The sequence below is a fragment of the Argentina silus genome (assembly GCF_951799395.1).
Source record: "Argentina silus genome assembly, chromosome: 11".
Classification (NCBI taxonomy): Eukaryota; Metazoa; Chordata; class Actinopteri; order Argentiniformes; family Argentinidae; genus Argentina; species Argentina silus.
Genome location: NC_139665.1, coordinates 14,172,728 through 14,226,198, shown reverse-complemented (window position 1 = coordinate 14,226,198; position 53,471 = coordinate 14,172,728). Strand labels below are relative to the sequence as shown.

Below are 53,471 nucleotides of genomic sequence, written 5' to 3'. Positions count from 1 at the left end.
CTCTCTGCCTTGATTTGTGAGTCCATTAGATCGCCACGGAGCCAGGAGTAGGGGTTGTATTTCACCCTGGATACAAAATGCACCGCTACTCACCTCTCCCAGTGGCTGCAAACGTTGGGGTCGTCTGGGTTCAGGGGCCACACGCCGGAGAGAAACCCCAGGAGGGTTAACCCCAGCAGGGCCCTGACAGAGGCCCCACCTGTCCCCATCCTACAGCCCTGGGGAGAGAGAGAGAGAAACAGAGAGGGTCAGATATACAGCTGATGCTATTGTGATCATATTTTTTTAAGAGAATACAGTCCTGCACAAACATTCCAGAAGCAACAATTGCTCGCTGCCTGAAACTGGGGGGGGGGGGGGGGGGCAGAATTTAAGTGTTGTCAAGTGTCTCAGGCAGAGACTTGGCAGACTGACAAAGGGCCTATTTTTCAAACTGTCGGGGTATTTCATGGGACGCACGACAGTCATGGAGAATAAATGATGAATAGACCCAATAGTGACAGTCATTACGCATGCCAATCTGTCACGCCCACACACACCGGCCTGAAGGAGAGACATGGAGTGACACCGCAGGTTCATTTGTGAGGTGTGTGAGTATGAGCATCATCATTAGGATATGAACTAGCACTAAAACTTTGGAGGGAAGTCACATCACTACAGTAGCTCTAGATTATGCAGAGTCACTACCGATCTTCTTTTATTTATTTTATTTTTGTAATATATTTTTAGGGCATTTCTGCTTTATTGGGATAGAGATAGTAGAGATTGACAGGAAGGTTGGGTGAGAGAGAGGAGGGATGACATACAGGATATGTCGATGGCCGGAATCAAACCAGGGACCTTGCGATGACATGGTTTGCGCCTTAGTGTGCTACGCCACTGAGCGCCCCTACTACCGATCTTCTGCCGTAGAATGAAGACCCATCTTATTAGGCTACATCTTGACTGTCCCTCCTAAAGACCTCTTCATCCCCACTACCCACTGTACAGCTTCTCTACTGAAAAAAGAAAAAAAGTAATTCTTCCTTCTTCGAGCGTCGTGACTGCACCTTGGTGCTAGCATAGATTTGTTTTTCTTATGATGAATGATGTGTAGATGATTCACTTACTTGAGACAAATGTACTTGTTGTAAGTCGCTTTGGATAAAGGCGTCTGCTAAATGTCATAAATGTAATGTAATGTAAATGTAAAAGTCTTGCTATGTCCACAGTCTCTTTCTCTTGTAATTAGGGTTAGTAACATGTATGATAGTAGGATAAAATGTATTACCGCTATATTACTGCTATATTATACTGCTTATATTATACTATATTATACTGCACTACTACTGATCATATATTGCACTACCTGTAAATACTGTTCATTGCACTTTCTGCTATTTTGCACTTCTGGTTAGACGCTAACTGCATTTCGTTGTCTCTGTACTTGTACTCTGCACAATGACAATAAAGTTGAATCTAATCTAATCTAATCTAAAAGCACTGTAGGTGTATGGTAAATAATTGCATCCAAGGTAGTGTGTGTGTGTGTGTGTGTGTGTGTGTGTGTGTGTGTGTGTGTGTGTGTGTGTGTGTGTGTGTGTGTGTGTGTGTGTGTGTACTGGTTTCTGGTGCTGAATGCAAGTGTGTTTTTATGCATCGAGGTCAAGAGGCTGTGCTTGTAAGGCAGTGTGTGTTTGTGTGTGTGTGTGTGTGTGTGTGTGTGTGTGTGTGTGTGTGTGTGTGTGTGTGTGTGCGTGTGTGTGTGTGTGTGTGTGTGTGTGTGTGTGTGTGTGTGTGTGTGTGTGTGTGTGTGCAGCATAAAGCATCTCACACACTCTGGCAACTCCGAAAGAGCTTGTTTAATTCACGAGAGAAAGGAAAAAACATTTAACATTTACTTACTGATCACTTAATTACTGAATCACAGCAAAAGAAAATAACACACCTACAACTTAAATCAAAATGTACTAAATAAAAGAAAGCAGGCCTGAATATTGAGTGTACTACCAAAAGCATGCATTCACGATAAGAGGCACACTATACCAGACTCTTACGTCATTAGAAAAGCAACAAAGGAGTGCTATACCGTGGCTTACTTTTCTATACAGGTTGCAGTCTTTGTGTGTGGCTGGAACGGTGTGTACCTGGACGATATCAGACCCAAAGAATCACCCTGGATGGTGATGGACAGAATACAAATCCAGTGCCTGTGTATGAGACAGAGAGGAGTTCATTGAGTTATAGTCACTCTCTCACAGCAAACACACACCTACGCACGCACGTGCACGCACATACACACACACACGTATGTACGCACACACATACACACACACGTATGTATGCGCGCACTATGCAATATGCTAGGTAAGATTTCTAAATTTGATGACATGAAGATAATGATTTTCATACAAATACATTTAGTAGTAGTAGACAACTTTATAATTTGTTTGCAGCATCACTTACAAACAAACACAACACACATATTCAACACAACACCTTTTTTTTTTTTTACTTCAGTCAAACATATGTATCTCCCACACCATAATCATAATGAATCCACTACGAACACACAGAGCCAGCCCCCAACAGCACCGAGGCAGTAATCATACTTTAAGTTGAACTTTACAACACAATAACTCTGATAATCATCATCACAATTCACTGTAACAACATCATTGCCCTGTCAGATAATCATTAATTATACATTAACTAAAGTCTGTGGTTTTTCATCCTCTGATTAATGATTAATCAGTTTGATTCCTTTGATATCGACCTGGTTCTGTGTGTTGGTCAGTCCACCACTGAACTAGGATCGGTTTGATTCCTTTGATATCAACCTGGTTCTGTGTGTTTCTCAGTCCACCAGTGACTCCTAGTAATAAAAGACAACAGGGCCTTTTCAGCAATGGGTCGAGCCATAGACCACGAGGGCCAGAGGAGATGCTGTTTTCCATAGGACTTAACGCACAGAGACAGTAAATCAATATAAATAATGTTATTGTCACTCAAACAGTATTTCCTCTGCCCTGTTAAACAGCTCAAGATCAGGGACCAGTACAGTACCATGAAAATTATGTCCAGGAAGTCACACCACACAATCGAGTGAGTCTTTTACACTCCTTTACAAAGCATGACATTTGTTCATGAATCATTTGTGAAGCATTATGTAGCCCCTATAAAGGGGTTTCATTACGCCTTGGGTAATTGGTTTAATGTGGAATGGAGTGTTTATGGGGTAAACAAGAAGGAGGAGGGTCAGAAGAAGAAACCCAGACAAACAGGATGTTTTACTACAACCCCAATCATATTAGCATTGATCAACAGGAAATTGCCAATCTTATATAGTAAATCCCAAGCGGAAATGTCTGCTAGATATATTACTGAGGGTCTGAGGACATATGATAAATAGAAAATAATACAGTGAAATAATATCGCTGCTTGGGAGGGAAGCTTTGACGGTTTCCCTCTTGATTACATTGATCTTCTAACCCAGCTTTCTACTTTCAGCTTTTCTTAAATCAAAACAATACAGTCTCATTGTGCATTGTACATACTCAATTCCCTGTGTGTGTTTTTAATTAATGCAAACCTCGAAAGCACAATTAGGATATTAAATCTCTCTATTGTGTCGACCGCAACAGTAATCAATGGTTACAGTAGCACACGTTTTTTTCAAGCACTTGTTGTGATGATGTATCAATGTTGCAATGAGAGCATATCTGCCATAAATACTGTATCTGCATAAATACTGTATCTGCATATTGTCTATGCCCAGATACACCGACCCCTAATACCCAACTGCCCTTCCCCTCTGACTGTCCATAGGTTAGATAAGCATGTGTTCAATATGTGGTTTAGAGATCCATTGAACACTACATTCCCCTGTGTGTCTCTCTCAGCTTCGCAGTGACTGATGCTTGCAGTCTGCTGACACTAGAAGAGAAAAGTCAATCTCTCTTGAGTCTCTTGAGTATGGCCTCTTTGCTGGTCTCAAGGCCAAATAATCAACCAGTATGTATTTATTATTTAATATAGGACAGGATTAGTTGGCCATGGCATTTCAAAGGGGAGTTTAGGTGAGCCTAGTGACAACCAATAACAGTTGGTGAACTTGGATGAACAGACAAACTTTGATTGGCTTGAATTTATATCAACTCCTCATACTGTATACAGTGCCTTTGGAAAGTATAGGGGTCTGAATACTTATGTACATGAGGTATTTCTGTATTTAAATTTAAATAAATTTACTGAAATAAAAAAAAAAACGTGTTTTCGCTTTGTCATTCTGGGGTATTGTGTGTGGATTGATGGCAAATTCTTTTAATTTAATCCATTTTAAATTGAGTCTATAACACAACAAAATGTGGAAAAAGTGAAGGGATCTGAATACTTTCCGAAGCCACTGTAAATACAATATCTGGTATCTTTCTTTAACCAGAGCCTAAAACCCATGATGAGATATGAACTACAGAGTACTGTCGTGTGTGTGTTAAGGGGCAACCATGGGACTAAGTGCCACTTACTCAACCCTGTCTCTTTAAGTGGTACGCTCAATTAGCAATGCAACATTCCATGAAATCACCCGAGTCTAGCATATCCATCTTTTATCCGGCCGATCAATGGTCACATATGGGATCGGGGGTGGGGGGGGGGTGATGGAGACATGATGAGATGGGTATCGATGGTCAAGAAACCCAGTCGATATATAGATCAGTCAGTCCTCTCTGCTTTAAAGAAGCAGTCCTCAAATTGACCCAAGGCTTTGTACAAGGACCCTCTGGTGGGTTGAGACCAATGGTGGTTGGTGGAGGTGGACAGGTTCATTGTGATGCACGGAATGGAATGAGGAATGGGATCAAACACGTGTTTAACATTCCTCATTCCATTCCATACATTAATTCATTTAATAAATAAATACACTGCACACTGATAATGGTGTTGTTAGGGTTATATAACCCATTTCCACCACAAATGTCTTACTGCAAAATTGAAAGAGTGTATTGATATCAACTTCCTGGTAACCGTTCAGTCTGTGTAGCCATGATGAGAGAGAGACATCAGCTAGATTCTGGGCACCTGATTAATTAATGGTTTAAGTAAGTGTTGGACGATGATCATCCACGGTACATCCACGGTCATCAGATTCAGAGCAAGTGTCCGCTAACAGCACTGTTAATCCCACACCACCTCTCACTTGGATAACCTTCATTTATTCAAATGTGTTTTATCTGTAGATATACTGTAAGACTGACAGGAGCGCAAAGTGCACACCCTGACGAAATGCACTGTGTGACTTTCCTCCTTTGTAATCTCAAGACATAGAGGACATTTTCTGTCTGTCCCAAGTCAAGACAAATTCAAGCCGTGAATGTGTCCTGTACTGTAGCACGCGACCCCGTTATCCTGCCTTTCAGAGGCCATCTTACCGTACTCCTGAGGCCATTTAGTCACTGAACTTTAGATAAAAAATCACCCAGAGAAAACTAAGGCGTTGTTTGTTTTTGAGATCCTCCTCAGAATCACGGACAATGTACTAAAAGCTTTTATGGAGAGACAACGGAGAGAGAACGGGAGAGAGAGAGAGAATGGGAGAGAGAGAGAGAGAGAGAGGGGGGAGACAGACAGAAAGAGAGCTGAGAGAGAGAGAGAGAGAGAGAGAGAGCTGAGAGAGAGAGAGAGAGAGAGAGAGAGAGGGGAAGAGGAAGCTTAGAGAGAGCGCTGAGAGAGCATTTCTGCCCTGCAGGACTTACAGTACTGTAGGGGCAGGACAGAGAAGATGCATCCATCCATCATCCAAGTGAATAGCATGCCGAAGAACAGCATGTTGATGCTGATAAACACATCACAGTACACAGCAGGCAGATACTGCTACGTATACAGCAGATAGATGCCATCAACACAGCATACACAGATCTAGGGCTCACAATACTGAGCATTTTGGTAATATTGTAAACATAGGGAATTGTATAATAGAAATGAAAAAGGAGGCCTAGCCTACACCTTGTAGAGACTTGTGAGAGCTGTGTTCAATGAGAAACATCAGGGATACAGGGATACAGGACCTGCAAGGTCAGCCTACTGAGCATAGGGTTCCATACTTGGTTATCAGACCTTGCTGTCAACAACATGAGCAAGCTACCTGCACAAGCATGTGTGGCTCTCACAAACACACATTTCTTAATTTGAAGACATTAAATGAAAGTCATTTAGTAGACGCTTTTATTCAAAATGACTTACAATAAGTACATTTGTCTAAGTAAGTGAATCAACTATACAACAGTCATCGTAAGTAATTATGTTTTTTTTTGGGGGGGGTTTACTGGTAATGTGAGGGGGTGGAGAGGTCTGAGGAGGAAGAGCCCAGCTGTCCCCTAAAGAGATGGGTCTTTAGTCTACGGCAGGAGATAGGTAGTGACTCCACCGTCCTGACAGTGGTGGGAAGCTCATTCCACCAGTGGGGTGCTAAGACAGAGAAGAGCCATGCCAGAGAAGAGCAACCACTCATAGAGATGGCAGTGACAAGGTCATGTACCTGAATTATAAAAGACAGCAGAAAACTACAGGCACTCTGTGTAAAAAATGTTGACGGCAATGCATGGCTTATGTGTTAGGGGGAATGGAAACAGAGTACTGATTTGAATCTTCTTTTGAAACTTCCTGTTTTGCTCCAACCAATCATCAATGAGTGCTCCGTGACTGTTGTAGCAAAGGGATAGTGTGTCGATGTTCCTAATCCAGTGAGTAAAATTAGATCACATTAGTGCATTAGTCTGTGTTGTTAGATCTGCCTTACTTTACTCCAAGGGAAAACATCTGTCTAACTACCACTCACCTAGTATGAGGAAGCGAACTCAATAGAGCTATTCACAATTCGGCTGATTGGACCTGTAGTGTTTGGAACCACAGCATACAGTACATGGGTTCAGTAAAGAAAACAACAAAGATGGAGAGAGAGAGAGAGAGAGAGAAAGAGAGGGAATTCTTGTCCTCCATTGTTTGATTTACTGCTTTTACAAGTTTCTTGAAACAATGGAAGCCTTGTTACTGTTAGTTCATAGTTGAGTCACTGATGCCCAAGACCAAAGGGACAGGAACATCACTGCAGGAGAGGCTTGGGGGAGGGGTGGAGAAAATACCAAACTTAGGTAGAGGGTAGCCCGGGCGAGAGTTAAATTAAAAACACTCACTAAACTGGTAACATTCACCTTGTCACAAAGTAAAACTTCAACAAAAAGTCTGATAACCTGGTCTTGAGGCTGACCTGCTTCCTCTCCAGTTTGGCATCTTTTTAAGTGTTTAGTAGCAGCCAGCTCTTGATTGGGGAATCACCCTATGGTGTGGTCCTCGGAAGAGAGGATTCTGGGGAATATAGTGTGGTGCGGCAGCCATCTTCAGCCGGTCCTCAACAGTTTACCCCTGGCTGATTTATCCCACTCTACAGACAATTAACCTGCAGTGCTCCTTTATCAGTGTATGAATGGGGAATGAGTCCTGGTGTATATTACCCTACTAAAACTACTTCTGGCTGGGCCGCCCCACACTGATGGTCTCCAGGGGGGGTGCTTTCATTGGCGACACGTCCTTGATGTCACACACACACACACACACACACACACACACACACACACACACACACACACACACACACACACACACACACACAGAAACTTGAGAAGTATAACCAAGCTTGGCAACCCAAGCATCACGTTTTTGTTTGCTAATTATTGTGGAGTGGAGACCTGTAACGTGCTTGCCACACTCCCAACCAGTCAATTGCAATTCCAGATAAAATAAAACCACTTCAGCAATGTCAGTTTTCTAAAATATGGCTTGGTAATAATGTTAGTTAAATTGAATGAACAATCTGCTCAATTTCAAAATGAACAAAGAAGGCCAGGGGTTGTGGTTCTCTAAACATCACGACTTCTCAAAACCAATTAAAATGTGACCTCTCGCAGTCAGAGTTCCATTCCAATAGAATCTGCAAATAACAATTTCTCCAGACCTCCGAAGACATATGAAACCTGCTGTATTAGCTGAGCTAGCTGAGGGTTTTGTGCTACAATTGGGTATACTGACTGCATTTGATCTTTCAGAAGGGTCAGTACAGTCAACGACCCATCACAGAGTGAGATAGAAATGCTTTAAACACTTTAAATTAGGATTCTTGCTAATGGGCCACTTTGTTAGATTTAATTTACAATACAACAAATTATCCCTGTTGAATGAAAAATAATCCTTCCAGAAATTGACCTGTTTTCCCAAATAATCCCATAATGTATCCTTCATGAATATGAAAATTAAGAATCTTAAAATAACCAACACAAGCAACCGACATTAAGCAAGACTAGTTAACATGCAAACTTACAAACAAGAACATGTACTGAGTAATCAAATAAAGCATGTTTAATGAGCAACTACAGTATATGATTGCAGATTTTTCTTACTTCATTTTTCTGACTGGACAAGATCCTGTCTATATGCTGCAGAACTACAGTATGTACATACTGTTTTCACTTGTCAGGTTAAGATGTTATATTACAGTAGAACAAAATGGGAACAGGTAATATAGCATTTTCCCGCTCTGATACCACTTTATTTCATAGTTAGGCATACTATACAGTATATGTCATTTAGCTGATGCTTTTATCCAAAGCGACTTACATTGCAGTGAGTGCATACATTTCAGTATATATGGTCCCAGCGGGAATCAAACCCACAACCTAAGTGTTGTTAGCGCCATGCTCTACCAACTGAGCCACAGAGGACCACAGAGGACCAAACTACCTTCTCTGTTTTTGGGTAACAAACCATGGTCTTAGTTGAGAGGTTAAGAAGGACACAACGCTACAGCAAAATGGAAATAGGTAATACAGTAATTTTCCAGTTGTGATACTATTTCAATAGAAACAACCTTCTCTGTTTCTTGGTAAGTTAAATTAAATGTGTGCTCATCAGTTTCAGTGATTCAAGAACAATATGGAAATGATGTAACAATAATATGGAAATAAGCATCTTTCATGCAAAATAATTAAGTGGAAACTACAATCCGCCTTAGCTTGTACTAACAAGCTATTTGTCTTTCTTGTTACTGGTAACTATCGGTAATTACTGGTAATTACCATGGTTATTACCATGTTATTACCTACTCATTCCGAGCTGTAACGTGAAGTGCGACCAAATCTTCAATGCTGTATCATTCGCTGTTATCCTGTTTAGCCACTGTAAACTATTATGAGGTGAACAGCAACACTATTTACTACAATAAATAATAGTGCAACGTTCCTCTTATTGTTGAAATGTGATAAATCGCTTTGTCTTGTGTCACAGAATCAGCCAAAACAGGATGTGTGTTATTTGTGAGGGATTGATTCAGACTAACTCAGTGCTCACACACATGCACGCACTCACAGTGAGAAGGATACGGGCTCACACTGCATGGACAATCCTGTTGGACACACTCAGCATGGATTAAAAGTGCTGAGAGGAAGGAACGAAAATTGCAGGAACAGAATCATCACAAGTGTTGTTTTTTTCCCCCATGTATCATGGGAATAAACAGTTCATTGGTTGCTGAGACAGACATTTCAAGTAGCCACATTTACAGCAACGTACCAGAGTGTTCTTTAAGACCCATTACTTGTCTCAAGACCTGATCTCAACATCACAGATGTTAGACAGATCCTTTTGACATTGTATTGTGTCACTGTGCCCAGCAATATCTGCATTTCTTGTAAAGTCTTTGGGGTTTTTTGTGTGTCGTAATACAACAATAAGAAAACCTTCACCCAATTACCTTATATTTTCTTATTTATTTAGGCTGCTTTTCACCATACAATGCATTCCACTTAGCATCAGTCCTACAGTTTGACTACAATTTCAATGAATAAATGTTTGAGGAGAATTAAAAAAGGAGAATAAAAAAGCATGAATGTTGGTATACTGAAACCTATAATGACTGCAGTGATGCTCACACAATGGGAAAGGCTCAATATATCCCATTGTCCATGTAGAACAGAGTCAGCAAAAATGTCAGGTTATGTTGCTGTTACATAAAACCCATTATACTTTGTCTAACTTATAGCAGTCATCTACTGTAAAAAGACTGAAGGTTAGGCTTGGATAGACACTGAGCCTCGAAAGAGAACCTATACTCTAAAGAGGGGCACCATGCCGAGACTCTTAACTGGTCTTTTGCACCAAAGGAGTCCTTAAACTTCCCAATGACAGTTACATTTCATAAAACATCCTGGCAGGCACATTCCACCACTGCATGGTGATATGACTAAGCCAATTGCATAAATGACTTAATTACTAAACTATAAGTAGCTAATCCTAAACCAAATCCCAACATAACCGTATAAGATCAATCTTATGGCAGGAATCAACTGTCACAAGATTACTCATCAACACATTCATATATTAAACACAAGCATTCACAATCATCCTGTCATTGTGTCCAGTCACACTCCAGCTAGCAAGCTTGTGGTGGCCCATGAGTGGCCCTCTGTCGGCAGTCAGTGGCCCTCTGTCGGCAATCGTCATTCTACGATTTGCACACCGATGTCTTTTACTGGTACACCACTACTTTCAATGGCCTACTGTTGGAATGCTGACGGCGGTCTACCTTAGGCAGACTGAATGTTGGTACCCGTTTGCATGCCGATGGTCGGTCTAGCATTGGCACGCCTATATTGATCCACCATTCACAGCGACTGTCAGTCCATCAATGGCATGCTGACATCGGTCTATCATCGGCATACCAACCGTCGGCCCTCCATCAGCAGGCCAACATAGGTCCACCAGTGGCATGCCGACTGTCAGAAGTAGAAAGACATGCAAGATGTTTTACTGTTAGGTACTACTATTGGCTCTGTCGACATCAGCGGGCCGATAAGTGCTTGCTGGCTGGGTAACTACGTCAATAATGCCCATTTGAAAGCTTTAGCTTACTGTTCATTTAAATCCAAAAGAACTCACTCACTGGGGTTGTTTCTCAAAGTCAGAAGGTAAAGTAGAAAATACCGCAACTTCAACACACCATATTATTATTTTTTCTCTTCTTTCATTTAAACCAGTTAAATTGCCTTAGAATACAGCATTCTCTTATGCAGTAACGACCCGGGGGAGACTTGCTATTGTTTTTAATTGCATATACCCACGTAAGATCAATGTGCAACAGTCACACTTCATTACCAGGCAGTCATAATTGCCTGGTCAATCAAAACACCAATGACAACACTGATTGTCACAATTTAGGATGATCTATTTGCATTGCAAGAGGCGGGAGTCTAGCTGTGCTTCGGTGGACTTACTGTAATCCACCATGAAATGTTTCCTGCTCTGAAGGTCTCTTGTTGAAGCAAGCTGTCAAAGCTGTTTAACTTTGAGTCGACAACTTCATTTCTCCTTCTAATCCAGAGAGAAATAGCCCTGAAAAGTACTAAATATGTGGCCAGTCAGTCAGCAACTATTTCTCTAATCTGAGTAAAAGAGGGCATTGGTAAATATTGTATATGGACATGCCTGATATGGGTCTCTATCTTAAATCTGCTCTTAATATGCTTGACAGGTACTGACAGTATGTCAGTGTTCGTTGTAGACAATGTGGTCCAAAGCTTTCAATCCAAAACCTGCATATATGACTTAATTCTTGCTAGGGGACTGCTTTAGCAAATATGATCACATGGTAATGACTGAATGATTGAATGACTACATTGTTATTGCAGTGTCTGTCTATAGGACTTTTTGCATTACATGATGGCATTCCCTCCCTGCTCATCCCACAATGATGGCTCAGGATCCGATCCAATGTCACACACAAACCCATTGAAAAGAAGAACTAACCGGCACTAATAACACAGCCATGGCCACAACACTCTTACACATGCCTCCACAAGCAAACACAAAGCAGCTTCCCCCTCTCATTCTACAGGAGTGTCCTGAGCCAACCCCTCAAAGGCTAAAAGCCAATCCCAGAATGCATTTCCCTCCCACGGACCTCCACACCACCATCCAATGGCTGCCCGTCTGCTTGGTAACAATATGTTCAGTTCAGAGACTCTGGCCCTCGACAGTACAGTATGTGCTTTTAGTCAATTTGACCTGGGGAGGGTATTCAGGAGGTTTGTGTAATGGTTAGCTAGTGTAACTCCTGTCCTGACACAAAGTGCCCACAAGGCAACTACTACTTTAAAAGTCTTTCATGTCTTTCCTCTGGACCCAGGCTCTTTTCTGTTGTCTTCCCTCGTTATGGTTCTGTAGCTGGATGAATAACATGCAGACAGCCGACGGCTCTTGATCTTAACGTTCCCCCTCTTCCTTCTCCAACTGACGTGATGAGCCATTTGAATTTCATGACCCTTATTTATCACCTCTGTTTGAGAATAAAAGAACACTGGCTGGAAGGTCTTGACTCATAATACTTTTGGATTATGTCAATTCCATAATTTATAACTTCTCCCTCCTTGGCAACAAGCCTGTTCTCTTCAGGTATGCCAGATAGTAATAAAGCTATATAGATCTGGATATGATTATATATATACATATATATATATATATATATAATCTATATCTCATATCCAGATCTATATAGCTTTATTACTATCTGGCATACACTCGCCGAACACTTTATTAGGAACACTATACTAATACTGGGTAGGGCCTCCTTTTGCTCTCAAAACAGCCTCAATTCTTCGTGGTATTGATTCCACAAGATGTTGGAAACATTCCTTTGAGATTCTGGTCCATGATGACATGATTGCATCACGCAATTCCTGCAGATTTTTCAGGTGAACTTTCAAGCTGTGAATCTCCCGTTCTACCACATCCCAAAGGTGTTCTATTGGATTCAGATCCGGTGACTGGGAAGGCCACTGAAGAATACTGAACTCATTGTCATGTTCATGAAACCAGTTTGAGAAGACTTTTGTTTTGTGACATGGTGCATTATCATGCTGGAAGTAGCCATTAGAAGATGGGTAAATTGTGGCCATGAAGGGATGCACATGGTCAGCAACAATACTCAAATAGGCTGTGGCATTCAAGAGATGATTGATTGGTATTAACAGGCCCAAAGTGTGCCAAGAAAACATTCCCCACACCATTACACCACCTCCACCATGAGAAGGTGTACAGGTGTTTCTAATTAAGTGTTCGATTTACACAAAGGAAAGAGTTTGCACAAATACAACGAGCGGAACGGAAAAAACCTCCCTGAAATGTATAAAAGCGTCCACACTCACAGTACTGTGTGTCATACACAAGGACATATTGGCCTACTTTCTAAAATGACCTCATTATTACCTATGGCTAATGGCTCATCACCAACAGCAGCTAGATAAGCAAGGTCTTATCTTTCCTCTGTGTGATTGTCTCCACTTCATGATAATAGGTCAATTTCCCAGACACTGATTGCTCTTACTCCTAGACTAAAAAGCAAGTTCAATTGAGATCCTAGTCTAGGACTTGGCTTACATGTAATGTGTCAGGGAAACTGCCCCAAAATCAAAGGCTTGCCTGACTATGCAGATCACTGCACACAGGAGCTGAAATCCATGTTGTCCTTGGGAAATTACAGCCAGTGATTTATCATTAATCAACACTGATTACAAATATTGATCTGTCAGAGCATGGAGGACTCCCAGCTGACTGGGTTCACTAGACTGGGAATTACTGCCTGTGCCACTGGTCGCTTTAGAACTCAGAGGAGTGAAATACAAAGATTTTGTTTGTTGGTTTGTTGTGTCTATTCTACCTCAGAAATCAACTCATGTGTATGAAACATACTGTTTTGACTTTGATTACATAATTTGATGACTGACGGTGAAGTCCTCCGAAATGCTTTTCCTTGAATAAAACATACAGTATGACATTGGGTCTGAAAAGGGAGAATCACTCAATTCAGCCACATTCATAGCTTCAATGCATTAAAACTGTACCTCATCTACAGTTTGTGTGCTGACCTTAACAATGTTTAGAAGACACCACTGTGTTCAGTTTTCACTTAAAAGAAGAAGGACAACATATTCACGGGTCACAAAAATGTATGATTCATCTCTGAGTATGGGGGAAAACAATTTTACAATTTTCTCATAGCAGCTATATTTACAATGTACATGTCCAGTACAGTCATTCCTTCAATATGGCTGTTCCAGATCATACGACATGCTGTCATATGAATCATCATAGATATCTATGGGTTTGACAAAGGTCTTCTTATGCAGTTAATGTTACTGTGCATTCATTGCATTGATTGACATAAACAACCCGAGTCACTCCATATTCATTAAGATTGGCATAGAATTGAACAGCAAATGTTGCAACAACATTCTTGCGTCTAAGGCATCTACTGCAAACAGCAAAAATCTTCTAATTTTAATGTACAGTAGTCTGCCTTTTGGTCTTGTTGATGTACAGTATGAGGTTGACTCCTTAGTAAAGGGGTCTCCAGCCCTGGTCCAGCTACTACAACAACACTCTGTCCTGCTGCTATACAGTTGCTACCTTATGTTATTGTCTTTTTTTTAAAATTGTTTTATTGCATTTGCATTGTTGATTGTTGTTGATTGACTGTCAGAAGAGTTAGCTTGCCCCAAGCATTTCGTTACGTTGAATACCCTGCGTCCCATGTAATGACAAATAAACTTTGAATTTAATTGGATTGGGTGTACAAAACTTTTGATCCAGCCCAGAGCTAACCCTAGGACCTCTTCACCCCCACTACCCCCCTGTACAAGTTTTTCTCCTAAAAAAAAATAATAATCTTCTTCTAGCATTGTGACTGCCAATGGCCCCTGGTGTGAGCATTGATTACTTTATCTTATGATGACTGATGGATAGATGATTCACTTACTTAAACAAATGTATTTGTTGTAAGTCACTTTGGATAAAGGTGTCTGCTAAATGCCATAAATGTAAATGTAAAAATGTACATCGCATCTAGTAGCTCTCTCCAGGAGCGGAGTTGGATAACCCATCATGTTAACCCGTCTTTCTCTGAAGCTAGCAAGGACCTGATTCTTGAGCATCCTCAAAATAAATTAATTACACTAATTAGACTCTTAATTAGACTAAGGGCCCAAGTCGCCCAAAACCTCATGACCGTTACTGCTGAAGTACAGCTATAACGAATGCCTCTGTAACATTTTGCACTAAACAAATTTCAAACCCAGCACATGAAATTAACCATCAATGACACATGGAAATCATTTCAGTGTTTCACTGAAATACATGTATTGTATGAATACACACACACAGTAGAGTACTACTCTGTTCTGTCATAGTACATTTGTTAGATAATCAGAAGTTGAATACAAAAGTATGTCTGGTGTAAACCCCATTGTGTATAAAAAAAAATACCATTAAACTGTGCAGTAATTATTTCTCACTTCAAAGGCTTGCTCAAGATATCCATCTAGTGGTAAGGGTGCCACTGTGCCACTATGGAAAACCAACTGCTGTCCTCATTGCCACAAACACTACCATATAATCAATGCTGATGTTATTCCTCTCAACAGTATGTCTTATCCAAGTTGAATTGTATTGTTCTGCTGCTCTTTTTTGGACATTTGTAAATTTGTTTTTGCTATTTTGTTAATATTTCGCTATTTTGTAAATTTCTTGTCAATATTTGCCATTTGTTTTTTATGTCCCATGCACCAACCTCACCAAGTCAATTTCCTGTATGTGCAAATATACTTGGCCAAATAAAAGAATTCTGATTCTGATTCTGATTCTGGAAGGTTGGAAGCTCACGTCATTGTAGACAATGACTAGCCTCCTGCCCAATCACATACCTTATTCCTTGTAGATTAACTTCTCATATGGACTAGTAAATTAACCAAGTGAACGTGCTTGGCCAAACAATGAGAATGAGTGAAACACACTTCAGGGGATAATTTCAAACAACTTCAGTACAACGAGGGAACACAGGGAAACAACACAAACCAGATGTGTAGTAACACTGTTCTTACATAATTCATTACTCTGTAATTGCATGGCTTCAAGTGTTTTTGTTATTATAAGCCCAACAAGTTGAATAAGATACAGGTCTTATCCCACTCACTTGATAACAAAAGCTCAGCTATGTATTTCCAACGCAATTACTACTGTATGCAACTGTATTTTTGTTCCTTTTTTTTTGTCAACGTTTTATAACGGTTAAAACATTGTTGTTGCAATATGCAATCTATTCTTACTAAATAAATCCCCAGTCATTTTCAAATGTTCAGACAAATCAACATGTATTACAGTATGCTATCTTACTGTGTGTTCAAGCAGAAACAAAGCTTTTGTATTTGTACAGTACAATATACATATAATTGTACAATATATATATATGTATTTATTTATAGGTAAATTGAACATTTAGAATATAATAGACCATAAATTGACCTATAGTTACCAATTCCATTATTCATCATTGGGAGTCAAATTTAAAACTAATTTACAAGCAATTAACTCACACTTGAGCTGAGACCCCATGGAATGACTGCAATTAATAACATCTGCATCAAATTAATGTGAGAACTCTTGCCTACCTTGTCAGTTTCTGTGTCCCTCTCCTTCAAATGACAGCTACCTCCTAGTTGAAAAGCCTGTCACTCACTGTGTCAAAAGCTGTCTGTAAACCATTGCTTATGATTTTTGGTGGGTTGTTGTGCCGTATGTGGAACGTCTCTGAAAAGTGTGCGGTCAAGTCCTGAACATCCGTGACGTTCACTCCTCTTCTCTCTCTCTCTCTCTCTCTCTCTCTCTCTCTCTCTCTCTCTCTCTCTCTCTCTCTCTCTCTCTCTCTCTCTCTCTCTTTCTAATCTCTTCTGGTCTGTATCAGAGGCTCCAGCGCGACTCGTTTAAATACCAATGACGTCGGCAGCCCTCGAATTATAGACGTTTGCCTCCCTATGCCACCTGCTGTACCAACCCATTCATAAATAAGGAATATGATAATGACTTTGATTTTTTTTTAACTTTTAAAAGAAATCATATCAAGGCCATGGCTCCTTCATTAAATTATACGCCTTTACAATTAACTTAAATTAGCACATTGGCAGATAAAGCAGTGATCAATTGAATATGTTATGTTACATTTGGTATAGCCTATAGGACTTATGGAGTGACAGACTATGAATTACATAAGCAAGTGAAGCAAGTACACACATTTTTGCCATTACAAAATGTCCTTCCCAAGCTTGATTCATGGTAGGAATATTTCCTAATATAGTGTTATAATTATACTAATTAATTGTATTTATTATCTATTAATTGGAACAGATTCCACTACCATTCTCTCATCATGAATTACAAAAAAAAAAGATGCGTGGTGGGTGGATGACGTCACCCTTGACCAGCCCGCGTCTGCGCAGTGCGCTTCCTAGAACTGAATGAGATGTTTACAATTTTGGAATCTATTCCCGCCTGTCAAAATTACACTGTAACAACAACTACCAATCTACCTCGAACGCAATATCGTTGTTTTATGGAGCGGCATCATGATTAAAACCGAAAAGGTTTTGCATTTGAAGAGTTCCCGAGGGCGGAAGGTTCGTGTTGTTCGGGAACATTATTTGAGAGAACATGTTCCTTGCTACAGCGCTCTCTGCCAGGCTGACTGTGCCAACGGTAAATAAAATATGCAATTACATAGTCTGCTAAACATACTGTTCTGGCTGAGCTTTCAGGTAGAGAGCTTAAGAGAGCGTTGCTATTATTAATAATAATGTATTTTGCCCAGTTTGCTCTTCTGCCTTTGTCTCAGTGCTTACAGTCGCTCTGCTGAAACAATCACTTGAAGACAAAGCCAGACTGCCCGTTCAGAAGTTTCTCTTTCGTTTCTCTTTAAAAAAAATCATCATGACAGGGTTGTTACTATAACAACCACTGGATTCAACAGTAAATCATGCAGGACTAGGCTCATGGCCAGCAAACAAGTCTACAATTGTAGACCACTTACACCAGGGGTTCTCAAACTTTTTAGTTGAAAAAAAACAAAAACATTTCCCGTGACCCCAACAACTTAAGTGTTTTCTAATCACCAAAATGTGCTCTAATTGGTTGGATTTGAACCCCTAAAGACTGCAATATAGGCTACAGGTGCAATACACAGACATTGTTCATAAATAAAATAAAAAATGTCTAGTTTATCAATTCATACAGGTTCGATTTTCTCAGGGGACCCCAATTTGCAATCAGGGGACCGCACATGGGGTCCCAACCCCAAGTTTGAGAACTGCTGACTTACACCCTCTCTCCCCCTGTTCTGTCCCAACAGATGGAAAGGTCCTCTCAGGGGAGGTGACCCACTATGTGGTGCCAGATGTTGGGGTGGTGAGGGACTATATGGAGATATTGGAGTTCAGGGAGATCCAGGGGGTTGTCTTCACCCAGACCACCTGCCAGGCCGTCCAGCACAGTCGGGGACGCAGGTACAATACAGCAATGACCTCCCTACTCAGCAATGTCAATGACATATTTATGATGACGTTGGCATTGAGGACAGTGAGTCAGATACTCCTTCAGCACTGTGTCCCCTTCTACTGCCCAGGAATAGAGAGCAGAGAGATGATTCATTTTCTGGATGTTCCTCAGGAATACTTCTCATAGGAATGTATTCTTGTCGAAACATTATAAGACTTGAGCTTTGGAGGACAAACTAGGTAACTTATTTAGCATTATCTCTAGTGAACCTGTCCTTGAGGGTAGCTGAAGAACATTTAGTCTTTCCTCATTATGCCAAAGGTGTGCTGATCAAGCTGAACAGGATTTAGCCCGTGTATGGATTAACTCATACACAGCAGCCCTTCCTGTCTGACATTATACAGCACACATCCTCTCATACATACGCCTATGCGTTGTTCTTGACAAACTTGATGAATCGTGTAAATCAAAATTCCCACAAGACCGCTAGCAGCATCCCACTCTGTGTTGTCTTTTTTTTTTTTTTTTGCTTACGCCCCATTTGAATCTGTTGCATCGTTAATGTGATGACACCTCACATTTGACGGTGGTACCCTCGGTGTAGCTGGTACAGGGGTATGCTGATGCTGTGTTAGTCGTTGCAGTGCTCCATTCACTTCAATACACAGGAGACCCAACCATGAATAGCTGAATCAGGAACAGACAAACTACATGATACACTCTCTTTCAAGTTTACCTCTTTTGCTCAGTGCTTGACTCTCAGAAACGAATCAGGCCTAAAAGGTTCAAGGCCTGTGTTTTACCATAGTTTACCATGACATCACCAGAACTCAAAATGTCCATATTGATGTGGATTTTATCCAAAAATATTTTGTTCAGGCAGTACAACCGGCTGCGCAGCCTGCTGAAGGACCCCCGCCACGACTGTGTCCTGTTTGCCAACGAGTTCCAGGAGTACTCTTACTGCCCCAGAGAGAAGGGAGAGGCCCAGGATAAATGGCAGACCAGGTGAGTGTTCTTCCTCCAACCAAAAATACCCCCCCCCCCTCCCCACACACACACACACACACACACGTGTAGTAGTTTTCATAGCTGAGTTTTCTCTGTGTGTCTGTGTGTGTGTTTGTGTATGTGCGTGTGCGTGTGTGTGTGTGTTCTGGCAGGTGTGTGTACCAAGCGGCAGTGTGGTACCATGACCACCTGGCTGGGCTGAAGCCTGTGGTGATGATTACTGAGGACCAGGGCGCTGTAGCAGAGTACAGCAGCCTCAACTGTGGAGTGTACATGATCTCCACACAGGTACAACACACAGCTACCACAGCCATACCATAGAGAACCACACTGACCTCTACAGCTCCAGTTATGTCAATGAAACCTTTAGCTGAATTACCATCGCAAACCACACTGTGGTTCGATGCATTGTGACTGCCAATGACCCCTGGTCTGAGCATTGATTACTTCATCTTATGATGACTGATGGATAGATGATTCACTTACTTAAACAAATGTATTGTTGTAAGTCGCTTTGGATAAAGGCGTCCGCTAAATGCCATAAATGTAAATGTAGCACTGACCTCTACAGCTCCAGTTATGTCAATCAAACTTTAGTTGAAATCTAAGTGCTCTAAGCCTTTTTCTATAAAGGTACAGATGCACACCGCCATTGTTTTCCCCAGGGACTGAACTCAAACTTGAGATCCATGCATTCTGTAAACCAGTCAAGTGAGGACTTTGCTCCAGCTTGATGTACAGCCTTTAAGAGCCAGTCAGAAAGGCCCTCCATAGTTGCCCACATTAGTTTCTCCCGAGTTATCATGTTGACATGTTCTATTTGCAGTGTGTGTGTGTGTGTGTGTGTGTGTGTGTGTTGCCTGCCTGATGTGTTTCTCTTCCCTGGTCTCCAAAGGAGTACCTGCAGAGTTTCTGGCCAGAACTGCAGGTCGCCCAGGATCTGTACTGCTCCATCGCTCAAGCCCTGGTGGAGAGAGAGAGCGAGGGAACAGAGAAAGAGTACACAGAACACCTGCACGCTGAGGTTCTGGAGGCTGGAATCAAGTCGGGCAGATACATCCAGGTGTGTGTGCTTGTTAGCGTGCAATGGTGTGAGTGTGTGTGTGAGTGCGTGCGTGTGTCTTCCATGCTGGCATTTCCAGCCTGGTAAATGTGAAATCCAATTAGTCTCTCTTCAGTAGAGCTCTGCCTGCCGTGGACCATGAAATGAACAGCAGGCTATGGGACATGTTGCTTCTTACATAAAAACACACTCAGATTGCAAAGTCTTTCCTCTACGGCCATTTCGTAGTCTATACAACCAGAGCCTCTGCCAGCATTAGCATATGTCCCAGCTCTCCAGTGTTTGCCCTTAGGCCCAGATCCAAGATCTGCTTACCCATAATCTCATGCTGAGATTCTTTGTAAAACACATAACTGGCCTTGGATCAGTGTCAAGGGGCAACCTCATCTCCCCCCACCCCTTCCCGTTGCAGGGTACGCTGAATGTGAACAAGCACCGGGCGCAGCATGAGGCTTTCATCCGGGTAGAAGGCTCCACCAACAAGAACACAGGTGTGTCTCTGCGAGGACTGGCACGCCACTTCTAAAAAAGGGCGTACCAGTATGTACACAAATACCATCAAATAAAAGCTGGGAATCTCTACTTTAACCTCATGGTCGTTGTCGGATTTCAAATCCAAGCTTTTGGAGTGTAAAGCAAAAAAAGAGAAAGAAAAAATGCTTCACTGTGACATTACTTACGCAGGCCACTTTCTACTCTCTCCATCTCTCCCCCCCCCCCCCTCCCAGAGTTGAGCAGTGATGTTTTGGTGTGTGGGGGAAAGAACCGTAATCGGGCCGTGCATGGCGACATGGTTGCCGTGGAACTGTTATCAAAGAGCGAATGGCGAGGCCGTACGACAGCGCTGACGCGGGGACAGGCCGAGGAGAAGACCGGGGACGAGACCCAGAGTCAGCCCATGCCCACAGGTAGTCCTCAGGGTCAAGTTATATATACAGGTACCAGTCAAAAGTTTGGACACAAACTTGCCAAGAGTGCAAAGCTGTCATCAAAGCAAAAGGTGGCTACTTTGAAGAATCTAAAATATAAAACATATTCTGGTTTGTTTAACACTTTTTTGTTTACTACATAATTCCATACGTGTTCCTTCATAGTTTTGATGTCTTCAATATTAATCTACAATGTAGAAAATAATACAAATAAAGAAAAACCATTGAATGAGAAGGTGTGTCCAAACTTTTGACTGGTACTGTATAATACACAATATAATAATAACATGCCATTTAGCTGATGCTTTTATCCAGAGTGACTTACATTGCAGTGAGTGCAATGAGTTGTTTTCTCAATGAGAAAACAACCCCTCCCTACCCCCTATGCTCCTGTGACCTGGCCTCTCAGAGGGATGGAACTAACCCTGTTGCTTACACCTATCCAGTCGTCACCTATCCAATCATTGGTTGATTTTCTGTGTTTCTCTCTCTCTCTCTCTCCCTGCAGGCCGGGTTGTGGGGATCCTTCAGAGGAACTGGCGAGACTATGTGGTGACCTTTCCCCCCCGTGAGGAGACCCAATCACAGAGCAGGAACTCCCAGCGTATCCTGGTCACGCCCTGGGATCAGCGCATCCCCAAGATACGTATCAGCACTCAGCAGGCCGAAGCTCTGCAGGTGAAACATCTCTCCACCAGCCTCCCCTGACACACACCCACACACACATATTAATAGTCTTACAAATGTTCTATCCCTGAACCATCTCAACTGATTCAACTCATCAAGAGCTTGATGATATTAAAGACTATGGGCCGGTTTCACAGACAAGGCCTAAGCCTAGTCCTGCTTTTTAGTCCAGGACTAGGCTTAACTAGGCCTTGTCTGTGAAACCAGCCCATTATGTGCTAGAGCTAAAGAACAAACATGAGGCAACCAGGGCTGCTGGAGGAACAGTTTGATGAACACTGAGTCGATGAACCCTGCCTTCCACGTCTTCTCTCTGCGTAGGACCACAGGGTGATTGTGCGTCTGGACTCGTGGGAAAGCACGTCTCTCTACCCCAACGGCCACAGTGTCAGGGTGCTGGGGCGGGCTGGGGAGCTGGAGACTGAGGTCCAGACCATCCTCATAGAGAACTCCATCCACGTGTCCCCCTTCTCTGAGGCTCAGGTGAGCGTGAAGGCTGCTGGTCCATACCTGATATTTGACTGTTATTGTGTCATCTGAAGTAAGTCTATAAGTATTTGTGTGTGTGTGTGTGTGTGTGTGTGTGTGTGTGTGTCTGTGTGTGTGTTAAGCTGCGGGAGATGCCGGTGAACACTGCCCAGAACCCTTGGAGGGTGGACCCAGCCCAGGTGTGTTTACGGAAGGACCTGAGACACACTCACCTGGTGTTCAGCATCGACCCACAGGGCTGCGAGGACGTGGACGACACACTCTCTGTCCGAACCCTCCCTGGGGGGGACAGGCTGGAGCTGGGCGTCCACATCGCTGACGTCACACACTTCGTCACCGAGGGCTCACTCACTGACCTGGAGGCACGCGCTAGGTGAGGGGAGGATGAGGATGATGATGATGATGATGATCGCATGTGAATGTAGTGCTCCTAGGTGTACAGTATGTGTCACAGTGGACCTCTCTCTCCCAGGGCCACTACGTACTACCTGGCAGACAGGAGGTATGATATGCTGCCTGCTATACTCAGTGCAGACCTCTGCTCTCTGCTGGGAGGGGTGGACAGGTGAGTCGACTAGAATACAGGTTACTGCTATGCTTGTCGAAAGTCTGAAAAGCTCATAGACGTTTCGCACGATTAATGTTAAACTAGGCCTGTGTGTGTGTGTCTGTGTCTGTGTGCCTGTGTGTGTGTGTCCAGGTACGCCATGAGCGTGCTGTGGGAGCTAGACGCTCGCTCCCTGGCCGTCAGTAAGGTGTGGTACGGCCGCACCCTCATCCGCTCCTCCTACCAGCTCCACTACGAGCTGGCCCAGTCCCTCCTCAACGGGGAGGAGGCCGACGTCCCAGAGCTTGCCCAGCTAGGAGTCTCGGAACGGGACACCAAGCTAGCCCAGCTCACCCAGGCTCTGGAGACTCTCACCCACGTCGCCCGGCACCTCCGTGCCCAGAGAGACAAGGAAGGAGCCCTGGAGCTGGAGGGGGTGGAGGTCGGTCTCTTTGTTGGTTCATCCCGTAACCCTTAGCAAGGCACAGCCACACCCACCCACAGTTCTGCTCCCCTATCATCCATCATTTAGCTGCTTTTTCGAGGGTGAAAAAAACTACTTGGACAGCAAAAAAAAACGCTGGACCGATTTCTTTAAAACAAATAGCACAAATAGATGCTTGTGCTGTCGTTTTTTCCCCGCTGCGATTACGAGCTGCAGAAACGCAGAGATTACAACCATATGAAAGGAAAGAGGAGAAAGCATAATGTTTAGAAGTCAGAGTCGGAAAAAGTTACTGTTATATTCAGTTCAGATGTTTATAAAGTAAAGGCTCAGACATTAAAAAAGCTACGAACATGAACACTCATATCTAAGTAGTACTGTCTTTGATCTCGCAAACGCTGTACATTTTGGTGATATAAATGAAATCTAGAACTCGCCGTCTTGATTGTAAATCGTGGGGATATTGATAAATGTAGTCTAATTGCTATCATGAATGATCAATACGGATGTCTGGAGGAGCAAACTAATGGGATCTATGAAGTGGGCAAGGTGTTTTGGTTGGACTGACTCTTTTGGTTGGACTGACCTCATGCTAATTTATTGATGTATCTGTTGATATGCCCCCCGCCCCCACCCCCCCTCTCTCTCTCTCTCTCACTGCAGTGCTAGATAGAACTTAGAATACAGCAAAATCCCTGTTAAAATCCCATGGATTTATTCTGTTCAGGTGAGGGCACAGCTGGACGACAAGCAAAACATCACAGCCCTGGTGCCCCGTCAGCCCCTGGAGGTGCACGAGACGGTGGCAGAGTGCATGATCTACGCCAACCACTGGGTGGCGCGCAAGATTCAGGAGAGCTTCCCCCAGCAGGCCCTGCTGCGCCACCACCCGCCCCCCCGCCAGGAGTTCTTCAGCCAGCTGATGGACAGCGCCTGCGCTCGAGGCTTCTCCATAGACACCAGGTACTGTTGCTTCTTCTGTTAACTAACTCACACAAGGTCTGCAGATCTCACACCTCTCAGACCACTTGTCTATGGTACAGCTATGGTACACCAGGGGAGGCTGGTGGAGGTAGACATTGGAGGACGGGGCTCATTGTAATGCATGGATACACGCATTTGATACCATTCCTCATTCCATTCCATACATTACAGTGAGCCCGTCCTCCGATTTCTACCTCCACCAGCCTCATCTGTAATGTAGATGTATACGGGGTGGTGCCCCAGACCCAGGTAAAGTGTACTGCAGGACTAGAAAACATTTTTAAATCATTCTCTATTGAGCATAGACTTCAGTCCTGTACTAGGCTAAATATGTGTCAAGGAAAACAAGCCCTAGGAGTATTTACGGTTCTGCTAAACTAGGTCCAACAAGGCCCTGGCTGACTCTCTGGACCGGGCCGTGGACCCCCAGGACCCACTGGTGAACCGGCTGCTCAGAGTGATGGCCACCCAGGCCATGTCCAACGCTCTCTACTTCTCTACTGGAGCCTGCTCTGTGGACCAATACTATCACTATGGTAAAGTGTATGGCTCCCAATGGAGTCGTACTTCTTGAGTTGTGCATGTTTGCCAGACCCAGATATATACATATGCCACAGAGGACCACCATGGCTTTTCATGGCTGGGAATAATCTCAGCACTCCGATCATTTACCTTCCTTCTTCTAGCATTGGAAGGATGTCCTTTCTTCTTCTAGCATTGGAAGGATGTCCTTCCTCCTTCGAGCATTGTGAATGCCAATGGAAGTTTTTTTTCCTATGATGATGGATTTAAAAATGATTCACTTACTTCAGACAAATGTACTTGTTGTTGTAGTTGCTTTGGATAAAATTGTCTGCTAAATGACAAAAAGAAAAAGTTTCTCTCCGTCAGGTCTGGCCCTGGACCGCTACACCCACTTCACCTCGCCCATCCGTCGCTATGCCGACATCATCGTCCACCGCCTCCTCAGCGCCTCTATTGATCTGCAGCAGGCAGCGGGGCCTGGCAAGGCCTCAGCCAGTAACAAAGAGCTGGAGGAGCTGACTCAGCAAATCAACAATAAGAATAGGGTGGGTAGCATTGGTTATGCTTGGCCTCAGTCTTAAATAGATACACAGATTGTTGATGTTGGAAACTACAAAGTTGGGCGACCTTGTTACCTTGTGAATAGGAGAATCCTTTCAGTGAGTTTGATATCTTCTTCTATGAGAACCGTAATTACAGCCTTCCTGAAACCTGCACCTGATGTAGTAAAGTCCCAGGGTGTGATGTCTTGACCTCTAACCTCTGACCCGTGTGAACCTCCCTCCCCCCAGTCAGCACAGCATGCCCAGAGGGAGTCCACAGAGCTGTTCCAGTGTCTGTTCTTCAGAGACAAAGACCCCCAGACCGACCACCGCTGCGTGGCAGACGCGGTCATCTACGCCATCCGAGCCAACGGCATGCTGGTCTTCATCCCACAGTAAGATGTCCTGGTGAACGTTAGGACGCAGTACAGTCCTCACAATTAATTGTATTTTTACAGTCTGAAAATGGTTTATCCTGAATGAAACAATATTCACTCTCTAATGTTCCCCTTAGTCTTACAGTGGCATTGCTTGTGGAAACTCAACACTACATAGTTTTAATGTTTCGTGTGCACTAGACACACCACATTGTAGTACAGTTCACTGACACTCGTTGGTTGTGTTGTTCCCAGGTACGGCTTGAAGGGGGCGGCGTATCTGAAGAACCGTGAGGGCCAGGTGGTGAGTGTGAGACAGGACGGGAGCAACGAGTGGCAGACTGGCTCTCTCCACAGATACCTGGACCACATCAGCACCGTCACCAGCTCTGGCACATCCACCTTCAACCTGTTCGACCACGTCACAGTGAGTATATATCACCCGCTTTGTACTGTACCAAGCACAACTAATTAAGACCCAAACCACAGCTAACTGAATAACCCCTCCCTGTTCTGTAGGTAGTTGTTTCTACAAGGCAATGTTTGTCAAATGCCCACATCGATTTCCTCTCTTTTTTCCCCAGGTGCGTATCTCAGTGCAGCTGTCACGTTGCCACTCAGACTGCCTCCACCTGGAGGTGATCAGCAACAAGCCCCACCTGACCCCTGCCTCCCAGAACCAACCCCTCCAGCCTCAACCCCAGCCCCAGACAGCCCAGGCCCGGGGCCGCTCCCAGCTGGTCCAGGAGGTGGTGCGTCTGGCTGAGGAGGCGTCTCAACAGGCAGAGAAGAAGGCCCGGGCCCCTAAACTCTCCAGGGAGGAGAGGGAGTTCCGTCAGAGTAAAGCCCCCAACCTGTACTCTGTCCTGGAGGAGGTCCGAGAGCTGGCCCTGCTGGACCTGTCTGGTTCTGGAGGTGGAAATGGTGGGGGACTGGGTACAGCACCACAGCCCTGCCCTACATCGGCCTAGGACATTAACACTGACCCAGCCTAGATCACGTCCTATAGCTTGTCATGGACATGCACACTTACTCAGCAAAGCCCTAATGGTCTGAGTCTCTCAACTACTTCCAAGTCATTGGAATCATTGCCTTTATATAGAGTTACCACTGTCATAGCAGCAGATACTGTACATTTAAAAACCATGTTGAGTGTAGAGATGCATGCAACGTTGTTATCCCGAATACCGTTTTTAAGCAGTTGTTTTTAAGAAATATAATTTAAAAGGGTGAAATAGATTTGACATTTATCTCAAGATAGTCTTTTGCTATTTTACTTACACTGAACTGTATCATGATCATACTGTAGATCCAGGTATCATATTGTAAACCAAAATATATTTTTGTAAGATATTTGGCAGTTGGGATCTGATCTTGATGAATAAAGAATGTGATAATAATGACCATATTTGCAGGTGCTCTGTTGTATCATTTTGAAAATAAAGGTGTAAAATAAAATCTGACTTCTGTTTCTGGCCATTTCTGATTATAATTAGAGTTATTGGAATCTTGCCTATTAGGGTGATTTCACAGCAGTCCTACAGACAGTAGTTAGCCCAAAAACCAGTCACCACCTTCAAACACAGATGGCCAATCTATTCAAATCAACAATAAAAGCTACTCAACAGAAACGAGAGATACTAGACAGAAACTGACAGACTAACCAATCCCACTTATTCTACCAAAAACAGACAAAGTAACTACTGTAGCAAATCACACTTCATTCAAATACAGAATAAATTCTACTCAACCAACCCTGAAGACAGAACATTCCACAGCTCTAGACAAATGTACTCTAAAGAAAAGCTTTGACTTTGGCATCTGACTGGTTTCGGCTCTCTGGACCAGAGGGTGCAGAACACTGATTCAAACCCACTTACAGAATGCCCAAATCAACCCCCACCGCTTGGTATTTGTGTAGATTTGAGAGGATTGAATAGGTATTACGGTAACATCTCCATCCTGCTCTCTGATAGGCTTGGTGGAAGTTTTGCCATATTGCTAACACCTATCCGAACTTCTCAGATCTAAGTGCATTTTGGGTGCAAGGACTTGGAGGTGTTAAACACACAGAGGGAGAAGGTTGCATAACTTGAGAAAGTACGTACAACTTCAATGTGTGTTTAAGCTCTTAAACACACATTGAACTTACCTGACATCTGCCTCGCCCCGAAGAGGAAGAAAGGAGAACTAGGGGGGATAGGGATAAAGGGATTTAGTATTCCCTGATAAACTTCAGACGGTTGGACACGATAAAGCGGACTCATACATAATAGTGGTCACATGACCTACTGACACAAGTTAACGTTACGTTATATTTCCAAAAGATAATATAAATTGTATGATCGATAATGATTTGTTCATTACTGCGGGACAGATACTCATACCTGATCCGAGATTACAGTAAGAATCCCAATATGCTATGACCATGCATTAGTTACAAGAAATCGTGAGGAGCATGGTTCAATGCCTGATGTCGATAACTCGAGTCGACATGTTGTCAAATATGCAGATGAACATTTAACGTTAATGTGAACTCTGTGAAAACCTGGTCAAGAGTTTGTCGTGCTGCTTTAGCAGAACCGTTAGCGCACAATATTTGAGGCAAAAAGGAAGAATGAGAATAGAGTGTCAATACAAAATGATGTGTTCGTATTACAAAATGTAATAGTTCAAAGAAACATACAAAATAAATTAGAACAAACTGTTGTAAACAAGTGGAAGTTTCACCATAAGTCTAAAGCTATACGCATCCTAGGGACACGTAGGAGTTGGTGCACTCAGGCCGAAACCACAAATTTAACAAATGTATTTCTGTTGCGCCTTTATATACCATCCCTGTATCACAATAACACACCAGAGACCAGTATCAATGGGAGAAGCCTTTTGGCCTGCCCTATACATTACAACGGCACAGCATTTACAAACAGTGTTATTAACAGGCGAGGCGTGATATCCTCAGGACGCCCACCAGGCTTGCCCATTCAACTGTAAATAAGTGCTCCGCGCTGAGAAATGAAGGCATTGATCATCATTCACAATGGAAGATCAAACAGCACTGTCGATAAATCAGCCATATGTCAACACATATCATTTAAGTCAAAAGTTTGGTTCCCACAGAGACAGGCATATCATGTCTCCTGCCTCCAAAATACTCTACACCCCACCCACAGGTGTGGATAACTCCACTACACTGCACACCCTCCTCCCCACTCTGTTTACTGATTCTAGTCAGTATTGCTCAGTGGGCTGTCTGTCTGTGGCCCAAACATACTGTAGGTGAACCATGTGTGCATCTCTCACATTGCCTTTCTTTCCTTCCTTTGGAATCCTCTTCAGACACAGTTCTCCCTACCTGGGGGACGTTTCTAGGGGTTGTTTCTGGGGCCTGTGTGGACATGTTTGTGTGAGTCAGGGTCTTGGCTGGAATGGTAATTGATGTGAATGTGTCGCTCTGTTGAAGTGTTTGTGTTTGACTCTGCAGTCAGGACCTTAGTCAGAAGAATCTTTACTAGAAGTCTGGCTGTGGTTAGAGATACAAATGGGAGATAATCACAGGAACATAGAAAGAGGATGCAAGCACAGGTAAGGGAATTTTGGTTCTACTTTCCATCTAAATGAGGATGCATGTGTCACAAGTGATACTCATCCATTGCTGCTAGAGACTACCATTCTGCCTTATAGTTCTGCCATGGTGATTATCCACAGGTCTATTTGATTGATTGACTAGTTTTTGCCAGCATGAACTATTGGTTTTGCTTTGCATGTTATGTCGTGATTCTGCAGTTGGCACAGCCTTAATTGACGGAGGCAGCTGTTGCCAATCCCTATCACCTCCTTCCTCCCTGGAAATAATTGGCCAGATAAAGGCCCAGAATTGGAGACAAAAATAAATGGACACATACCGTGGGAAACACCCCAACCGGAAAGCTCACGATATTGCCAGATCCGTCTTGGCAAGCACCTTTACCAGGAAAACAAAAGCCTAGAATCAATAGTGAATATAATCCTAGCCTAGAATCAATACAAGTGATGTGACAGAACAAACCTGATTTACCAGAAACAACTGTCAAGCCAAGTGTCCCATTACTTTTTTTAAGGGGGACTATGTATAAAAAATGTTGTCATTTCTAATTGGTGAAACCAATGTGTACAAATATGCTCAAGTAAAAGCTGAGTATCTCATCTCTACTTTAACCTTTAACTCTACTTTAACCTCATAGTAATTGATTGTCCTGTTTTACTGACATATGAGTCGGGATTATAAACCATTCTGTGCGTCCTGAAACTTAACACCATTATTTACTCCTGACACCATTATTTATCCCTGTATGTGTGTGAGTGTGAGAGAAAGAGAGAGATAGAGAGAGAGAGAGAGAGAGAAAGAAGGGGGGTGTTTGAAGAAAGGTGTCTCCCCGCCCACAATCACTGTGTCAGCACTCCACAGGCTTTTATCTGTAAACATTCCAATAATTTTTTTTTATATTTAGGACTATGTTTTGGTAGGGAGCTGTAGGTTAATCATTCACTCAGTAGCTCAGGTAGGTCTGAATGAGTGGTCCATTACATCACGCAAGCCTACTGGCACTACTGTATAGGTTGATCTGGTTTAGACACGTACGTCTCATGGTGAACAGATGGAAGAGAGTCCACTGTTGCAGGTATGTAACAACATGTTAAAAGATTTATCTAAGTTAACGGGAGACAGTGTGGGATGTGACTTTGTTAGGTTTGTGAAAGGAACTGCATATAACCAAGCATGGGTACAACATGTGGCAACCTATTTAAAGTCTAGCCTCAGATATGTATATATGTGTTTTATTTTATAGATCAGGTTGTGGTTGTAAAAGAGAATGTAATAATAACCTACCTGAATAAATAAAGGTAATAAACATATTCATCACACTCCCTACGGTCCTTCCCATATCATGTGTGGAATGCCAACAATGGTCAGAGGTGTTTGCTGAAGCTCATAAAGGTTTGGTACCAGGCTAGCATGGTACCCGCTGGGACCATATATACAGATAAATGTATGCACTCACTGCAATGTAAGTCGCTTCGGATAAAAGCGTCAGCTAAATGGCCTATATAGCCCATGCCAAGCACATACAGACATGGAGCCAAGCTTGTCTATACAGATCTGGGACCAGGCTTGGGAGGGAGGAAAAGAAGACTAGAGATAAAATGAGAAGCAGAACAGGGCTAGCAATGGAAATAGAGATCTGTCTCATCTGCTCAAACAAGTATTCAGCTGTTAGTACAAGAGGAACTGCTAGTACCTCTTAGTTGGTGTTATTCTATGTATGGAAATTGCTCTAAAAAGACTCACAGTGTTAAAAACCCATTACACCGTCTATAGGACGCTGACATACTGTATAACACTGTGTTAACAAAAGGGGAAACCTGAGAAGGGTTCCTTTATCACTAGAAGCCACAGGCCCTTCATGACTAACCAAAGTAAACAGAGTGATTCCTCTATTTGTTAAAGTTAGTGTAACAATGTAATCATTGAATTAGATCACTACCATGCAAACAAAATGAACTGGTTGTGTTTAGTCAGGACTTAAGAACCATTAGTCTCTCACATTCTGCATTGTAAAGTGCTTACATATTGAATATAACATATTGATGGACATAATTGGTGTAACTATAAATTGCCTACTGTAAAACAAAACCTGCCGGTCATGTTATGTTTCTTGCCACTAAAGAACTTCAATGTTTGTTCTCAATAAGCACATCTGCATAAAGTCAAACGTATAGGTACAAAGCCTTTGTGTTTTCCTCGACACATGAACTTGGATGTTGAGGAGGCATTCCATCTCACTTAGTTACCTGGCTCCCTCACACAGGTGCTAGGTGGTACTGCATGACAACATAAAACATTTAAAAAAAACAATAAAATAAAAAAACATTATTGTCTATCACATAGTAATGACAGAAAATTGCCTTAGGTTAGAGGCTCAAGAACAACATGAAAAACATACATGAAAGACTCACATAAAATTACATTCAAACACAAAAAATTCCATAAATAAATAAGAGCAGGTGTGCAGAGCTGCATTAAAAGTAATCACAGTGTATTTGGCCTTATTTAAAATTGATATTGCAGTGGGAATGAAAGAGTTTTTGTAGGTAGTTTTTTTGAGCAGAGGTGCTCTAAAGTGGCTGCCTGATGGGAGCAGCTGAAAGGAGTGGTGAAGGGGGTGTGAAGGGTCCTTGGTGATGGAGTCTGCCTTTGTATTCGCTGTGTGACTGTAAAGATCTGAGAGTTGGGTTTGAGTGGTGCCGGTGATTTTGGTTACATGCTTGATGATTCTTGATGAGTTTTTTCTTGCTTTTCACTGTGAGGAAGTTGTACCAGGATGCAGTGTTGAATGTGAGACTCGATGGGTGACTGGTATACTGCTGTTAAAGTGTCCTTTGTGACATTAAAACGTTTCAACCTTCTCAAGAGAAACATGCACTGTTGGGCCTTTTTATAGACCCCATCCGCATGTTGTATAATGGACAGGCGGCGGTCGATCTCAGTGCCCAGTTATTTAAAGATCTCAACCTGTTCCACCTCCTGCCCCTCCAGCCTGAGTGGTCCGCAACACAGATCTTAGGTTTTACTAATGTTCAGTTCCAGGGAGCTCTCCTGGAACCAGAGGACCATGGTGTCTCCTGGAACGAGAGGACCATGGTGTCTCCTGGAACCAGAGGACCATGGTGTCCACATACTGCCTGTATGTGGACAGGGAGCGCTTGTCTGTCATGTGGGCCACCAAGGCCATGTCATCAGCATACTTAAAAAGTGACAGTCCGTTGCTGTTGCAGGTGATTTCGTTTGTGTATATGGAGAAGAGGATGGGTGACAAGACACAGCCCTGTGGGACCCCAGTATTTAAAACATGTTGGGGTCTGTCCCTTAAAAAACCCTTAATCCATAAAAACCAGTGTTGTGTTGACCTGTACCCCTTGGAGGCAGTGCAGAAATGTGTTTGTGTTTACTGTATTAAAAGCAGATGAAAAGTCCATAAATAAAATCCTGACATATGATTTTGGTGAGTCGAGGTGCCTAGCCACTGCATCCAGAAGAGTTAGGCTGGCATCCTCAATTCCCCGTTTCGCCTTGTAGGCAAAATTATTAAGAGTGATGACGATTAGTATCATCGTTGATATATGTTGTTCTTTTCTAATCTGTCTGTTGTACTTCTGACCTATGACTTGCAGATGGGGGTGTACACAGTGGCGTTGCAGAGTGATTACATTACCACCGGAAATGGAGTTGAGTGACCCTTTAAGCTAGGCAGCAGTATAATTTGAAAATACACCCAACCTTCCTGCCTTCCACGAAGTAATCATCAAAAGCAAACCTTTTACGGCATTGTTTTCTCCAATCAAGTACAGTTGGATTAGTGATTTATTGAAGAAAGGGAGCAGTTTAAGAGTATTCAAATGAGGGGATCTATAGATGGAGGAATTGTTATGTTAGGTTTATATTGGAGCCCTAAGGGAGTGAATACAGTTATAGGTTGTGTCTTTTATCATCATCATTAATACTTCCTTATGTTTTTCCACCGCAGTAACGCTGCCAGACAGAAGAGGGCAGGCCAAGCCCAGCTCAGCAGGAGGTCTTCTCACAGCTGCATGGTCCTTTTTCTGCTCCTGGTCTTGATCGTGACATTAACCTTAGTTGAAGTCAACCCCAGCCAACTGTCAATAATCTGGAGTCATAGTTGGTGGAGGGAGGACGGAGGGATACCTACGACCACTATTTATGACCAATACTTTGTGTCTTACCCACACGAGTACCACTTCCTGGTGGACGAGGAGGAGAAATGCCGGGAGCAGAACCCCTTCCTAGTTCTGGTGGTTCCAGTGGCACCCCACAACAGGGCAGCTCGTGATGCTGTCCGCAGTACTTGGGGCAAAGAGAGCCTGGTACTGGGCAAAGTGGTGCGTCTGTTCTTCTTGCTGGCTCTGCCCAGCGGAGAGGGCAGGGAGAAGGTCCAGGAGGAGGTGCTGCAGGAGAGCAGAGAGCAGCAGGACCTGCTGCAGAGCGACTTCAGGGACAGCTACAAAAACCTGACCATCAAGACCATGGTGATGCTCGAGTGGCTGAGCTCTCGCTGCACCACCGCCTCCTACGCCATGAAAATAGACTCAGACATGTTCCTCAACGTGCACAACCTGGTCAGCATGCTGCTCAGAGCGCCAAAACACAACTACATGACCGGACTGGTAGCAAGGGAGGCCCCGGTTTTACGAGACCCCAGCTCTAAGTGGTATCTTCCCGAGGAGGTGCTTTCTGAGTCACCCTACCCACCTTATGCTATGGGACTGGGCTATGTCTTTACCTTGGACCTCCCCATCAAGCTAGTGGAAGCGTCAAGGCAGGTTAAAGCCATCTACATTGAGGACGTCTATCTAGGCTTGTGTATGAAACATTTGGGCATCACCCCTACTGACCCCCCCTCCGAGAACCTGTTTCAGGCGTACCCCCCCTCAACCCAGGACCGCTGCTACTACCACTCTGTCATCACAACCATCCTGGAGACTCCTCAACAGCTACTGGATGTATGGAGAGACCTGCAGACACCAGGCCTGGTCTGTTGAAGCTCTACACCACAATACACCACAATGCAACATCAAAACAGATTAAAATACTATACTTCTCCTCTACGTTATGCTGAGTGAATTGTAACTTTTTCCACTTTTCTAGGTCTGTGCCTTCACAGAGATAATTCTGCAAGTCGCTTTGGATAAAGGCATCTGCTTAATGCCATAAATGTAATGCAAATGTAAATAACTCCTCTATGACTTTCTTGATGATTTTTAATATAAAAAGCTCTTACTCAGACTGGGTTTTACCAATGTTTGAAGAAATGCACAAATAAATACATTCATATATATATTGTTTACATTGTCTTGTCCACAGTGAAATAAACAATTGTCCGAAGGTTAAAATTGAGTTTTACATTTTTCCAATACTTTTAACCAATACTATAGTAGAATATTACCTTGTCACCCCTCTAATGTCCAATCATGTTCACAATGAGGAAAAACAGGATAGACTGCTTTATGCAGTGTTGGGGATTAGTTCCACTACATGTAGTTCAACTATCAGTTGTTAAGTAAGCTTTAGTTTGACAAACTATATTTCTCTCAAGGGTAGCTTTAGTGTAGTTCAATTTATTTCCTTGTCAAGTAATTGGTGATCTAGTTAAATACATTTTACAAAGTCACTTCCCCAACACTAGATTAAGGACTCAGGGATGGTAAGGCTTTGGTGCTGTAGTCATTGTTCTGCTGCTCGACTTCTCCTGCACGGGCTGCAGCTCTCTTACAGTTTACCATAGAGAAGAGTAGGGTAAGTCCTGCCAAAGGCTTAGTTGAGCCATACCCTTGTTTCACGGAAATGATACACAAAATTAATCACGTGACCACATCATAGTGTTGCTTCATGAAAAGGGTCAACAACTCATGAGTCAACAACTCAAAGCACAACTCATGGCCCTGTCCAGAAACAACACAAACTTCCTACACTTGGCACTCCCTAGACACTCCCTCAGTGAATAACCCCCCCCCCCCCCCCCCCAGGGAGAACAGAGCTCAGAGCTCAGAGCTCTCAATCAAATCAGATTTTCCTTTGATGCATCAAGCATACCATAACAGAAGAGTGCAATACAGAACATAGCAATTCACAGTAGACTAGATAACATGCCATGGGTTTACTGCGTGATGTATGTGGTCTGTACAGTGTGTGGCGCCATCTTCAGGTGGAGAGTATGGCTCCAGATAGGGAAGAGGGACATCGCCACACCACATCAGGCAGTGCTGGGTCATGGAGAAGGCCAATCCAAAAAGCTGACAGAGAAAAACAACATTACAGCCCTCAGCTGGCTTTAGAGAGGCCCAGGACAGAGAAACAGGCCCTATACTTTAGTCTCAGCCCCTAGCCTCTACACCCTAGACTCAACCCCAAGCACCTAAACTCAACTCCTAGCCCCTACACCCTAGACTCAAGCCAGGCAATAACGATTATATATATATAATCGTTATTGCCTGGCTTGAGTCTAGGGTATATATATAGTAGTAGGTGGTTTGATAGCCAGCTAGCCAAGCCAAGTCACCTACATGTATGTTATATAATATATCATGGGCAGGATAGACTCTACCAATGCAAATTCCAAAACACTCGTTATACAGTTGATCTAACTTATTGGTGGAGGCAGTTGAGTTTTACAAAGAATACCAGTGTGCTTCAGTCTCTTTCTTATTAAGATAACTGCCATAACCTTGGCATACAAACCGTTATCATTGCATGTTTCGTTTTAACATTGAACATCATTTTCATGTGACAGTAAGACATTACTAGATGAGAAGCGAAAGTTATGGACTTCTCTGTGATCAACTAAAATGTCTGTTAGAATCCACGCACCTGAACCACATGGCATCACACTTTGAGCCCACTCTGCTTCGCTGCTGATACACATGTGTTATGGTCAGTAGAGACGAATAATCGTTAATAAAGCAGTTTTACAACGTTTGCATCGTAACGAAAAAGTAGAAATGTCTCAGCTACAAGCAAGGTTCTTTACGGAAAACAAAAAGTAAGTACTGATTCGCTGTATGATAGGCAGCCACTGAGCTAGCTTGTAAGTTAGCTAGCATGCAAGAAAACTTGCACACATGGAATTGGATAACTAGAGCCAAATCAGGATCAGAATGGGAGCTCTTTTGCTAGCAAATTCAATGGGTTACTGTGAGCTGAGACTTGTGAGTTATTAGCCTTGCCTAGCTAGCAACATGACTGTTTACGTCTCTTCTAGTTCTATCCTTAAGGACGGTTGGTCCTAGTTCAGTCAGGTCCACTTGTCTGCATGCCTTGTAGACTACTAGACTAGAGAAAAGAATCGTCCAACGTGAAAAGTAAACACTATGGTATGATGTTTTGAAATGATCAACCGATGTTTCGTTCCGTAGACATGCAGTCGATGACGTCCCCTTCTCCATCCCAGCTGGATCTGAGGTGCAGGATCTCAGCAATGTCATCAACAAGCTGCTGGAAGCAAAGAATGGTGAGATATCTGGCGCAGTGTTTTTAAAAAAAACAAAAAAACATTTCTTCTCCATCTTATCATGATGACACCAAATGCACTCGTGTCACTAGCCGTCCTACTACTATGTAGGGATAGATAGAGTCAGTCAGACGCGGTGTGTTCTGGTGATGCTCTGCCAGGCCTCCTATCTGGCCATCATGTCACATGAATCAAGAGCTACCCCCCGTGGCCTTGACATCTGGAACTTGCCAACAGTAACTCTCATGCTTTATTGACAACAAATGGATTAAACCTCTGCATTTCTGTTCTCTTCATGTAGCGTCCCACCACACCCAGGTTGAGTTTGACTTCCTGGTCAAGGGGCAGTTCCTTCGGACGTCGCTGGCAAATCATATGGACATTGAAGGCATATCAACGGTGTGTGTATTATGTTAGGAAGATAAACTGCACTTACATGCATTTGGGCAGCAGCCTGAAGTGAATAGTAACATATATGATGTCAAACTAAATGTTATCACGCTTGCTTAGTAAGCCTAATGAGTGTGTGTGTGTGTGTGTGTGTGTGTGTGTGTGTGTGTGTGTGTGTGTGTGTGTGTGTGTGTGTGTGTGTGTCACAGGAAGATGTGGTGGAGATTGAGTACGTGGAGAGATTCACAGCGCCACAGCCAGAAGAATGCATGATGCACGATGATTGGATCAGCTCTGTGGAGGCGGACTCTGAATGGTAAGAGAGAAAGACATAGAACCTCAAAAACAGGGACTTGCTCCACCCATACCTCACAAGCCTCCTTTTAGAACCCTACATGTTTTGTTTTTTTTTGTTGTTTTTTTTTAACATTTTTTTTTCGTACTTTGTGCAGTATTTTACTCTCCCTGCTTTGATGTGTGTTTTGCTCACCGTTCTGCCCTGTGTCTTTGACCAGGATCCTGACGGGGTCTTATGATAAGACGGCCCGGATTTGGTCCCTGGAGGGCAAGGCGGTGATGACGGTGGCTGGACACACAGACGTGGTCAAGGATGTGGCCTGGATCAAGAGGGGTGAGGAGGAGGATGACACATATTTCCATACCTTCATGGTGATGCACATTAAGCTTTTAGAGTTGTCTTGTAACACATAAGCAATAACGCTAAATGGTTGGTTGTCTAAATGTGTTACATGATGTGTACTAATGTGTACACATGATGTGTACTAATATGTACACATGATGTGTACTTGTGTACTAAATGTGTTACATGATGTGTACTAATGTGTATTACATGAACCCCCTCCTCCCGATGTGTAGATGGTCTGACCTCTCTGTTGCTTACGGCCTCTCTGGACCAGACCATTCTGCTGTGGGAGTGGAACTCTGAGAAGAACAAGCTGAAAGCCCGGCACTGTTGCCGTGGACACGCCGGGAGTGTTGACACTATCGCCGCGGATCCAACACGCACAAAGGTGAGAGAAGGGAGGTAGTGGAGGGTTGGAGAGAGAGGGGGGGGGGGGGGAGACGGTGAAGAGAGAAAAGAGGAGAGAGTAGAAGAGGGTGGGGAGTAGAGAGACGAAGGGGACATAGGGAAGAAGTAGGGAAGAAATGTCTGTCAGTGTCACTTTGTCAAGGCCAAGCAGCATGTTGTTACCGCTCAGAGTCTTAAGTGAAGTGTTTCTGATTTTGCTGTGTCCTCTCAGTTCTGCAGTGGCTCCTGGGACAAGATGCTGAAGATTTGGTCAGCAGGTACTGTACAAAAACAAACATGTTCATCTTGAAATGAGAAGACTGCATGATGGGATCTGTAGGCTTTTGTAATAATAACAATTTGATGCTGCTAAATTAAACCCTGTTGACTTAAGTGCTGTTGACAGAACAGAACATTCTGAATTTTGAAAAAGAATGAAAGAAAGAGAAGTCAAGACACACTCTTCCCTGTACCAACAGTCACCACAGAGGAGGAGGATGAGGTGGAGGAGCCTCCCAACAGGCCCAGGAAGAAACAGAAGACTGAGCAGCTGGGGCTGACCAGGGTGAGTCTCTCCTGCCTCCTACAGGTTGTACTAGTTCAGAAGCTCTGTTGTCCATGTACAGTCAAATAGACCTCTGTGGTCCTCTGTGGCTCAGTTGGTAGAGCATGGCCCTAACAACGCTTTGGTTGTGGGTTTGATTATATATACTGAAATGTATGCACTCACTGCAATGTAAGCGACTTTAGATAAAAGCGTCAGCTAAATGGCATATTTATTTATTTATTTTATTGGCTTCCATTCCATTGCATTGCATTGCATGGCTCAGGCAAGGCTTTTGGTGCCTGGACTCATAATGGCACAAAAATGACTGCTCTTTTTGTAGGGTCCCTATTTCAGGGCACCAAAAGTATTGGAAAATTGGTTTGACAGGTGGTTTCTGGTTAGTCAGGTGTGTTCCGTCACATCATTTGTGCAGGCATAAGAGAGCTGTCAATGTCTAGTGTTGATTCTAGGCTTTGTGATGGCCCTAAAAATGCTACTTAAGACCTGCCCTTGCTCTGTAAAATGTGGTGCTTTTATCACAAAAGGCACGATTTCTTCAAAATGTGGCCTCTAGCCGCCCCACTATAACTACTTATTTTTACTCTTCTCTGAGCTATGGTTATGGTTAGGGCCGGGGTTACCGCAGTAACTATACAATACTGAACCTTTTTTCACACTGTACTTGTACAGAATAGTACAGTGCAAAAGACCAAGTTACTGTCTGTCCCCCCACAGACCCCCCTGATGACGTTGTCGGGACACAACGAGGCGGTGTCCTCTGTCCTGTGGTGCGACAGCGAGGAGCTGTGCAGTGCATCCTGGGACCACACCATCCGCCTGTGGGACGCTGAGACCGGGGCCGCGAAGAGTACGCTGGTGAGTGACTCGACAACCTCTCCATCTCTCCTCAACCATGGATGGATGGATGGAATGGATGGTTGGGAGATGGACAGATGGAAGGCTAGATGGAACAAATGATGGATTGACGGACGGAGTGACTGATTGCAAAGTGGTTGGTTGATTGATTTTCTCTCTCTCCCCCCGCAGACGGGCAGTAAGGTGTTCAACTGTGTCTCCTACTCCCCGATATGCCGCCGCCTGGCGTCAGGCAGCACTGACAGACACATCCGCCTGTGGGACCCACGCACCAAAGGTAACACAGCTCTCACTGCTGCCTCCATGCAGTGAGTGCATACATTTCAGTATATATGGTCCCAGCGGGAATCAAACCCACAACCTAAGCGTTGTTAGCGCCACGCTCTACCAACTGAGCCACAGAGGACCACGATATACAGCTGATTGTGTCAGAAGATCACTCTCATACCTTTGGCGTGTGTTTGTGTGCCCTGTCTCCTGCTCAGACGGCTCATTGGTGCTCCTCTCTCTCACGTCCCACACCGGCTGGGTCACGGCGGTGAAGTGGGCACCCTCTCATGAGCACCAGCTGGTGTCTGGATCCCTGGACAACGTGGTCAAACTGTGGGACACCAGAAGGTGTGTTGAGCCTCCTTCAGACTTTCTGTTGGCCCATACAGCACACAAATGCTTTCAAACCCAGTACAGTTGAGTTAGATTGCAACATGGACTCATGGTCAACTGTCAGTGATGCATGGGCCCCGGAATATCCTTTGTTGAGGAATTTATAATTTTCTGATGGACAGATAATGATAAATAATTACACTAATAATAATTTCAAAAAGCTTCAACTGTATAAAATCAACACAGGGTACAGAATGATATGTACCTACCGTGTAATTGTACTCAACTGACAACATTGAATCTCAAAAAGGAACTGCTGTCAAACTTGTCATAAGTCTAAGGACATACAACTGGAAATGCCTCTTGCACTTTCTCCTATTTTAAGGGAGTATAAAAACAGTATTTTCCTCCTCTAACTGGTTGGGCCTGATTGAGCAGTACTACAGCGCCTCCCAGGGGCAGTGAATAATTTAGCAACTTTGCATATCCTGTTTCTCTCTCATCTGAATCTGTCCAACTCCATTTACATCTCGCATTAAAATGCGTCCTGTGATCAGATCACGTATGATAACTTCTGTGTCTGTATTGTGATCAGATTTCATTTAAACGTCCCTTCTCGCGGCCACGTGTCTGATTGAAACAACACGTTTTAATGCGCGGTGGAATTGGGGTCTCTGAGTCAGATGAAGCTGCTAGCTAAATGCTGTCTCCAGCTGCTGGGTTTGTGTTGTTTACAGTGTTGTTTGCTTGTGTTTGCTACAGCTGTAAGGCTCCCCTCTATGACCTGGCTGCCCATGAGGACAAAGTATTGTGTGTGGACTGGACAGAGAGTGGGGTAAGAGACCGTCTCACAGCAGTATACATGCATATGTGACCATTGTGGTCAGGTAAAACTTTGGGCCCGACTCATTTGCTACCAGGGACGGTTCCTTGCTGTGCCTAAAAAGAAAAAATATAATATGTTGTATGCCATTTAGCTGACACTTTTATCCAAAGTGACTTGCATTGCAGTGAGTGCATACATTTCAGTATATATGGTCCCAGCAGAAATCAAACCCACAACCTAAGCGTTGTTAGTGCCATGATCTACCAACTGAGCCAAGAAATGATTTCTCCATGTAGCTGTATAGTTTCCGCAGTTTCCTAAAGAAAAAACATTTATTGGAAAAGTAATTATATTTTTTTTATGATTCAAGAATGTTCATCTGGTTTCTCAGTATTCATTCCCTGCTCCCTATTTCATTCTGCAGCTGATGTTGAGCGGAGGAGCAGACAACAAGCTGTACACCTACAGATACTCTGCCTGTGTGTCTGACGCGGGGGCGTAGACCACAGAGAGCACTACCAACAAAGAGCTGAATCCAAGACTCATGACACCGCAGCAGAAACATAGAAATGGATGGACAGACAAGACAGACATTAACACCTTTAACTCTGACACACAACTCTGGATATAATTGGACTTGCAGCACAGATCTATCACCTGTTCTTTTTATTGTTAAAACATATTTTACATGGTGTTCCCTCTCTGAATTTTGCTTTTCTACTATGTTCCTATTCCTCTGAAATGTATCGCCTCTGTTGATTTAAGTCTATAAATTAATTTGCCACTTCGATATTGTAATAGTAATTTGTCCGCCAGATTTAGTCAGTGCTGCTGACTACATGGTCCCTTTGAAACATGAATTGATTACCTTTGTGATTTGATGCTTTCGGAACTTGCTGCCTTGATGTGTTTCTTTTAGAGTTAGAAGGGTACGTTTGCTGAAATTGGTCCTGTCAAATGCTGACATTTTGTTTTATGTACAGTACATGTCAGAGGACACTGACTCCCCCCCCCCCCCAACTGCCTTTTTGCCTTATGTTACAACAGGAGATGTTTTACAGCTTCATTAAGGTTTTGTGTTCTAGAGAACAAACCTTTCTCACCATTCATACCAGTGCGAACTAGTCACAGTTGTGGAAACTAGGTGCAGCTCCAAATTTATCTTGCACTTCCTCTTGTGTGTAAAAAAAAGACCTCCTTATTTTCCTCCAACTGGTTCAAACAGTCCCGGTACCACAGCGCCACCCAGTGGTCAATATAGCCACTTTGCATATCCTGTTTCTAGCCTGTCTGTCAGAGGATGGGAAGTGCTAGCTAGGCTGCTGCTGGACAAAAGGATCTCTTGGATTGCTTTGGGAGGTAAAGCCGAAACTATTTGATATGTGATTATGTAACACTTTCCGAATGGCGTTGAGACAGTTCACCTTTCGGCCATAGACATTATGTCATTTGAAGTGTAATTCGTTGGGATTTAGAAGACCGCAAAAAGATGTTTATCCTGATCTGACGTCTGTTAGCTGAACTAGCACCTGCACGCAGGAGCGACGTATCCTTGAGAGCATCGTAAGCTAGCTCGTAACGAACTCCATTTCAAATAAAACGCAGCCTTCGCATGCATGCTTAAAGAAAGAATCGTGTTTTCGTGGTGAGAATGAGATTTAGCACAGCAGGTTGCCACATAGCCATAAATTCTCCCTAAAAATGTACACACCTAGGCTCGGGTCAACCTCGTAACCAAACATCTCGCTGCTAGCCAGCTGGCTCGAGTTGACGTCCCCCCTTCCAGTCGCATCCTCTTATTTTGACACTGGCAGGTGTTTGGTTCAGTTCGTGTTTTAGAGATGATTATCCTGACCTGCTCACGGTCAACGTTTTAGTGAATGTCAATGAATTTGCCATTTGTTTCTTCACTGGAATCATCAGTCGTCGCAACAACAGCTGTCAGTTCTTCCGTGTCACTCCTGTACCTGGGAATGAAAGGAGCAGCACGTGTACACACACACACACACACACACTTCTGTACATAGTTGTGATTTGTGATGCATCACATTGTACTTCGATATGTGTGTGTATTTTATTTATATACATGTATATGTAATCTGACGGTTGTATTTGAAGGTGCAGTTTATGACAGTTGTCTCTCTGTTATTTCAGGGTCTGCTGGATGTAAACATAGTGTACACTATCATTTAAAGGTAAGATTTGGCATCGTCATAGGCCAATAATATACATGACATTCCTGCATCTGCCATATGGGCTTGAAGGATGAATTAAATCATTATGTTTGTTTACTCACAGAACAGAAACCAAGCCGCAAGAAAGAATGGAGGGGTAAACAAGTCATTAAGTCACTCAATGAAATTGTCAACTTTTTTTCACGACATTGTCCGCCTGTTTTGCGATACGTAACATGACCGGGTTAGCCCAATGCGCTACCGGTCAGGGGCGTTAGCGCTGACCGTTCCAAGTCTTCCAAGTTTGAATGATCCTGCCGCTTTCCCGTTAGGTTCCCGGGAGACATGCTGAGGGGTGGCCGGGCTCTACTGGGAGAAGACAGCTCTGTCATGGCCCGCATGCAGAAGAAGTTCTGGAAGACCAAGCAGGTCCTTATCAAGGCCACGGGGAAGAAGGAGGACGAGTACGTGGTGGCCTCTGACGCTGATCTGGATGCCAAGCTGGAGGTGAGGAAGAACATGGCCGATTGGCAAAATGATAGTATTAAATGCATACAGTTTCTCAGTCTGAGGGTCCATTCACCAATAACGTTGTTGGAATATCAGAATAGCATATCATGATCATGTCCGTATACTGTAGTAAGGCTTGGAAAAGGGAAATTGATGCTTTTTCAAGGTTTGAAAGAATGTGTGTGTGTGTGTGTGAGAGAGAGAGAGAGACTAGTGCCTGCTACAGTTTCAGAGAGTTGCGGTAGACTGAGAGGCTTTTGTTCACTCTGGACCTAGAGACCTTATTCTGTCAAACTGCCTCCATTGTTACTCACAGTCCCCACAGAGAGAGAGAAAAAGTGATGGATGGGAAGAGAGCCTTATCTCACTCAGGACTAATCATCCTGCTCTTGTTCCTGCGATCCAGACAAATGGCTGCAGGTCTGTCTGCCTCCCTGGCTCACCCCTCTCTGTTATTAACTGTTGTCTGAGTCACAGAGGCAGCCTCCGGAGCAGGCAAGTTGGATGTGATTGCATCAGCTCTCCCAAGTCCTGGTGCTGCAGGGGGTTACAAGGCTATAAAATAACCTCAATTAAGAATAAATACAACTTTTTCTCAGTTTTACAGGCAAAGTAAGTATTGCACCTGCTGGTACTGGGGGGTAGGCGTGATGTTTGAAAAGCTCAGTTTACTTGAAGGCATCTGTTTCTGTAGGCCTACTGTAGGCCTGTCAAAAGGTGCTTTGTTGTTTCTCATGAATGTGGCTCTGTCTCTTGATGGTTCAGGACCCTGTGGGGATGAAACATGGACAAACAATGATGCTGAGAGAGAGAGAGAGAGAGAGTGTGTGTGTGTGTGTGTGTGTGTGTGTGTGTGTGTGTGTGTGTATGTATGCTTGGTTTTGGCTATGACTGTGATTCTGGTAGATCTGGGGTCATTAGACAAATACCATCTTGTTAAACGGAGGGGTCTCTATACATGCCTGTGTGTTTGAGGCAGTGTTGATCAAGTGTTCTGAGTTGGTGATCTGTGTGTGTGAGTGTGATGATGAAATCTGCCAAGAGAGTCTGATATTGTAGCTCTCAGGTGTTCCACTTAGGCTGCAGGCGTATGACTGCCTGGGCTTGTCTGCTACCGAGATGAGGGTGGTGGCTTTCCAGCCTTGGGTGAATCAGTAACTAGGAGACGTGTGTGTGTGTGTGTGTGTGTGTGTGTGTGTGTGTGTGTGTGTGTGTGTGTGTGTGTGTGTGTGTGTGTGTGTGTGTGTGTGTGTGTGTGTGTGTGTGTGTGTGTGTGTGTGTGTGTGTGTGTGTGTGTGTGTGTGTGTGTGTGTGTGTGTGTGTGTGTGTGTGTGTGTGTGTGTGTGTGTGTGTGTGTTTTCCGTTCTCTGTTCCCTGCCTTACAATCTCTTTTTTTTTTTTTTATGTGTGTAAGATGTATTTATTTATTGGGACAATAGAAAGTATTTATTGGATTGAATGTCCATTGGAAAGCGCTCAGAAACGAGCTGTAATCAGTGCGTCAGATAAGGGCACTGAGATAAGCAAATGGCGAGTGACATTTCAGAAGTAGATTATAACTAGAGGACATTACTAGGTCTTTATACTAACATACAAATCCAAATATCAGACACACACACGTAGCCCACTATTGTGTGATTATTATTTAAAAAAAAATAATATTTAAAATGTATCCTGGCAGGTCAGTTAAGAACTAATTCTTAATTAAAATGACGACCTATCCAGAGTGGCAAGTGCAGGCCAATAACAGTTGTCCATGTCGTGATTTGCGCAAATGTTGCAGTGACGCAAGCATAAACGATCCTGATTGAGGATTTGGGTTAAAAAAATACAACCTGACCCTGTCTGCTTACTCAGAGTTTCCTCCTACAGAGAGTGCCCTGAAGTGGCATCAAATGATGCGTTGCCATGGCCACCAGACAGATGATCTTTTTGTCCTATCTCCCTAAGTGATGTGTGTTTTCTCCTGAGTGAGTTGTTCTCTGCTGGATGAGAGGAGATTGATTGATTGATTATCCAACAGATACATGCTGTTCCACAGAAATATGAGAGAGAGTCTGGTTGCCTAATTGTGGGTCATTGACCCCCATCTGTTTAGTTAGACCAGGAGAACCTGGCAGATACAGACACAAACGTATACACAGGTCACAACAAAATGGTGTTAAGAGGAGAATAGCACTTTATTTGCACATCTCCTGCTCTGCTCTCAAACTCCCCGGTCACACACACACACATGTACAGTGTTTTCGGAAAGTATTCAGACCCCTTAAATTTTCTCACATTTTGTTGTGTTATACACTCAATTTCATGTCATGTCATTTTGGAATGAATATCTTTGTTTTTACCGGGTCTCTGATTTGCATAGGAATCAACTACACTGTACATGTCACAATAGAGAGGAGTGCAGGGTCAGCCACAGTGCAGCGCCCCCTAGTGCCTAGCTCAGTGCCTTGCTCAAGGGCACAACGGCAGGAAACGGTACCTCGGATCTGAGACCAGCAGCTTTGCAGTGGAAAGTGTGTGTGACGTGTGTGTCTGTGTCTGTGTGTGAACTGTGGTGTTGTTGTTCTTTCCCCCTCCAGTTCTTCCGCTCGGTCCAGACCACTTGCACAGAGCTGCTGAGGATTATTGAGAAATACCAGCAGAGGATTATACGTGAGTGGAGCATCCCCCTCTCCCTGTAATCACACTTTCATACCGTCTCCCTACAACGGTAACCTGAGGAGAGTCTGCCTCACAACAACCAAACAGACATGTGTCTATAGACTGCCTCACTACAACCAAACAGACATGTGTCTATAGACTGCCTCACTACAACCAAACAGACGTGTCTATAGACTGCCTCACTACAACCAAACAGACATGTGTCTATAGACTGCCTCACTACAACCAAACAGACGTGTCTATAGACTGCCTCACTACAACCAAACAGACATGTGTCTATAGACTGCCTCACTACAACCAAACAGACATGTGTCTATAGACTGCCTCACTACAACCAAACAGACATGTCTATAGACTGCCTCACTACAACCAAACAGACATGTCTATAGACTGCCTCACTACAACCAAACAGACATGTGTCTATAGCCTCCCTCACAGCTGCACTAAAGTGGGGTGCATCCCAATAGTCCAACAGTACTACAGTAATATAATACTACAGTTGCAGGTCAGTGGGCGAGTTGTTGATGCTTTCAATTGAAGCCCCCCCCCCCCCCCAACCTGAATACTGATCTGAATAAAGACACTGAGGGTTGAACATAGTGAGATGTCTTGGTACACCCCTATTCTCTCGGTGCCCTCGTTGTGTGACCTGTCAACCTCACAACCACACATTAACAAGGGGGGGGGGGTGCATCGCAGTAGTCTAACGTGGCCCCCCCTCTCTGCAGACCTGTCCCAGGAGGAGAACGAGCTGGGGCTGTTCCTGCGCTTCCAGGCCGAACACGACCGCACCAGGGCAGGCAGCATGATGGACGCCACCAGCAAGGCCCTCTTCGGCTCCGCCAAGCAGAGGTCAGCAGGTCACGATTACGCTTCCCCGGTGTTTAAACAGAGCGGGGGTTAAAAGAGGATATTATGGAAGAGAAACAGACAAACGGGGAGAGACTGATTAGAAGTGAAACATAGGGGTAAAGGTTGTCTGGATGGAATTGGTGCGGGCTGTTAGCCTGCCTTGCTAATGTTTTTCTCTTGATATAACCCCCCACCCCCTGCCCCAACATGAACACACACACACACACACACACACGGCAGGCTGGCCCTGTGCCCTCCCCTGCAGCGCATGGAGCAGGAGGTGGAGACGTTTCGGAGGCGCGCGATCGCAGACACGCTGCTGACGGTGACCAGGATGGAGAAGTGTCGTACCGAGTACCGCGGAGCCCTGCTCTGGATGAAGGACGTGTCCTTGGAACTGGACCCGGACACCTACAAACAACTGGAGAAGTTCCGCAAGGTGTGTGTGTGTGTGTGTGTGTGTGTGTGAGGGGGGGGGGGGGGCGTGTGTGTGTGGACTCTATTTGGCGTGATGGTGTCTGTGTGTGTACAGCTGGGATTTGTTGAAATCCCAATCTGTGTGTGTGTACATTTGAGGGCGATAGTGTCTCGTGTGTTTAGAGCTGCGTTGTGTTGAACCGTGTGTGTGTGTGTGTGTGTGTGTGTGTGTGTGTGTGTCCAGGTGCAGGCCCAGGTGAGGGGGACGAAGGGCCAGTTTGAGAAGCTGAAGAATGACGTGTGTCAGAAAGTGGACATGCTGGGAGCCAGCCGCTGCAACATGCTCTCTCACTCCCTCTGTACATACCAGGTGTGTGTGTGTGTGTCATCATAGCCATTTACATCAGAGGTGTGTGCGTGTCCATTTACATCAGAGGTGTGTGTGTGTCCATTTACATCAGATGTGTGTGTGTGTGTGTTTCACTCTGTAAAGGGAAGCTGTGTGTACCATCTCTTTGCAGAGCACACTGGTGCAGTTCTGGGAGAAGACGGCCCAAGTGATGTCTGGGATCCACGTGTCCTTCCAAGGCTACGTGCCCTACCAGTTCACCACACTCAAGGTGTGTGTGTATGTGTGTGTGTGTGTGTGTGTGTGTGAGTGTGTGAATGTGGTTGGTGATATTCTGTGTGTCATTTTTACTTGGCGATGTTGTGTTCACCCTCCTCCCCCTCTGTCAGGACCTCCGGGACCCCCTGGATCTGATCACAGAGGGACAGACACAGGAGGACAACAAAGAGAGGACTACACAGAGCCACACAGACAAGTGAGAACACACACACACACACACACACACACACACACATACCCTCATCTTACATTGTCCCTCCCTGTGGTACCTAATGTCATCTGTCCTCGTGTGTGTGTGCGCGTGTGTGTGTGTGTGTGTGTGTGTGTGTTCTTCTCCTCTTCCTCAGCCTGGTGTCTCTGGATGGGGACAAGCCGTCAGAAGCTGCCTCTGATGCTGGTATGTCCTAGAGTGTACTGTGTAAAAAAACCAAACAATGTAGCTGGTGATTTTCATTGTTTCGAAGCCTTTTATTTTGTAATGCAGGCACTCATCCAATCCTGACAGACCATAATAGACACAGTCTAATAGTGTGTGTGTCTTTGGTTAACATATTGGGGTGTTACGGGTGGCACTGGGGTATAGAAGTCCCCGTCACTGGGGAATGTTATTGGCCCTGGGTGGATTTCTGATGTCCTTTTATGGGCGTGGTTTCCTTCACAGGCCCCACCCACAGTGCTGATGGACAGAGCCATACCAGCGACAGCTCTCTATGTGCAAGTCTGGACTCTGGTAAGTCTGTGTGTCTCTGTCTCTCTCTGTCTCTCTGTCTCTGTACCGTATGTGTCTGTGTTCAGTAGTAAAGTTCTTATAGTTGTTAAGTGTCACATATTGCTTATATTGTACCCAAATATGCAAGTATGCCTGCTTCCTAACCTGACCTGGTTAACATCCACACAAACTGTACATACCCCAGCCCTGTGTGACCTCAGTGGGCAGCTGAGCGCAGCCAGCACAGACGACGACCTCTTACTCATGGGCTGTGACCTGCCCCAGCCCCAGCCTGGCCCCTCTATGCAGCCCCAGGCCCCTCCGCAGACTGCAGCGCCCTCTGCTGGTGCCTGGGGGTTTGAAGGGCTGCAGCCCAGCCTCACAGAGTACCCCCTCCCTCCTAGTTTCACTGGTAAAGAGGCCCTCAACCACCCTCTGTCCTGTCCTGTCCTGTCCTGTCCTGACCTGTCCTGTCCTGTCCTGTCCTGCACTGCATTCATGCAGTTCTACTTTTAAAGCTGCCAGACGCTTCTTCTCGGCCTAGCGACCGGTCCTGTTGTTGCCACGACGCAGCTCCCTCTGTTCTTCTTCTACTCCCTCTCAGCCTAACGTCTCACCCTGAGCCTGGTTCCTCTCGAGGTTTCTTCCTACCAGGAAGGTTTTCTTTGCCACTGCACCCTCTGCTGTCTTCCCACTGGGGAGTTTTTCCTTGGCTCGCTTTTTGGGGGTCTACAGTTGGCTGTTAGTTCATGTTGTGTTTACTGTTTACTGTTGTGTTGTTATAAAGCACTTTGAGACAATTGTCATTGTAAAAAGTGCTGTACAAATACATCCCTTTCTCCCCCCCCCCCCCCCTCTCTCTCTCTCCCCCTCTCCCTCTGGTGCTCCAGGGGACCTACTCTCCGGAGGTCTTTCCCAGCAGTGGCCTGGGGCTGGCCTCGGTGCTGGGCTCGGGGAGGAAGAGGAGAGGGGAGACATGTCTTTCCTCCAGGACCTCCTCAGCCCGGGCCCCATGGACGCAGACGAGTTCAGCCGAGAGTGGGGGGACGCTTTTGGCTGCTTCGAGTCTTCCTCCGCCCCTGCCCCGCCTGCACCTCCCCCGTCCTCTACGGCTGCTGCCCTGCCCAGCGGTGCGGTCCGCCCCCCCTCTCAGCCCCCCAGCCCCACCGGCTTCCTGCCCTCCCAGCTCCTGGACCACAGTCTGAGCTCTACAGGTCAGCTCCCTCTGCACATCTGCCCCCTGGTGGTGGGATGACCTTGCTGCAACACACTGTTCATTAATATTGGGTTTTTTAAGTTGCTCTCATCAAAAACATTGTTTGTCTATACAGAGTTTGTCTGCTATTCTAATAGGTTCAATCTGATATATATAAACTTTACATGATCCTCTATTTGTTCTTGAAGAATGATCAAATGACCCTCTTCTCCTCCATCTGCCTCTCCTCTTCTCCATCTGCCTCTCTCTCTATCCTCTGTTCCTCTCATCTGTCTCACAGGCTGGGCAACTCCGCCCATGTTCCAGGCTCCGCCCCTACAGCCACCTCCCTCTTCTGGTCTGGCTCAATCTGCTCAGGCCGGCCCCAAGTCAGCAGCCAATGGTGAGAGCTTGTTGTCATTGTGATATAATGACGAGTGTGTGTGTGTGTGTGTGTGTACACACGTGTGGGTGCGTTTGCGTGTGTCTCATCATTACCCAAAACTCAAGGAGTGTTTTGATGAGTTGACTGTGGCTGTGGTCAGTAACGTCTCTCTCTCTCTCTCTCTCTCTCTCTCTCTCTCTCTCTCTCTCTCTCTCTCTCTCTCTCTCTCTCTCTCTCTCTCTCTCTCTCTCTCTCTCTCTCTCTCTCTCTCTCTCTCTCTCTCTCTCTCTCTCTCTCTCTCTCTCTCTGTGTGTGTGTGTAGTTCCCAGCGGTGCAGCCAGGGACATGTCGGCCTGGTTTAACTTGTTTGCTGACCTGGACCCTCTCTCCAACCCTGACGCCATCGGCCGCTCAGAGGATGAGCTCCTCAACGCCTGAGGGGGGGGGGGGGGGGGGGGAGGTGCATTCACCCGCACGTGTGTGCAGGGGCAACGTCCATCCGTGTGAGAAGGTCTGTTTAAAATATGTACACACACACGCACACACACACACACGCACCAAACAGCAGTCATGATCATGACAGTTTGTCATGAACGAGGGAACGGAAGACTGTTGGAGAACTGTAGAACACTAGCGTGTCTTGGAATGTTTAGACTGTGTATGCATGCAGTACTGAGTATGTGTATGTGTGTGTGTGTGTGTATGCCCACAGCAAAACTCAACTGCACAGAATGTTACTCAATCACAAAGAGGGTTCTATACAGCTTAGATTGTCTTGACTTCTGAGAGAATTTTGAGTGCTCTATGCCACCAGTACACAGCACTCTGTGTGTGTGTGTGTGTGTGTGTGTGTGTGTGTGTGTGTGTGTGTGTGTGTGTGTGTGTGTGTGTATGTATGTATGTATGTATGTATGTATGTATGTATGTATGTATGTATGTATGTATGTATGTATGTGAGTGACCAATGCACAACACTCAAGGTGTGTATGTGTGTGTGTGAGACCAATGCACAACACTGAAGGTGTGTGTGTGTGTGTGTGTGAGAGAGAGTTTGTGTGCAGTTACTGTATACTCTAAAAGGGATTGGGGATAAAGAATCTATCACTTTAAATGCTGTATTTATTATATATATTTGTGTATGTATACAAACCCATTATCAGCTATGAATGAAGAGCACATGTTAGAGCAATGCACAGTATGCTGTGAGATTGACTCCCAGTAAACTGTATATTTATATACTGGTTCCAGATCTGTGCGCTTTAGCCCACTTTAACATTATAGCAAAGCTCAGAGTACTGTAATACTGATCTAGGACCAGGTTAGGGTATATACAGTAAGGTTGTTGATCTAAAACTTGATTTGTGCACCCTATAATGGACGTAAAATATGTGTAATACTAACACCACTCACCGAGCATCACTTGTTCGAAGAATATATTTTCTGACTATACTGTCAACTAATTATGAAAACATGCAGCTGAGATATCTATTTTTGTTGCGAGCTACACTGGAAAAAAATGGAACCCCAAGTAATATGAGAATCTATTTATCATATCTGTTTTTAGTTCTTTGAAGATGTATATTGTACTTTGTAAATGTTTTGAGACTGGAGTATTGCGGTGCTGTGCCACGTAACTTCTCTCTCTCCCCCCCCCCCCCCCCCTCTCTCTCTCTCTCCCCCTCTCTCCCCCCCCCCCCTCTCTCTCTCCCCCTCTCTCTCTCTCTCTGTGCCACGTATCCCCACCCTCCCCCCTTGAGAACGGGTCTGAGTTCACAGCAACAATAACACACTCAGAAGGTTGAAGCTGACCCCCTAACCACAGGTCTAGGGTTAGGGTTAGGGCAGCTGTTCCTATATGCGGACTACGCACTGCTCATAGGACCCCCGACCACTAGGGGTCCCCAAGTGCAAAAAAAAAAGAGTTGTGGGGGTCCCCAACATTTTTGCTTAGGGCCCCATAATAGGCTGAGCCGGCTCTGGATCTAGGACCAGAATACTTCACTCCAGTTCTAACCTCATCTAACCTCGTCTCGTTCTTCGGGTGATTAAACCAAGGTCCTGATTCGTTAAATATTATCACAAGAGTAGGCGTGTTAATGCTAAATTCCCAATCTGGCCCTCATACTGACACGTACACGTAATCATCCCCTGCTTTCAATTGGCTCATTCATCCCCTCCCCTCTCCCCTGCAACTCTTCCCCCTGGTCGTTGCTGCAAAAGAGAACCTGTTCTCAGTCAACTTACCCGGTCAAATATCAATATCAATGACGGTGGTTGAAAAAAGTATCTGACCCTCCATTATTGGCTAGAGGCTCCTTCTACCTTCTCTGTGCCGGGTTTCTCCCCCATCCCAACTCCCGACACTGCTCTTCTTTTGGGAGTTATTTAACCTGACGTGCTTTGCTACCTGGTAAACATACTTATTCTGTCTTATGTAGTGAACAGGGCTATGAGAAACACCGTGACGACTCCATCAGAATGTGTGTTTGCTGAGGTGTTTTTTTGAGGTGGGGAGGCGACTTTCTGTAGATACGCCTCGACGCTCAGCCTCACACACACACCAGCACTAACTGAAGTTTACACATCTCAACACCTGCTGCGCCA

The 53,471-nt window shown here is 44.4% G+C and overlaps 4 protein-coding genes across 4 annotated transcripts; all 4 read left to right on the top strand.

Annotated features, from left to right (window-relative positions):
- The first annotated feature begins 17,379 nt into the window (after positions 1-17,379).
- Positions 17,380-27,443, top strand: dis3l (DIS3 like exosome 3'-5' exoribonuclease). The gene is made up of 18 exons (XM_083680398.1): positions 17,380-17,604; positions 18,254-18,407; positions 19,279-19,407; positions 19,563-19,698; positions 20,306-20,473; positions 20,886-20,964; positions 21,202-21,381; positions 21,911-22,080; positions 22,411-22,572; positions 22,701-22,951; positions 23,051-23,143; positions 23,279-23,567; positions 24,298-24,533; positions 24,936-25,090; positions 25,446-25,624; positions 25,871-26,016; positions 26,254-26,425; positions 26,583-27,443. The coding sequence occupies exons 1-18, from the start codon at positions 17,475-17,477 to the stop codon at positions 26,967-26,969; spliced, it is 3,216 nt and encodes a 1,071-aa protein (XP_083536524.1). The 5' UTR covers positions 17,380-17,474; the 3' UTR covers positions 26,970-27,443.
- Positions 27,444-30,601: 3,158 nt separating this feature from the next.
- LOC310812336 (beta-1,3-galactosyltransferase 5-like) lies at positions 30,602-35,216 on the top strand. Its single transcript, XM_083680848.1, has 3 exons — positions 30,602-30,659; positions 33,211-33,264; positions 33,564-35,216. Exons 1-3 carry the CDS (start codon positions 30,625-30,627, stop codon positions 34,594-34,596), a joined length of 1,122 nt encoding a protein of 373 aa, XP_083536974.1. The 5' UTR covers positions 30,602-30,624; the 3' UTR covers positions 34,597-35,216.
- Positions 35,217-36,436: 1,220 nt separating this feature from the next.
- On the top strand, positions 36,437-42,120 carry wdr12 (WD repeat domain 12). Its single transcript, XM_083680087.1, has 13 exons — positions 36,437-36,593; positions 36,967-37,061; positions 37,363-37,460; positions 37,661-37,767; positions 37,967-38,082; positions 38,328-38,482; positions 38,714-38,759; positions 38,961-39,046; positions 39,764-39,904; positions 40,076-40,181; positions 40,390-40,522; positions 41,270-41,342; positions 41,758-42,120. Exons 1-13 carry the CDS (start codon positions 36,553-36,555, stop codon positions 41,833-41,835), a joined length of 1,275 nt encoding a protein of 424 aa, XP_083536213.1. The 5' UTR covers positions 36,437-36,552; the 3' UTR covers positions 41,836-42,120.
- A 516-nt stretch (positions 42,121-42,636) lies between these two features.
- ical1 (islet cell autoantigen 1-like) lies at positions 42,637-51,318 on the top strand. The gene is made up of 16 exons (XM_083680331.1): positions 42,637-42,692; positions 43,488-43,528; positions 43,632-43,664; positions 43,840-44,014; positions 46,600-46,672; positions 47,410-47,533; positions 47,774-47,972; positions 48,195-48,320; positions 48,472-48,570; positions 48,689-48,774; positions 48,926-48,975; positions 49,240-49,308; positions 49,493-49,699; positions 50,178-50,501; positions 50,784-50,885; positions 51,190-51,318. The coding sequence occupies exons 3-16, from the start codon at positions 43,657-43,659 to the stop codon at positions 51,303-51,305; spliced, it is 1,758 nt and encodes a 585-aa protein (XP_083536457.1). The 5' UTR covers positions 42,637-42,692; positions 43,488-43,528; positions 43,632-43,656; the 3' UTR covers positions 51,306-51,318.
- The last annotated feature ends 2,153 nt before the right edge of the window (positions 51,319-53,471 follow it).

Coding starts and splice junctions, on each gene's coding strand:
- LOC310812336 (XM_083680848.1), top strand. CDS start 30,625: ATGGTGAACAGATGGAAGAGAGTCCACTGTTGCAG. Junction 30,660..33,210: donor AAGAGAGTCCACTGTTGCAG/GTATGTAACAAC, acceptor TATGACTTGCAG/ATGGGGGTGTACACAGTGGC. Junction 33,265..33,563: donor ACATTACCACCGGAAATGGA/GTTGAGTGACCC, acceptor TTTCCACCGCAG/TAACGCTGCCAGACAGAAGA.
- wdr12 (XM_083680087.1), top strand. CDS start 36,553: ATGTCTCAGCTACAAGCAAGGTTCTTTACGGAAAACAAAAA. Junction 36,594..36,966: donor TTCTTTACGGAAAACAAAAA/GTAAGTACTGAT, acceptor TTCGTTCCGTAG/ACATGCAGTCGATGACGTCC. Junction 38,483..38,713: donor CGGATCCAACACGCACAAAG/GTGAGAGAAGGG, acceptor GTGTCCTCTCAG/TTCTGCAGTGGCTCCTGGGA.
- dis3l (XM_083680398.1), top strand. CDS start 17,475: ATGATTAAAACCGAAAAGGTTTTGCATTTGAAGAGTTCCCGAGGGCGG. Junction 22,573..22,700: donor CCCCCTTCTCTGAGGCTCAG/GTGAGCGTGAAG, acceptor GTGTGTGTTAAG/CTGCGGGAGATGCCGGTGAA. Junction 25,625..25,870: donor AAATCAACAATAAGAATAGG/GTGGGTAGCATT, acceptor CCCTCCCCCCAG/TCAGCACAGCATGCCCAGAG.
- ical1 (XM_083680331.1), top strand. Junction 48,775..48,925: donor ACACAGAGCCACACAGACAA/GTGAGAACACAC, acceptor CCTCTTCCTCAG/CCTGGTGTCTCTGGATGGGG. Junction 50,502..50,783: donor CCACAGTCTGAGCTCTACAG/GTCAGCTCCCTC, acceptor TCTGTCTCACAG/GCTGGGCAACTCCGCCCATG.